This window comes from Scleropages formosus, chromosome 22 (genome assembly GCF_900964775.1).
Source record: "Scleropages formosus chromosome 22, fSclFor1.1, whole genome shotgun sequence".
Taxonomy (NCBI): domain Eukaryota; kingdom Metazoa; phylum Chordata; class Actinopteri; order Osteoglossiformes; family Osteoglossidae; genus Scleropages; species Scleropages formosus.
This window is the reverse complement of record NC_041827.1, coordinates 12,295,833-12,367,921: the sequence shown is the minus strand read 5'-3', so window position 1 is coordinate 12,367,921 and position 72,089 is coordinate 12,295,833. Positions and strand designations below refer to the sequence as shown.

General features: G+C 40.2%; 1 protein-coding gene across 5 annotated transcripts; it reads left to right on the top strand.

Annotated features, from left to right (window-relative positions):
* Nucleotides 1-33,411: 33,411 nt before the first annotated feature.
* On the top strand, nt 33,412-66,478 carry dag1 (dystroglycan 1). Of its 5 annotated transcripts, none has more exons than XM_018747141.2 (3): nt 33,412-33,435; nt 54,248-54,768; nt 63,190-66,478. In XM_018747141.2, the coding sequence occupies exons 2-3, from the start codon at nt 54,451-54,453 to the stop codon at nt 65,488-65,490; spliced, it is 2,619 nt and encodes an 872-aa protein (XP_018602657.1). In that variant the 5' UTR covers nt 33,412-33,435; nt 54,248-54,450; the 3' UTR covers nt 65,491-66,478. The 5 variants fall into 5 exon arrangements, with proteins under 5 accessions (XP_018602657.1, XP_018602634.1, XP_018602643.1 ...); XM_018747118.2 differs by lacking the exon at nt 33,412-33,435 and adding an exon at nt 33,754-34,282; XM_018747127.2 differs by lacking the exon at nt 33,412-33,435 and adding an exon at nt 34,434-34,576.
* The last annotated feature ends 5,611 nt before the right edge of the window (nt 66,479-72,089 follow it).

Here is a 72,089-nt window from a genome sequence, read left to right as displayed (position 1 = left end):
GCAGTGCAGCTGGTACCAGAATCAGGGATTGTTTGAAGATTGTTTTCATGGTGAGGGATGGTAGACCAGAACCATCTGAAAATGAGTAGCCTGGTTAAAAAACAAATCCTGATACGTGAAACAATATCGCGTAAGCACGAATTTCAACGGTGCTGTCCACGGAAATGGCCATGAAATGAAGTGTTTAAGAGAGACCTGACCAGTTCAAGAAGTTCTTGATTAAAAATGCATTATGTTCCGTAGAAGTGCTGCATTTTAATGCATGGCTCTGTTTTGGCAGCATTTTTAATTAGTTAAGGAGTACATGGGGACCTGTTCTCCTGCCTTGCTCCATTTAATTTTGCAAATAGTTTTTCAGTGGTAAAAAGGTTTTCATTCAACTGAATCCAGCTAGTTACCCACATTTTTTTCTTTGTAGTACATTATATTAAGCCTTTAAATATAATCTGGATTTTTTTTTTCCTAAACTATTATTTTCAATATATTATTCTACTTAGAGAAACAACAGCCGAAAATTAAAAAATTTTAAAAAAAGATGAAGAGCCTATTTAAGTATTTATATGAGATATTCTTGTTCAGCAATCCTGCGCTTTGCTGTGCCACTGAAGCATTTTTCTGAACTGAGAGCTGACCTCAAAAGTGTTCCTGTCCCTGGTACCAGCAGTATCAGAGCGGATGTCTGGACAGAGACAGCCTGAGTAGCTTTCGACAAGCACGCACATTACATATACACAAAAACAGTCATATGTTTCATTTCACCCTCTGCAGTAAGAAGGAGACTGCGGGTGGGAAATTATTTGCTTGTAAAAGCAGATTACGTTGCTGCCCAACTACAAAGTATCCGCTCTTCTGAACATGAACTGATAGTGTAAAACTAGGAAATGTAAAGTAGTGAAATAACCAAACAGGAATTCTCAATAATTTATGCAATGGGACAGAAGTCTGAGAGCAAATTTTTTCTTTTTAACTCTGACCGCTACTTACATGTTTGATTATTTTCAACAGAAATTATAATCAGTGAAGAGTTTAAAGTTCACTTCTTATTTTCTTTTGAATCATTTCTTACTTTTCTGGTCTTATCTCCTTTGTTATTCATATAAATGAGCATAAGCTAATCTTAATGTCGACTTAACTATTAAATGGCCAGTTAACTACACTACATGAAAAAACATCGTAAAAATGTCAATCGACGTGGTATTATCATATACTCCCTTTCATTTAGCTGATGCTTTTTCTCTAAAGAAGGTGTAGCACGCCAAGGCTGCCTGGGGAGGGGGTGGAGACGGGATTAAAGCAGCCACAGCTGGGGTTAATTTCATCCCCGATTTCATCCCCTATTTCTTCCCCGGTGCCTGGCAGTAGGGAGAAGAGACCAAGGAGGAGAACCACACCGAGACGACCGCCGACCCGTTCCCTGACACGAAGCCCTCTCCCCGCTCGACCCTACTCTCCCAGCCTGCACGAAACCCTTCCCTACCTGTTCCCTGCTCCCCCTTTCCCATCTCTGTCCTTCTCCGCTGTCTAGCAAATAAAAGCCCACAGCTACAGGCGACTGTATCTCCTGTCTCCTCTCATACAGAAACACACACGCACACACACATTTTCGGAACCTCTTGTCCCATACGGTGTCGCGGGGAGCCGGAGCCTACCCGGCAACACAGGGCGTAAGGCCAGAGGGGGAGGGGACGCACCCAGGACGGGACGCCAGTCCATCGCAAGGCACCCCAAGCGGGACTCGAACCCCAGACCCACTGGAGAGCAGGACCTGGTCCAACCCACTGCGCCACTGCACCCCCCGTTCATACAGAAACATATAGTATTATTTCTAGCTATTTAAGCATTTAAACAACTTCTTCCTGAAGAATCTTTGATCGGTGTGTGAGATTCAAACTGGCAACCTTTGGATCTAAAGGCAGCAGCTCGATTCCCTGTGCTATCATTTGCTGTCCTTACAATTTTGATACTTGCAGATTGTAAATATGTACTAAATTCTGTATTACTACCTCAGGCTTCTCACTTTTTACAGTAGTGAACAAAATGCAAATGGTGAAGAGGTAAGCTTGAATGCCAGGAGAAAATACATTCATGTCAGTTGCTGTAGCTATTTGAAAATATATATGACTGATAAAACAGGTTTATGCAGCCGTACAATGCTGAACCCTGAAAAGCACAGCTTGCTGGTTCTAAATGTGTAGAATCCAAGAAATGCTAATTTCTGTGTGTGGAGCTTGTCTTGTGCATATAGGGAACTATAACTGTTCGCAGAAAAAGGGGACAAAAACAAGGGAACCTAAAAGGGAACAACATCGCTTTAGATATGTGGATTTTTTTGTACACGGCATGGCCCTGATCCATAAGGAATCATCTCAGAAATCTAAAAAGCAAGCATATCAAATAAAAGTAATTTTAAACACCTTTTTCAAATCTTTGAAAATATGATCAGCATATTGCATTAGCAGTAAGTTTATGAACTTATTAAATTTCAAACTTACCTGATAACATTAAATGTACATTTTGTTCAAAATGGTGGGGAAGGTAAGTGTAACAATATCAGTATTGAGACTGAGTGTTTGAATGTATCAAAATGATAAGGCATACAAAATTGTAATGCAGAGGAATATAAAATTTCAGATGCTATAATAATCTACATAATGATCTGTCCCTCATTATTATGGTTTCATGTAAACAATGATGTCATCCTCTCTTTCTAAAAAGGCCACAGTGGTGGAGTATGGGGCGGGATGAATGCAGCGCAGAGTGCATCTTGGGGAGGCGCGCACGAGTCAGGAGAGGTGAGGCGGTCAGGTTAGCCAGTGCCGGCAGGGCTGCGTGGGTGTGGAGAGAGCAGTTCAAAGGGCTCTGATGGCTGTCTGCAGCGGCGGGGCAAAACCGCAGATTTACGTGACGGACAGTCCCATGTGCTGCTATTAATGTGCCCTCTCTCACCGTTTTAATGCCCTTGCTGCTAGTCAGGAGCTTTATAAAATCTGTGCCCTGTCACTTTCAGGCAATTAACCCCCTCCTGAGCCCTGCCCACAGCTTTCGGCCCACATCCTTGTTTCAGCGTAATTCCACTTGGCATTTCATAGTAAAGTTCTACCTGGACACTGCGCTATATCACCGACCTGATGATGAGCGTCAGGGAACTGTGGTCGGTGTACTTGAACTACTGTAATGTTCAAGAGGAAAACTGAACTTTTCAGAGGCTTTTTTTTTGCAGCTAAGAATACTGGCAGAATAAACCAAAGCATACTTGCGATTCATGTGAATTTGTAATTACTGCAATTAGCTTTGTGAATCTGTAAAATGGGCACGTTTGCGTTCTTTTAGTGTTTTTACAAGACTTCAAATCCATCACTTCCAAGTTTCCATATGCAATAGAGTAAAATACAGTACAATATGTCTATTTATCTATGATGTCTATATGTGAGTGCTCTAAATAGGTTTTAACTTACGTTATAAATGATAGGACACTGGACCTGTTCAAACCGAGGACAATGAAAGGAAAAGAGCTGTTTTTCATACACAACTTTTGATCATCATAAACTGAATGTGGAGGCCTAACCAGAGAAATGGGATCTGAAGTCTAAAAAAAACAGAACACAACAGTGGAAAATTGTGATTTAGGAAGTAATGAACAAAGAAAAAACACAACAGTTAGTGTGTTCAGTTGTTACATATGGACGGTTCTTCGTGGCTCTAGGGCTCTGTTTCTTTCTCCGTCTTTGAATTCAAGTTCTCCAGCTTTAACAAAAGAACATGACGCCTTTTGTGTGGTCATTAAATTTGGATGCAGGACCTGAATGTGCTCTTGCCGGAAAATAATGGTTTATCTTACATAATACTATGGAACAACATAATTAACACCAAGTGATATCTGTGGGAGTCCTTCGAAGCCATGGACAAAGGGTGTCTGCCGACACCCTAACAGATGGTGGACTGCAAATTTGCATGAATTGTTATAGTTTGCAGGCAGTTTGTGAAGAATCACTGTTTGGTCTTGCTGTCTTAGTACAGAAAGCCACGGCCAGGAGTGGGTATAGTAGTTAAAAACAGTACTTTTTTGTGAGTACACCCTTTCAAGTTGAAACAGACATGAAACCAATATAGACTTCAGAATTAGGGAAATGTGGAACCAACAGACCTTTCAGAATGGGTAATTCAACAATATATGCCTATAATACAGACACAGTCGTATAGCTGCGCCATAAGAGAAAAAAAATTGTCAGTGCATAATCTTGAGTTTACGTAGAACTACGTGTGGGTGGTGCGAGGCTGTGCGTGCAATCATCGTTTATTGGGCAACAAATCACGGCACTCTACAGCTTCAATGGAATCGGACACGGCAAGAATAGGGCGATGATGTGAGAAGTATGATATCGGATATCCCCACAGAATGACGTTCATGCCGCCGAAAGAGTCGTCGAAGTTGATGTCGCTCATGCCTGAGTGGATCATGCTGACTTCGTCAACGATCACTCGGTCTTGGTGTCTGTCTTCGGCGTCCTGCTGCCTCGACCCGCTCAGCCCAGAGATGTCAGGTCAGTCGCTGCCGCATGCACGTCCATGGGCTCGTGCTGCACGGCAATGTGTGGTGCGCGAGAGAAGTCGACGGTTGCGGCTCCGAGGCTGCCTGAGGCGATTTTGCAGCGTCCCGCGCCGCCTTGTCCCGAGCACGCTGCTCACGTTTTCGCTGAGCCGATGTCTCGGCCGGTGTGTTATCCGCCTTCGGGCCCCCTACCTCGGTCTGAATTAAGGTTTTCCTGCCGGCGCAATGCGTGACCGATAGCGCGGCTCTCTAGGCTACCGACGAACTGAGGCGCTGACGTCAACGTTATGACGTGGTTCGAACGTGATGGCATGTAGTGCAATGCGCGGCAACTCCATAATGAGGCAAATGTGGGACATTTTCGCAACGTTTCCAGCTCGCTCAGGCTGAACCGGCAGCGGCCATTCATATGTCGTTTGGTGCGGTGTTCCTTCCTCTGTCCAACGGTATATGCAGTATCTCTCCGTGTCTTTTCATTTGCGAGCAGTAGCGGCGAGAGGGGTTGCATTTTTTCGTTACTGTCAATTACCCCCCCCCCCCCAGCCCATGTCGTGCGAAGAAAGAGAAAGATGTAGTTCTACGTCAAAAATATAAGCCTTGCTGATATTATTGAAAAGTTACAATGAACATTAAATTACAATTAATGGTAAAGTACACGAAATTATTACTCAAACATTTTTTTACAACATTATTAAGGGGAAAATTTGTCATGATGCTACCATTAACATTTAATTTACTTTATAATTAATGGAAATACACCAAAATTCACCTCAAACACATGCCTTTGGACTGTGCGATGAAAGCAGAGTACACAGAGTAAACGTATGCAGGCACAGGGAGAACACGCAAACTCCACACAGCCTGAGCTGGATTCAAACTCATGTCCGAACAGCTCAGGCGCTGGGAGACAACAGTGCTGCTTGCAGCACCACCATGGTCCATGGTGCCTAAATAATTTAATATATAAATATTTGCTGTGATTTTCAAACATTTAAAGAATTATTTGCATGTCACTTATGCCATTTGTTAGTCCATAACATATGGAAAACTTAGCCCCAATTTACCCTAACCCTAATGAAATTAATAAGTAATAATTAAATGAATGAAACCGAAGCTGTTCACCCAATAAATAAAAATCTATGACACTTTATAGGTAGTCAACAAATTCTGACTTTTTTTGTGGAAATAAGTTCATACTGGTGTCACTGCAGGGTAAATCTGTAACTGAGGCCCAACATGTCTAGTGAAATTAACAAAAGAAGTCATCTTTTGTAGCAGTGAAGAGATGTTGTTACTTAAGTACATTTCTTCTTTAAAATTAAAGTTCTTAAGTTAAAAGTATCAATGCCAGAAACTACTCCGAAAAGTACAATCTGTCCAGAATTTTACGGAAGTAACAGAGCAAATGTAGCTAGTTACCACCCACCTCTGGGTACAGCTCACAATATGGTATTTTGGCATTCAAAAGAAGCTGGGCAATTGTTCCTTATTCTTTTGTTTGTGGCCAGATCAGTTTTGCAGTATCATGAGCCCAGACCTCTATTTGCTGAAGGGAATTTGATCTATGTGTGTGTGTGTCTGTGTGTTCACGGTTGTCTTCTTTGAACTGGAGGGGGTTTGTAGTCACAGTAAATTATTAAGCGTATGAAAAGACAGGGAACTGTCGAACACCCTGTTGTCTGTAAAGTGGATCAATATTACATTACATTAGCAAGAATGAGCTGCAGCCCAGGTGGAATCGCATACCTGAACAAAAGCTGTGTGCAGGAGCTGCGATAATAAGGGATCAGACCTAAAAATAAATCCAGCTCACTACTGATGTTGACCTGTCAGGGAAACATCTCTGTGGCTTTAGCTAGCATGCATTTGCTTCACTGCTGGATTTAAAATGAAAAAAAAAAAAAAATAAACCTACCTGTATTTATACATTACATAATTTTATGTATTTATTAGTTAATAACAAAATCCCACTTTATTAAGGGTGCTAAAAAGTAGAAAATCATCTAAATTCTGTACAGTCCAAGATTCCCAAATATCCCTTGATGTCAGTGAAATGAAATTAATGAGATTTTACAATGTTTTTATAGAAGTCTCTTCTAGCGTTTCATATGTATGGAGCACCACAAACAAAAAGGCATGCAACCAGATTACACCTTTGCTAGAGAGCACACACCAGAGGCCATCTCAGTCTCCATGTACAGTAATATCTTCAGTCATTGGCAGCAAGAAAGGCATTCATGTCCTTTTTGCCCCACCCACATAACTTTGCAATGAAGACAGTTTTTTTGGCATCCAGAGACTGTCTGTAGCCTTGAAACATTTCTTCTCATTTGCCAGCTGCGAGGCTGGTAACGTTGCATTCAGCAGCAGCATGGATCTGAGCAAAAGAAAAGCAGACACCACTACGTCACCATCCCCAGGCTGTCATGCTCTGTCTTCATTCTGAGTCCATCTCCACTCCCATAAACACTATCAATTACAGAAGAAACGATGGTTCTCCTTATTTACCCACTGCCACTTTATCACCATCTGCAACATTCTCTTGAGCTATCAGCAGCTATCAAGATTCTTAGTTTGAAAGACAACTGCAAATCACTTTTTTTTTTTTATCTTTACCTCATTTGTGTGTGTTTGATGAGTGCAATTTCGTACTGAAATTTGCTAATTTTCTTTGAGAGAACTGTAATCTGTAATTAGATGCAAGTTCCACTGAATCAGCTTTTCAGATCAAGCATTGCGTAATCTTAGTGCTATCAATTTAAACTTTACCCAAGTAATATAAAGATGTAGCCTGACAATAATCATTCTTTCACTTTGATAACTGTCCACTTTAACTGCACTGCTGTGAATGCGTATCACCAAAAGGTGGAAAAAAAAAAGAAAAAAACTTTTTTTTTTTCCTGGTTTTTAGCATTCTTCTAGGAAAATGTTCAGTTTTGCCTTGATTTTCTCCAATGAATCATTGAACAGCTTTAGAGAGAGCATTTTAAACAATTTGTTGGAGTCTCCTGTACAGTAATAAATGAACAGTATCTTCCACTCTGTAAGGAATTTTGCTCTATTTGCTTCTGCAATCTGTAGGCAGAAAAGTTTTAATATGCTTTTTTTTTATTATTTAACATCTGAAGCAAGCAAAGACATATTATATCGTTTTTGTCTTTTTCATAGTTGAGTTTATTCAGCTGACTTGAAAACTGCAGATTCTATGACTCATTTGGGTTTAGCTGGCCATTATATTTTTGAAGATGTTGTCCTAGACGTGTTGCCCAGCCAGACCTAAGCTGTAGCATGAACAACTCCCCAGCTACCTGTTCACACCTCTGTCCTACACTTTCTCGGGGTCTTCAGTCCTTGTACAAAAAAGGATGATGGGGTTATTATTTAACAGAAGAAAACAATTTAAGTGTATTGTGAAGACCAGGAGGGAGGAAAACAATTGAACTGATGGCTGTACAAATGAAAGGTCGTGAAGTAAACATTCAGGAAAAAATATAAGAACCTCAGTTCCTTGACATGGGGGGCGTGGTGGCGCAGTGGGTTGGACCGGGTCTTGCTCTCCGGTGGGTCTCGGGTTCGAGTCTCGCTTGGGGTGCCTCCTGGGTGTGTCCCCTCCCCCTCCAGCCTTACTCCCTGTGTTGCCGGGTTAGGCTCCGGTTCCCCGCGACCCCATATGGGACAAGCAGTTCAGACAATGTGTGAGTCCCTTAACTGTGTACGCTTCAGAATATGGTTTGAGTAAAATAATCCACACCTAATGGATTAATTAAAACAAGATAAATCAGAAAAAAGAAATTATGTATTTGTACAGTACATGTGTATACATTAAATACAATTATACATGTATAATATGCAATGCGCGTATGTGTTGAATTAGCAAAAGTTCAAGGCACCCAGAGAGAGAGGCGGTAATGTAACCCCAAAGCATCACTGAATCTCCTCCGTGGTTCACTGTAGAAAAGGTGTTCTTTTCTTTGAAGGCTTTGTTTTGTTTTCTGGTGTGCGTTACCAAAATGCTCTGATTCAGCCTCATCTATTACGGGACATTCTCCCAGAAGGATTTTGACATGTTCCGATGTATTATAACAAATTGCAACTTACCTTTTTAAATTTTGTATACATATACTGTATATTTGTAGATGATATTTTGATTCACCCATTTTCATTATATTTTTGTTGCAATTTAAGAACCAGTTTTAATGAACACCCATCCAGGGTGTGCTCCCCCCATCCCTTCAGCCTTGAGCCCAATGTCTCCGGGATAGGCTCCGGCTCACCGCGACCCCGCTCGGGACAAGCTGTTCTTGAAATTGGTTGGTCAGTTGCTTGGTTGGCGGTTTTAATGAACAACTTACACTTTCTTCCACATTCTTTATGAAATTCCAGCTTGCAGCCCTCCACTCTTTGTCCATCACTAGCTAACAAAGCCGAACAGTGATAATGGGTTAGGAGAGTGTGAGAGAACGATCTTATCCTACCACTCAACAACTTGACAGCTGTTGAACTCCAGTGGGAGAGGTGAGAAAGAAGCTCTCTGTCTAAACAAACGTGCTGTAAAATAAAGAAGAGTCTGTGGTTGCACTGCTATGGGCCATTACATATTGACCATGATTTGTATCTCTTCTGCAATTAATGACAAGCACAAGCCTGTTTTTACTTAAAACTAGTGTTTGTGGCCATCAGTGATACTTTATACCCTTCATTGTTATGAAAATGGTCCTGTCTAACAGAGAATGAACCTTTTTAAAAGCTCTCTTTTATAAAATGTGCATAAGGAGGACTGAGATGATGCCTTTAAGTGTGGTTAAGGTATTTTATTCCCTGGAGTGCTGTAGTTGTTGCTGTGATGAGACCAGTGAAAAGGATGCACTTTAAATATTCCATAACCCCGACTCAAATCTGTGGAACACAAGGCCGAAGATGATGCAGAAGATGTAAGAAGTGAGCAGTTGCAAGAATGAACCATTGTGTTTTCCTCAAGGATCCAAGAGGTGAAGGTTATTCTCAGAGCTGCTGAAGCACGTGTGCTAGCCTGTCTCTGAGATGTCACTTGAAGAGATTATGTTCGCACCTCAAATTAACAGCAGTGAGGAGCTTGAACCATATGGAGGGGTGTAAACGCTGAATATTTTTTTTTTTTTTTGTTATTCCTAGCACTACTGTGAACAGTGTATTTTACTTCCTTCCTGCCTTAAGTGCCTGTGGGGTGTGACATTTGATCAAAGTTTACTGAAGGATAGCAGTGTTCGCTATGCCTTTCTTCTGCATTAAGTTCCTCTGTTCTTTATTCACCTTCTTTCAGAGAGTAAAACAAGAGGAAAAAAAAATCTTTGTCACCGTATAGAGAGATATTCATATGATTCATTTTTCTCTATTAGATCATTCACTCGTCTAGAAACGTAGTTATTTTTATGTGATGAGACTCAGCTGTCCTTTGCACATAAAGCTTTAGTGCTCAGGGTTTAATATCGGCAGGCCTCAACAATATCTGCTCTAAATGTCAAGGGTTTACAGTACTGTACAGTACAAGAGTGTCCTCAGTAAAGTCAGCCAGGGAATCATTTAATGTATCTGGTCATTAATAAGTGAACATAAAATGTATTTCAAATTAATGTTATGCATTTTTAATGCTGACAATCGGGAAATATAGCCAGTGGTGCAGAGCCTTTTCTGGGCACAGAAATATTCTGCGCTCACTCTTCCCTGAGCCAGGGACAGCTGGGAGAATTGTGCACGCTGTCCCCCAGGCTGTCTTGTGTTTGTCCTCACCCACACAGCTGCACCGAAAGGGAAGCTTTCTCGCTTTCTCGCATGAACTCTGTTTCTCGCAGTAGCACGGTAAGGGTGTGCGTATTGTGCGCAGGATGCAAAAAGATCGCCCTTCGCTGTGTACAACAGCAAGTGTCAAAAGCAGAAATCTGATGTTAGAATGCCACTAAAAAGTGTGTAATGCCATTTCTACTGGCCGGGCAGACAGGCAACAAATAATTAAGAATGTCTGTTAGACCTCCATTACAAGTCATTCAGAATCACAGCGGCTGCGTGGCTTACGCTCGCTGTATCTGTTTAAGCTGTAAAGAGGATTACACACCGAAATCCAAACAAAGCACCTGCTGTACGAGGAACTGCTCTGTCATACGCCGCAGCACATCAGTGCAGCACAGAGCTCCCAGAGCCAAAACCATAATAGAGGAAATAAAAACTCGAAATGTAATTTTTGTTTATTTATTTATTTTTATTTATTTATTTATTTTTTAAAGAAAACTGCTTCACTGAGATAAAGTGACATTATAAACTGAATTATAACAAGCATAAGTTGCCCTCTCATTAACTTGTCTGTATGTGCTCACTGCAAAGTGATACATTGCTGGTTCTGCTTGCAATAGAAACAGATACTAAACAAAACAAAAAAGTAGCCATACAAATGTGAACAGTTTGCGGTCGCGGGGAGCCGGAGCCTAACCCGGCAACACAGGGCGCAAGGCTGGGGGTGGGGACACACCCAGGACGGGACGTCAGTTTGTCACAAGGGACCCCAAGCGGGACTTGAACCCAAGACCCGCCAGAGAGCAGGACCCTGTCCAACCCACTGCGCCCCCCAGCAGTTTGCATGTTATCTAATTTGCTCATGTTTAGGCGTAAAAATTGTCATACAATGACATTTCATCACTGTTGAGACTTTGAATTAATTTTTTCTTTACCACATATACAATACATTTTCTACTTCACTGTAATTGTGTGTAGTTTTTTTAAAAAAAAAAAAAAAACTGATGACATCTTATTAAAAAGGCTTCATGTCAAATGTTTTTCTTATAACATGTCTTTGAACTGTGGAAGAAACCCACACAAATACAGAGAGAACATGCAAACTCAGACTGAGCCAAATTTGAACCCACATACAAATTAGCCCAGGAAATGGAAACCAAGAGTGCTATCAGTCCTGCCACCATGTAACCTCTAAACATGTAACAATAATTTATTTATTGCTCTTTTCAAAATAAAGAGTTAATTTCACATACCAACGGACTTTTGAAATTTAAAAAAATTAAATAAAAATGATCATTTACAGCCATTACAGTAATTATGAAAATGTTTGGTTCTAAAGATTTGCATTCACATCTAAAAACTGTGACTCTCAAGATTTTTTATGTTGAGACAGTAAAACAATGCAAACTTATAACCACAAAAGACAACCCTTTCTAATGTACTTCAAATTCAAAGGGTTTCAGAACACTTACCTTGAATAAAAACCCTTCAAAAGGCTTACAAAGGAAACAAGGGGGAAATAAGATGGAGTTATTATTCATGACTTTATTGCCTATAACTGCTTGTTTAGTGTTGGGTCATACAGGAGCCTATCCCAGAAGCATCAGGTAAAAGGCTATGCAGGGTAAAACCTCAGTGGGATGTCATTCCGTCACTGAGTAATACGGGACTGTATGTATGTGTATGTGCGTGTGTGTGTGTATATAAAAATACTATGTTTTTAGGAATTATGTGGTTGCCCATTACTTTTGCTCAAAGTGAACATTGTTGATATATTTTATCAATATTTTTCCGCAAAAGGAACAAAAGCACATCATAATAATTTAGTTTCACTTGAAACAGTGCCTAGGTGGCTTAAATGGAACTGCACACACGCACAGTTAACACACTCACTTTGGCTTTCCTGTCCAGTCTGCTCGCAGATACAGTAGGTCTTGGTTACAGTTACAGTGCAGTAATACTGTAATCATGTTAATTATTCCAGAGCCAGTGAGTCACAAGAATGGAAAAGTAAAACTGTGACACAAAACGAATTGAAAAGCCCCCTAATTGTCCAACCCTGGGCTAGGCCATTATCCTGCCATGGCTGTATTGTTTTCCCTATCTTTCAATCGAACACTCCGTCCAAAATTCCTCCTACAGCCACTGCAATGGCAACTATCCAGAGGACGAGAATAATAAGGACTATAAAACTTCAAAGCCTTTGAGTTAATAAGTTGTAAAATTGAGAAGAGGGTCTTGCACCGTGTTTCATTAGCATTAAAATCCCAGTAAGATATACATATACCCCACTGCCCTTCTGAAAACAAAACGCAATGTAAATTGTTCACAGCGAGCTGCCGTTCGTAGTTGCAATTTGCCATGCATCAAAGACTCAATCTGGTTCTACGACTGGATTTTTCAAAAAAAAAAAAAAAAAAAAAAAAGAATTTGATCAAAATGAGATCAAGACCATTTGGATCTTAAATCCAAAGAAATTGAAGTTAATAGCATTGTTCTTTACTTTGCAGTAACTCTGAATATGAGAGGTTCGTTGTTTGAGTGTGCAGATATGATAACTGTATTTTGCAAATGTCCTATAAAATGCCTCTTCAACTCATTCAGCTGCTCATATGACCACTGGCCAGACAGTTGAAAATATGGAATTATATAATATACAGTACACGTCCATAAGACCAAGGAACACGTTTTCATGTCATCTGGCAGCTACAGTAACAGACCAGTTGGACTGTGTCACACATTTCTGTCTGCTCTAAAACAGCCCACCTTCTTTTTTCTGGCTTGCATTTAATTTTCAGTCTTTAACTCAAAAGATTAATACTGTACTATAAAGATGTGAAACCCTCCCCAAAGAAGATGAGATGTTATAAAACTCAAAAGATGGTAGTATAACTGACTCCTCGCTGCAAATAACATATATGTCTGCCACTGTCTACTCCTTTATGTCAGTCATCACCCTAAACTATGTCCTCTACTATGTGACAATGTTTCCCTTGAATTCCTTCATCTAATATGACTTGGACAAAAGGTAGTGTAGTGTCTGAAGACAATGTTACCAACGTGAAGGTTATTGTTTCAACTCTCACCTGAGGTTAAGCTATAGCACTTTTAAGAAAGGTGCTTAAATTTAAAATTGCTGTACAGCTGTATAAAAAGTGAAAAAATATGAGTGGCTTTTGAAAAAAGGAGGTAAACAAACCATGATCAAACAAGAAGAGCTGATTATAAATCTGTTCATTGAAACTACCATATTATTTAGGTTGACATTGGTTAATGAATTATACCAGTAAAACGTGACATTTCAGTGTCACGTAACCCTACCAACTACCGCTTGAGGTGATATTAAATAAGAAAATAAATTTTCACCTATATTACAGACTACTGCCCCAGCCATTCAGGGAGCTCTGTTTCTGTTAAAGTCCATTCACACACAACTGAGAGGTTACCTAGGTACACATTATACCTATGACATTTTCTTTTTTCTTTTTTTTTAACATGTTAACATTGGCCAACTCGTTAAATGTTCTGCTATGTGCAGAGTTATCATTTTATAGTTTTGTTTTATTAATTTAATTTTTTGTAATATTGGTTGTGCCTGAGTGTGGGCCCAGCAGACTCCTTTGAAGAGCTGAAACTTGGCACTGGAAAGTGTCGCCTGAAGACACTGCATGAGACGAGCCAACGGCGCACTGATTCTCTGCTATCAGCCCATCTGCTCTGCGTCATCAGATACCGCGCTATAAACCACACCTGCGCAGGGGGTGCACCATGCAAGCCTACAGCTCTATTGTTCAAGTTCAGCACTGAAAGTGACTTTCACACTAGTATCCTTACAGGAATGCCTAAATTGTTTTAAAATAAAGAACATATGCAATTGAAAAAGCATTTCCTTGCATATAAATAGTAAAATATTGCTTAGTTTGTCTTAATAAATCTTTTCAGGCCATGGGTTTTTTCATGTGTTTATGCCCTCTCCTCCCCTTTTTAATAGAAATCTTGGCAGTGTTTGGACACTAGGCTGTTTCTTGATTCCAATCGATAGGGCAGAATCACTGGCAGGAGTCCGAGCAGCATTCGCCTGTGAAAACTCAAGTCAAAATATTTTTAGCAGTACTAAGTCACATCAGCGAGGAAACAATGAGTACTCTCAAGTGAGGCAACAGCATATAAATTTAAAATTAAATAAATGTATAATTAAGGAGAACCACTGTAGCAAGCAGGCAATGTGCCGGTACAGACCAGAGAGCCGGTGGAAAAAAAATCAGCACCAAATCTGAAGTGGCATCAAGGTGAAGAAGAGGAGAATTGGTGGAAGAGATAAGTGCAGCAAAGGCATTAAAACCTTTGTCACCCACTCGGCATACAGATCAGAAATTTGTCAACATTAGCCTGTTACAGGTCAGTCCATTCACCTTTAAAAAGGCTAACACAGATTTATTAAAAATAAAAAAAAACAAAAAAAAAACTTAACATTCCATGTTTTTCCCCTCTCTCGTGTAAACAGCTGTGCTGAACAATCAGCTACAATCAGTTAGTGGGTTATCCAATTATCTTTTGCAGGGGGTTCCCTTTAGAGAAATCAATTAGCCACTTTATTTGTTGCTAATTTGGAGCAGCTGGTTTAATGTCTCTGGGCGACAGATATTCCCATATTGGACTGTTTAGATGGTTTCCCTTTGTAGGGTAGCCTAACGGTTTGTGTGGTTATTGGCCTGAAACCGCTCTGCTTATCTTCCCATAGAGCACAGAGTTGTGTGGTATATTACCACTCGGTTCATGTTTAGTACACTGCCCTATAGGTGAAGGTCAAGGTAAAACCAAAATAATTTTTTCCAAATTGAATGTGTAAAAGAAATCTCTACCTGTGATATTTTATTCTAAAGGAATCGATGGAAGAAGGTATTCTCTCTCTGAATTTTCAGGCCTGTTACCTTGAAACCAGCAGTAAGAGACACCCAGAAGTAATTAATTTGCAATTTGGTGCACTGCAAAATTAATAGTTTTTGCTGTCATGCAAGTGTGCGCATGTTAAATCTCTCCAGCAGGGATGGTTGTGATTTTCATTTTAAAGTTCACAGTCATGGTTGTGGCAGCAGTTTGGCAAAATCGAGGTTACCATATAGATTGAATGTTTATGTCGAGAGCTTCACCAAGAACACTTAAAATTTCAAAGGAGGCTGCAGTAATCCAGCATGTATAGTATGTATGTCTGTTTGATGAGACCCCCATAGCCTCGTGCTTGTTTGCGCTTGGTGAACATTATTATTTGTACATGTTTATCTTAATATGAATAAGGCTGCAGTACTACAGTATAAGCCAAGCACACATGCAAAACCAAAGTACTTGTTCTGTTATAAAGAAAATAAAGTTGCATTTCATTTGTTGATGCTCTGCTGTTGTTTTTATCTACTGGGGTATGATTTATTTGGTTGGGTATTTCCCAGGGTATTTTTTCTGAAGTGTTCTACAGCATTAGTCAGAACTTAAGTTGCCAAGCTGTTTTAAAGGTCAGGATCACAGTTAAATGTCCAAGTTAAAGATAAAATAAGCTCCTCTTTATTTCTCATCTTGCTGCTGCTCAGCTTAAGTTGGTGATTTGAAGATTTGCTCCTGCTTCCCATTCTCACTTTTTCGCTTAATGAACTCTAATGTTCCTCACTATTTTCGCTTTCACAATCATTTGCACAGAATGAAACTGAACTGGTGCTGCCCAGCAGGAAACTGGTACTACTCACTGGACCCACATGACATCAGCACATTAACCATTTATGAACCCTTTTTCATTGTGAATCCAACAGCCACAGTGTCCGAAATACAGATTACGCTCTCGTAGTATTGTAAACAATCAGTACCGTCTAAAATTTTACATTTTTATTCATACAGCCCTTATTGAACCACAGAGTTCAGAGTTTCTGAGAGCCACAACAGTGCATACATCTTTATATAACATTTTCCTTCATGCACTAGTTTCTTAGAAACCATTATGTCTTAGTAATACTACTCCATCCAACCATCCAGTTCCAATAACCACTTGTCCTGAGCAGGGTTGCGGTGAACCGGAGCCCATCCTGGAAGCATTGGGTGCAAGGCTCAGGGGCTACACCCTGGATGGGCTGCCAGTCCATTGCAGGATAGAATTCCGTGTATTTAGGAGCTGACAAAGTTTGCAGTACTTCAGCAAAAAGTTGTTTTGTTGAAATAAAGAACGGAGTTAAATTACAGTTATTTGGGGTCTAGGGTGGAAAATAATCTTGTTCCTTCCACGAACCTGGGAGCACAATGTGTGTGTCCTTCTGAACTATAATCTTAGTACCTAATCTTTCTGAAACATATCAAGTCAGCAAACATTAGGACAATATACATATTACTCAAGGCTAAATTGCACAGAAAAGCTGACCGTTGCTTTGTGTTCTTTGACTTCTGTTTTTTGAATTTGTGATGAGGAGTAGGACTGGGTAAAAAATAGCATTTGTTTCACACCAGCTGCAAGTGATTCCTCAGCACAGGCATTCAGCGCATTTTTAGCTTCAGAAATCAATTGTACTGTAAGGTCATTTTCAGTATGGAGAAAAATATGTGCAGTGCCTCAAGGGGTACTAATCCAGAACACTATAAATAGAGTGGCCTCTGTGGTTGAATAATAGAAAGCTAAACAATCACCTATATTGTCAGAATTGGTTAGTGGACAGGAACGGCACATTCTTTGTTTATGATGATGAAAGCTTAAATGGAATCCATTTAAATGTTGCCGCCTTGTTCTCCCCCTCAATATTTTGACCAAACCGTACACTCTTACAGACTAAGTGAATTACCTGCTGTAGCTCACAGGAGAGATAACTCAGATGATTGAGTAACTTCATTTTCAAGACCTTGTTTGTTTTTAAATGGAAAGATTGATTCGAGGGAACAAGTTTCTGTTCCCTAAATATGGATAAAATTGAAAGTGAGAAGTCAAAGGCAGTGCTGTGTGGTGATAAGATGTTCTCCTTTATGAAATTGTTCCATTAGTCCCTGCATTCTTTGTCGTGCTTTAAAGCTGAAAGAAGCAGCTGTTTTTAATGACACCCCTATAGGACAGTAATAAAGCTTTAGGCATTTGAAAACAGAGGCCCAGTGCTGTGTGGGTAGTCTGCTGTTCTTCTGGTCTCCATTGTTCAGGAAGTATGGTTCAAGAAAATGAAACACAAGTGTCCCCTTGGAGTTTGTTTATTCTATTCTGTCCAAGCTTCTCAGTGGAGATGGATAGTTTCCCATTATTTTAAGATGACATTAGCATGAATGGGAACTGTAGAGTAGACTTGCTAAATCTCGTGGCCCAGAATTACATTGACAGCTATCTCCAAGCGTCGTGGACCTCTCTTGGAAGGGATAGTTCTCATTTAGGGCATGAGGGGAGGAAATGAGGGTCAGATCACAGCTAAAAGCCAGGCTATGAGGATAAGAATGATCCAATTAGTCTGACAATATAACATAGGTAACAAAGAAATATTTTGACACATGCAGCAAATGATAGAGGTAAAAAATAGAAGTAAACAAAGCACGGGATGCTATTTTCATTTGTATGTTTTTTGGCAAGCACCTGCAGAGCTGTGCAAAAAATCATTTAAACTTCTGCTAAGAATGTTGATGTAGGCAGCAATGAGTGAAGGGGATCAGAAGGACACAGAAGGAGCCACATTAGCACAGTAAAGTTGTCACCTAGAGCCAGATAATTGCTGTCATAACAGGAGCTACAGTTTGGTTTAATTGCAGGTTCAAGGGTAGCTTTTACATTTTGTAGGGTGTCCCGAAGGTTATGATTTCACCTTATGGCCCAAGTAATTAGGGATGTGAATGCCTTAAGGTATTTTCAGGTGTTGGTAAAAAACAAAATGAATAATCAATCTGAAAGTATGGATTAAGTAAAGAACTGTCTTCCTTGCACACTAGTGATGATGCTTAGACATTTACGGATGTTCCAATGTGATTCAGTCAATGGGTAGTCCCCTTTTTGGTGTGTAAGAATATTAACTTACCATCAATAGAGTTGTAAATGCAGTGTCGCACAATTGATTTGTCATTAGCGTCCATCTCCCACAGAGGACGGCACACAGTCATTTGGATTTCAAATGGGACACTTCTGGCTTCACCTCTCAGAAACCTCATTAGACTGAACATAAAAACGTTGTAGGAAACATACATAGTCGAATCAAAATGATCCACCCCATTTACGCTCTTATTGCCACTACTGAGGACCATATCTCTGAATCTGGAAGATATTCTGGGTCTAGAATCAAAGTTTGTTTCAGAGAATAGGTGTAGTTAAAAGTCAAGTGTTACATACTTCTGTAAAGCAGCAGTAGATATATGTTTATCATAAACCCATCTACTGCAAAAACTGTAACATCAACTGCTGCCAAAATTACTGACCATAAACTGTCAGAAGAAAAACCGTTCAAATGGAATTTACATATAAACCACAGCATGGAAAAGTTCAGCATATTTTGTGGGTGTGTCAGCACGATATGCAAGAAGTACACAATGCACTGCATGAGTCAGATAGGACCAGTGATGTAAAAGATGTTTATTAATAAATTTCATTTTGGGAAAATTTAATTTATAAGAATGTGAAAAGTGTAAAAAGTTGCAGAATGTCACATTTTTAAGCAGACGGTGACAATATGTACAAATTCTAAAATTTCCTCCCAAACAGTTATTTGTTTGTGTCAACACATAGGAATTAATAAATAATGTATATATTTGAATTTTCCAAATCAAGCACAGAATAAGACCATTGTCTATATGTATGAAGTGCCATGGTATTTGCAATTCACACCAGCCTTTTTTGTGTGCATGCATCTATAGAAAAATCTTCCTTTCTCGGAGCAGTCCTTTCTTTTTGCTTAAAATTTTGGATTTGCTCATATATACATATGTGTCTGTATATGTGAGTGCATAACATGAAGAAATAATTCACACCTCGCTTTGCGTCTTTGCATTATATTCCAGAGCTGATACAAAAGGAAAACCAATTTGAGTTTAGAAATAAAAAGACATATTTTATATGTTCTTCACTGCTGAATATTGTGTGACAGCTTCTTCCCCAAGGAGCAAGTTAAAAATAAGGCAATCATTATTGTATATTTATTTACCAATACTACCCTTTAGATGGGTGGTAATTGGTCATTTTGCATAAGATCAGGATGGTTTCACAGCACAGCAGTTCTGTGCACTGCTACATTTCCAAATAACATGTGACACATGTAAAATGCAATGCAAACCAGCTGAGCGCCGAAATGCTCAAACCGAGAAGCCTGTTGGCTTATGTAAACCTTATAAACAAGTGTAATAACATAGAAATAAAAAGGGAATGGCTACAGCTGTACATGAATGTTGTATATTTTTCCAAGTACCCAGTAAGACCTTATATATCCTCTGAGCACCGTGCTTATTGAACAAGGATTCCTCATGGGTAATGGCTTGTCACCTTGATCCTGAATATTAGCCTTTTATTAAATGAACTGAAAATCAATGGCAACCTTGAAGTTCTAGCGGGAACCATGTCCAGTACTGTTAAATTTAACAGCAGAGATTTGCTATGACCATTTCTGAACTCCCCTCATTACTGTATTTTTGGTTAACTAACTATATTCACCATCAGTATAACCATCAACAATTCAATACTCTGTGAGGATAAACATTTTACATTTTGTATGCTTAAAATAGAATCCAGTCTCTCTTTGCCTAGAAAACAAGCAGCAACAATTTGTACTTTTTGAAGGGGCATCTTCGGATAGTATTATATAACATGTTTAAGGCACAAGCAATTACTTTTTGTTTTCCTCCGCCAATATGTGTTGTTGTTAAGTATTTCTGTTGAGTCTGGGGTAATGATCGCAGGTATTCACTAGGACAATTTAACATTTCAATAGTCTTTACTGTTTTCATGTAGAACTTACTTTCACTCAGCCTGCGGTAAAAGTTTGCGAATGGAAAGTTGAAAGAGTGAGATTATCCTGAAAAAATAAAAGTAGCACAGAGGGGTGTCAGAGACAAGGGGCAAGGCAGGCATAAATTCATACCGGTACAAAAAAAAAAAAAAAAAGGGGAGGGGGGGACAAAGGATTGTAATAACGATAGCCGAAAAGCTGTCTTGATAGTGGCTGGCAGTGGCACCCAGCCAATCCCTCCTCACTTTGTAATTACACAGAGCAGAGGGCTTTGGGTAATTACCATTGATCCACTCACCCAGCCACTGCTATTGATCCAGTTGAGTGAAGAGTGAGGAAGAGGAGAAAGAGTACAAGGTTGGGCATCTGTCCCTTGTATTTGATACTGTATTGACTGCCACAGTACTGTGTTCAAGGTGTCCCTTCCATAGAAAGTCATACATTCTCCCTAGATTCACCCTGGAGAGATAATATAGAGGTGGACATTCCATAAAGGGAACTTAGCTAATGTCTGGCTTGTGAAATGCAGCAGGACTTGTGTGAGTTGAGTCCAACCTCAAGCACCTGAGGCTGAACTACTTCAATTCCAGAAGCCAAAGTGTACAAAACACCTATATACTGTATGTTTTCATACAAATTTAGAGATTATTACTCATACTGTATCCCATGGTGCATCGAGTTGGCTTTGTCAAGCTCTTAAATTGGATTTTGAATCAAAGGCTGTAGTAAAAAGGTCTCTTCCACTCTATGTCTCTATAACTGGCTCCAGAAAAATACTTGGTTGTGCATACTTCTCATGTCAAGGCTCCAGGGAACTACAGGTCAGAACCTGTCCAAACACCAGGTACTCGCTATAATGAGAAAGGGCTGGATGGAAGGTCCCTGAAGGTAGGAACTTTAAGTTCCAATGGATTCATAAATATTTGCTTACCTGCTGTGAGGGTAGATGAAGTAATAATGGATAGCTCTCTTTCAATATAATTGTTCCTTATCAAAGGATATGTGCACATATAATTACTATTAAACCAAATTACAGTAATGGAGGAATGTTTGCATACTTCTCCTTTGTTCATCATTATTATAGATCTATACGAAAATTCCTTATGTTGTTCAAACAAAAGTCTTAACGGTGCGTCAATGAAGACAGCTGTTTAAGCTCTATTAATTGCTTCATTGCTTTAACAATGCTCAGTGTTATTTGTACTTTACATATTTCACAAAGCCTGGCTAATTGCTCCTACTTATAAAATCACAAAACAGGTCTTTAGTTCTATTTTAATTCCATACCTCTGAAATTATGCATACTGTTCCTGGAACCACAATCTGAAAAAAATAATAACTGATAAAGAACACACAGTACAATACAACTTTCGTAATAGCATTACTGTGACCCAATTAAACCACACCTCAGTTTATTTATTTGTGTAAATTTACCAGGTTGTATCTAATCTCATTTCTTCATGTATTAATGAATACCATATTTTGAACCTTTGTGGCAAGTATGTGCCCTTGAGTTTGTAGGTTGCAATAAATGAATTACAATATATAGAAAACTTAGAATATCAAACCGTCACATCAGATGTTTTCATATGTGCTAAATTATAAATAGCAAATTGTTGCTAAGCAAAATTTCAACTGCCTTTCCCTTGGTCTTAAATGACACCCAATTTTTGTTATTTGTCTGTTAGGTTAAGGTATAACTGTAATGATCATTGTCATATTTAAAGCCATTCATTACTTTGTTAGGTTGGCAACTGCATGTTTGTGGAAGAGATTTTTAAAGGGAGCACGAAGCACCCTTAAAAATTTTGGACATTTTTTTTAAGGTAAATGAGCCGGAAATTTTATAGCACTCACGAATCTGAAACTGAAGCCAACCCGAACAATTATGCCTGGGAAAAAAATGAATGGCGAGTAAAAGAAAGGTGACTCGGTGCAATAAAACCAACACGGTTGCCCCCTTCTCCCCCACCTGGCAGTGTCAATCATGCTGATTACAGTTTCAACTCCAGCTGGGTATTACACTGTTGCCAGGAGCCAATCACTTGGAATTACTTTTTTGATTTTTTTATGGCTACACTGGAAAATGGCAGGAAACATCGAATAAATGTGCCAGTCATAAATAAAATCAATGAGCAACTCCACCAAAATGCTAAATGCAAAGACAGGCCTCCAGTTTCAAGGTGCCACTTTTGTAAAATAAAATTGCAAAAGAGTTTTTTTTTTTTTTTTCTGAAGCAAAGCAGGCATCTCATATGTATGCTCACTGTAAAGAAATCCATTCTCAAATCCATTTCTATGATGTGCATATGGCAGCCAGAGAGATACAGTTTTGGAGACCCATGGTTGTTTTTCTGTTATTATTATTCTGGCTTAAAAGCAGAAGTAATCATATTTTAACTTCATTGCATTTAATTAATAAGTGTATTTAATGCAAAGCACATAATGTCAGTGTAAACTGTTGAAACTGTACTGCTGCTGGCAGGTTTATTCAGTGCCCCTGAACCTTATTTGGTCATTGTAAGCTCAGGGTGAAGTGCTTTCATTGTGATCTTGGGATCCTGGGTTAATTAAACAAACACAAACAGCTCACAGTTTGTTTAAAATGTCAGATGAAATATCAACCAGCGTGTGGATGATTGTATACAGAATTTACCCAAAAACCGTAAGTCAGAAATCAATATTAACATTGCATTTTATTTGGAATTACAAAGAATTGTCATAGTAGTTCTGTCACGCCCGCAGCCGTTCGACCCACCTCCACACCTGCAGGGGATTAGGGCATGCGAGTATAAAGGAGGCAACTCGACCAGAGGCGAACATAGAACCTCACTTTGAGCAAACGCAACGAGAGCCTTGCACCCTGTGCTACTTTGCTCGTGTTCCTCTTCGTAATCCGTACGCTTATTCCTCCAGTAACGACTCCCTCGGCTCCCTGACCTTCGCACTGTCCCCGGCTTTGATCTTTGGTTAGTTCATTCTTTTGTCTCTTGGTTAGTTGTTTAGTTTGTTTTTCTAAAATGCAGTTAATTGTAACTTGATACTGTAGAAATATCACACACACGTATGTATTGCACTGTTGTAGCTAAACGTACCAACAGTCCTTGAAGTTATTAAGCTTCCTCAGCAGCTGGTAGAGGGCCATGATTTTTTTTTTTTTTTCCCCAAGACAGAATATTATTCATCGTCCAGCAATGGATTTGGTGGTAATAAAAATGATATAAAGGATTAACTAGTGGCAATATTCCCTCAGTTTACCGCATGGCTCATTTGACCCATGGCAAAATACCCTGGACATTTTTTTATTAAGATTGTGATGACATAAGGAAAAGGTGAGAAGGAGAGAGGTATATTTCTCGAATGAATACTGACAGTAATTTGGTACATGAGTGATGAATATTATCACAAAATAACCGCGGTCTGCTTTCTCCCAATTAGATGAGAGAGGGACAACAATTTTTCGCTTCCATTCTCCACCTGCAATTACCTAGAATGCCACTTTAACAATAGGCCTTGGGCTGTGTCACCAAGAGCTGTTTCTGTTCAGAAGGTTTTTTTTTTTTTCTTGTTTTTTTACTATAGGGTCGTCTGGGTGACTGGGAGTGAAACAAAAGCATTCCCCGTATCTTTACTGGGTCCTCCCACCCCATCTGTCTAACCCAAACACCAAAAAGGGTCTTTTTGTGTTTAGGGGTAAACAAGTCACTTAATGAAAGAATGTTAGATCAGTAAGGTGAGGTGTTCCACTCTGTCTCGCCATGCTATGGAATCGTGGTGGTCTCTAGATAGCAGAGCAGGTGGTTATGGTTCTGCAATTCCTTTGTTACGCCTTCCAGACAGTGATGGAGAGCAGGGAACTTTAGTAAATTTACAAGACAAAAGATCAATGGCGTGACTCTCTGTGTTTTCCGATTCAGAGACATCAGCGACCTGTCTGAGTGCCCATGGGGATGACATCACAGGAGATAAATTAGTCAGTTTAATGTCTTAAGGCAAGAAAAAATAAAGAATTACTACATAAGGAAAAGCTATGCGTTGCTTTAAGCGATAAGACATTGAAGAGGGAGATCTTTGTATCCGTGCTCTGGGTGGCAGGAGGTGTTTTAAATATTTATATTTAACAGAGGACATGCCATAGGCAGGGTAACTCATTGCTGCAATTCTGAGCTTTGTTCATATGATCCCACTTCTTATGTCTTTCATTTGCCAATGGAACAGATGCTTGCTTCGTAGCAACTTGTCATCCAGATTCTTATCTGTTTCGGTGGCTAATCCAACCCTTTGTCTTCGTGAATGGTTGAAGGGGGCAGACAATTACTCGCAGACACTTTGTCAAAATACATCTTACATGCCGCGACTCTCCACCACCTTCACTACAGAGACCCCCCCTCGATCTCTATTGTAATTTTTTTTGCCGTCTCTACTGCAGGGAATGACAGTGGGGACAAGTGACGAAAGGACTGTGGACAGATAGGTAAGCACATTCAATTGAGGTAATCACACTGCTTCTTCTATTGTCTTTCCCACTGTTTGTTCAGCTGCTTCTTGTCTGGCTGGGGACTCACCACTCTGTTCTCTTGCAAAGTCTCACGTCTCCTGTATAAAACAAAGCTGTCCAAATACATTCAAATCCTTTATATATATAGGATTTGAATGCATACACACACACATATATACACACATACATATATATATGCGCAGAAAAATGTGACACAGGAGGTCACGTGCAGAAAGGTGGAAGAAACAGGACTGCCCAAACATACCAGTAAAGTATTAAAAACTCCGCACACTGGCAATGAATATACAACTGGCTGAATATTTAACCCTCTCAATTAGTAGGTGGAGCGCAAGATGCACGAAACCATCAACCTGCAGCCCCGTGTCCCAAGGCCTGATCTGACCTGATCCGACTCTGAACCGTACTTTGTTTGTAACAGCCAAGAGCAATAAAATCCTGTTCTCACAAAATATTGGAATCCGCCTCATGTGCAACAATAGTATATATACATGCAATATGCAGCCACTTGTGATGTATAATGGTTTATATACTGCTAGGAAACTATGCTCAAGAATCATGTGTTTGCATATAGATCTCTCTGTTGGAGTAATGCACTTAAATATTGTTTTTGTGATACAGGTTGCTTTGGAGAACAGTGGTGGCACAACAATTGAAGTGGGTGCCTTACAGATCCTGAGCTGCTTGGTGGGTATGAGTGTTTGCATATTTCTTTCTGTGTTTTCCTGTTTTGCTACTTAGCATGAGGGGAGTGCATGGTGAGACATAAAATATGATCATTTTTATGCATTTTAAACTAAGAAAGTGCAAAGGATATATATATATATATATATATATGTGTGTGTGTATACATATGTATACACGCACAGATATAACTATTGAAATTTTCAAATTGTACTTGTCGCTGTGCACTCCCTCATGCTAACAAAGGAGTCTACTGCATCTCAGCCCTTACATTCTGATTAGCTACTGTTGGCCATCTGTCTATTCCTTCCATAATCCAAGGCAAACGCCCACCAGTTTTGAATGCAGTCTCCTCGATGGTAGAATAAGCTTCCCACTGCATTCATAAATGCAAGGTCATCGTCATTCTTCCACCTTCCTGCATCTTACACCTACAAACTTTGTATGGGTTCAAAACTGTTATTTATCACAAGCTTTCAGATTCGCCGCAAAACTGCAAATTGATCTATACATAATTTGGAATGTGTTGGCAATGCACAATTTTCCATTGGTTTTAAATTGTGTCAGTAATCGTGATTATGCCACAGCTCTTTGGACCAGACAATTTATCTTGTCTTCTCAACCACTTCAAGTCACCCAGAATGAAGGCCTCTGTCATGCAATAATTTATGGTGATCATAATGATCCATAAAAGCCCCTAGCTAACTCCAACCTACTGCAAAGCTTTAATAAGCTTTTCTATAGCCTTGTACATTTTACTGCTAGTGTGTCTGCATTGCCAGCCAAATACTTGACCTTAGACCTTAAGATTTTTTTAATCCTAGTGGTTTGCTACTGTTGTACAGAGTTGATGAATAAGTGGCCATCTGAAGTTTGTTAACAAATGCGCAACAAAACACGACACATCTTTGTGTGGAAATGACTCTGAGAATGTAACTTTGACAACAATTTTGCACTGTGATAAGTGTGATAATTGCTTACAGACAACAAAAACACTACAGTATTTTTTTAAGTCATGTAGTCCAATTTTTCAAGATACTTTAACTTTCCACAATAACTTTCACAAAGCAGAGGAATTAAGTTCTATTATAAATCTAGCATGTAGAGTCATGTGCTTTTGATAGAATCTCTTTTTGGAAGCGCATTATGAGTAGCATGGTTGTTGAGATGTTGACTGAGTTTTACTTTCCCACAAGACTATTTCTTTTGTTTTTATCATTCCTCCATTCTCAATTATAGGGATGGATACCTCAAGGTTATCTTGAGGGCCCTTATCTTGTTGGTAGTTTTATTCAGTGTAAGAACACAATTTTTATTCTTAAGCCTCTAAATTAACCTCTTATTTCCCTGCATTCCTACCGCTATTTAGAATTTCGAGAAATGAACCTTGTGACTCTCAAATAATAAGGGAAACTGTTGTTATCTTAGTGTTTCTTTCTTACTACTGTTGTAGTCTAAAAAGATATGCACTGAAAGTTACAGGTATAATGCTGAATTACACTGGATATGCGAAATGAATGTCAAACAATTGCATATGGCTAGATTACTGTAGCTAGCTGCAAAACCTCTATTTCTGAAGAAATTATTTGGACTTCTAAGAGCATGAACTAGTGGAAAGTAGATTTATTAAACTGTGTTGGTTTCATAATTTCCATATTTACAATGTGGTACAGAGATTTGGCTGTATTCATATTCTCAGATGTATTACAACTGTAATGCAAGGTGCAATTTGAAAAGTATTCTGTTTTAAGTCTTTGAAAAACTTAAATATTTAACTTGTAGTCCAGCACTGATGAAGCTTGATGGAGGATATGTTTTATTTTTTATTATTGTTTTTTTGTTTTTCTTCAGTCTTTAACTCAAATACCTGTACCGTACAATAGCATTTTCTTATTTTAACAGAATTAATGTTGAATGCCAAAATACAAAACCCAAAGGGGAAATGAAGCAGAAAGTCAGAAAATAAGAATTTACGTTTTTCACAGTAGGGGCGGCTGGTGGTGTTGTGGTTGCAGCGGCTGCTTTTGGGAGTGGAGGTTACCGGTTTGATCCCTGCCCCTGGCTGTGATGCCCTTGAGCAAGATGCTTTCCCTGCATTTGCTCCAGTACCTTCGCCTGAGTGTGTGCCTGGGTAACTAGTTGTGGCCCTGCAACAGACTGGCGTCCCATCCAGGGTGTGCCCCCCACCCCTTTGGCTTTGTGCCGATAGGCTCCGGCTCACTGCGACCCCACTCGGGACAAGCAGTTCTTGAAACTGGTTGTTTGGTTTTTTGCATTTTATTTCCCAGGCCATGTTCATGCCATTCCAAGTTCAGGATCCACAAATCATGTTTCAAGGAGCCATATTAAAGCAAATTTAAATATAATTTTTGGGGAAAATATTTAAATTGTTATAAGCCTCCATCACTTAGGATGATCTATAAAATGATATTGGTAGTCAACAAATAATTTTGCATTGACAAATCATAACATGTGAGTAAATGTTTCAACTCTAAATAACATTTTCTTTTTCTTTTACGACAAAAGCCACGAGTGGTAAATGACTCCCTGAAAAAGGTAACCTTGGAGGAACAATAACCCTTTCTGGTTTTTTTTTTTTTTTTTGCTGGCATTGGTTATAAAAATACATGGATAAATGTATATTTTTCAAAAGAATTCAGAAATCCATCAAGAGTGTGACACAGTTCTCTTTGATAGGAAGCTGCCTAGACTTGTATATATTATGCTGCTATGGAGGTCTTTCCCCCAAACCAAAATACATGCTGTGATTGAGCACCCAGGCTCCCTTTTATGTGTTATAATCACTTCATGAGTTTGACTTTGATTGTTGACGTGATTGTCAAGAAAGCCACCTTGCAAAGTCAATTTCAATCACACTATTCAAATACATCCTATCGTGGCCTTAGAGAGAGAAAAAAGGATGGAATCTGGCAGAATTGAAATATAATGAAAGGCAAAAGATAATACAGATTGCAAATACATGCAGTCATCCCACAATAGACATATTTACCCAAATCAATGCGTGGATAGTCCTAAAACTACAAGATATAGCTGATTATATCAAACTTGCCAAAAAAAGTGTGATAAAACTAACAAAATAAAAACATTCTTCTTATTTTTTTCCTTTAAAAAACTAATGAAAAGAGACATTTTTAAATACACATATTTTGGCCAGCTAGAAATATAGGGGTAAACAGATAGAACACTGCTGACTTAGATACAGCAGCTGTTTATCATTATTTTGTAGAAATGTATATATTTTTATTTACTAAGTTTGTTACATTGTGAAAAAAAAATCTATAAATACCAATTATATATGCTAAGGCTGGGAAATTAGTTGCAGTCACTGACAACTAACTTTAAGTAACTACTGCTTTAACTGATGACTTGAGGCAAAATATACATTTTCAATTTATTAAGAATAACCAGGGGTGCGGTGGCACAGTGGGTTGGACTGGGTCCTCCTCTCTGGTGGGTCTGGGGTTTGAGTCCCGCTTGGGGTGCCTTGCGGCGGACTGGCATCCTGTCCTGGGTGTGTCCCCTCCCCCTCTGGCCCTACGCCCTGAGTTGCCGGGTAGGCTCTGGTTCCCCGCGACCCCGTATGGGACAAGCGGTTCAGAAAAAATTAAGAATAACTACATATAATTGTGTTTCTAAAATTTTTATGGAAATCGAGGACTTGTGTGAACATCAAACTGACTTTCTGTGACAGAAATTGGCTGTCAACTGTGCAAAGCTGACCAAAAATAAAATCAATGTAGGTTATTTAAACAAGCAACACATAACAATGTTACTAATTGCAGACATATATGACTATAAAGTGTAATTTATGGGAGAATATGCAGAGTGACTTGATCAACTTATGCCCATGAATAAAGGCACTGTTCACATAACTTTATAGGATCGTTTGTTAGATATACACACACACATTTTCAGAACCGCTTGTCCCTCACAGGGTCACGGGAAACCGGAGCCTACCCGGCAACACAGGGCGTAAGGCCGGAGGGGGAAGGGGACACACCCAGGACGGGACGCCAGTCTGTCACAAGGCACCCCAAGCAGGACTCGAACCCCAGACCCACCAAAGAGCAGGACTGCGGTCCAACCCACTGCGCCACCGCATCCCCTTGTTAGATATAACATACAAAATTTTTCACAAAGAATTAATCAACTTTTATTGAGTTTTCATGCATTGCAAAGCAAAGTTGAAGTGACATTATACCATGAAATTTATTTATAAATGGCATCTCTTTTTCTTGATAGCTCATAATCTTGTCTGAGAGATCAAAATTTTTCTATTACCAATGACTCCTTGAGTGTCTTGTGGCTTATTCAGCCTAAGGGAAATATGAAACATTAATCATATGGCTTTGCAATCCAAATATTTACCTTCTGTTTGTTTAATTAAAATTAATTTATTTATTTCTTATCCAGAACTAGGACACTGCTACAACATAAAATGTTCTATTATATGGCAAATCCCATGCAATTCCTTCTGTTCTAACAAACCAGTGTGGGTTAAAAGCCAAATTTTGTCTCTTGAAATGTTCTTCTGGGTAATTGTGTATGCAAAACCAATTAACAGTAGATTCCTTTGAATATTGTCTTCTACAACACTATTTTAAACCAATTTTTGTATCTCTAGCCTGCACACGTTGTTTTGCATCTATTGCTTTTATATAACAATTACACTAGTGTTTATAGTTAATAATTGCGGTTTCTTGATTTCCAAGAAGTCAAATCTTCCTGCTCAGAATAAATTCACCGACCCATTTATGTTATGTTTTACTAACATGAAAAAGTCTTTGAAAAAACCCAGCCCTTGCATATTTGAAAACTGTATTACTCTGGCTTTACAATTCCTTCACCTAAGCAGTCAATAATACTTTCTCAAAGTGTGGATTATGCACATCGGGGACATTAATGTGTGGACATTACTTAAATGGTTTTATGTTATTGCCCAGTGAGGGGGAGAACTACATACTTATCATAGAAGGTATGGATTTCGATTTTGCCTTCAGTTTTGATGTATGCTGCTTCCTGATCAGTGCCATCTGGTCTCAAGCTTAGAGATCTCCCCTGGAACTCAGATGATAGGCTTCAGGCAGTATCGAGAGAGGAACCAAGTCCAGACTTATGCATTCTGATCCAGTGTTCCACAGTCAGGCTACCTACTCCAGCGGTTCTTCAGCATCCAGCAACTGGACAAGTGAGAATAACAGCCAATGTCCAATTAGGACTGTCTAGGACCAAGAGACACATGATGATTCTCTGTATCTAATATCACTATTAGCCAGTATTTTCCAGCAGTACTCACTGATGCCGACCTCCTTCTCAAAGCAGGCTGGGAAGAATCTTCATTATTCTTCAAACTGGCAATATTACTTTTTTCTGTTATTTAATTTCATCTGGGAAATGTGCACTACAGCTTTTTGGGATAATTTGCCAGTAAAATGTGCTCTAAAAGATAAAATTTGACTGCAATGTCACTGCATAATGCTAATGCATGTTAATTTAACAGTTATTGGTACCAGTATTGGTGTACCATTTTATGAGTGAATCCTAACAACAGTTATAAATGGATTGAATAATGGATTCCAGGTAAAAGCCATAAAATATGTATTGTTTCCCTTTTTGTATTCACTGTAACAGATGCAGGAATGTAGGTACAAAGACCCTTGAAAAGCCTACCTGTATTACATGAATATCTTTAGTGAGCTTCTCAGAACTGGCTCGAGCGCATCATGACCCTACTTGGGCAAATCACACCTGATCCATTCAAAGTAACTGTGATTTTTTTTTTTTTTTTTTTTAATGGCATAATCTATCTAAGGGGAGAGCGGTGGTGCAGTGGGTTGGACCGGGTCCTGCTCTCCGGTGGGTCTGGGGTTCGAATCCTGCTTGGAGTGCCTTGCAACGGACTGACGTCCCGTCCTGGGTGTGTCCCCTCCCCCTCCAGCCTTACACCCTGACTTGCCGTGTTAGGCTCTGGCTCCCCGTGACCCCGTATGGGACAAGCGGTTCAGACAATGTGTGTGTGTGTGTGTGTGTGTGTGTGTGTATATAATCTATCTATCCCATCCTGGGTGTGTCCCCTCCCTCTCCAGCCTTGCACCCTGTGTTGCTGGCTTAGGCTCCGGTTCCCTGCGACCCTACTCGGGACAAGCAGTTTCAGATTGTGTGTGTGTGTGTGTGTGTGTGTGTGTGTGTGTGTGTGTGTGTGTGTGTGTGTGTGTGTGTGTATCTGTCTATCTATGGTCACCATTTTACAGTTCACACTTTTATTTATTTTCAACGAAGGCACTACTGCAGACCCTGACCTAATTACTGTAAGCCCTTATTGATCTGTATGGTCACCCCATCTTATCCCTCTGAGAGTCCAGTTCATGTCCAGAAATTATTGATTTTTTGAGTACAGACTACAGTAGAGGCCCTCTTTAATATCATCAGGACCCTGGACAGACTGACTTGTAAAAAACAAGGCATTGTTTCAGGTAATTCTGAATAGTCTTTAAGAAGATAAAGCATATGATTTTTGTTGATCCCTGTGGCAGTTATAGTCCTTTAAAGCATAACAACTGTTGCATTTAAACACTAGTTGTAATAATGGGGTGTAAATATGTGTTCTATGCACGCAGAGCTACAGTGGCACCGCAGACAGCATTAGTGCCTTATAGCTTCTCCAGTGTAAGACTGGATGTGGGTTCAGACCCAGATCATTGTTTCGGTAGTTTGTACGTTATCCCTACTGTGCCTCATACTCTATGCTTGTAGGATAGGCTCCGCACCACCACGACCCTTAATTGGACAAGCAGTTGATCATAATGGTTGGACAGATGATTAGCATAGTATTCAGGCATAGCCATGGAACATACAATGCAGTAAGAAAGACAACAGTCTCAGATACTTTATGAAAACAATAAATTCAACCACTTGTAAATACATTGAAGTAGCTCAGCTGAAGAGTTTCTTCTTGTCACGTTGAATTGTCTTTTTGGACAAAGCATTCAAAGATGGAAGAAATTCCATGCCAGCACACCAAAGAAAAAAACAGTTAAAAGAGAAATCTCTGACTTGAGAGACCAGTAAAAATGTAACGTTTTGTCTTTTTACTTGGATCCTGTTAACCAGTCCTCTTAAACTGAAAAATGGAGCACTTTTTACAGTTCATTAAATATTATACAGTGATGGCAAGTGCTAAATGGTAGTAGTAGTAGTGGCACAGCGAGTAGCGCTGCTGTCGCACAACATCTGGGTGGTGCAAGAGAACGTGGGTTCGATCCCTGCTCAGTCTGTGTGGAGTCTGTACGTTCTTCCCATGTCTGCGTGGGTTTCCTCCGGGTGCTCTGGTTTCCTCCCACAGTCCAAAAACATGCTGTTCAGGTTCCCCATAGTGTGTGAGTGACAGAGAGAGTGTGTTCCAGTGATGTATGGATGACTTACCCATTGTAAGTAGTGTACAGTATCTAGCACTGTAAGTCACCTTGGTGAATAAGGTGTGTGGGCTGGTAACACTACATAGAGTTCGTTGGAAGTCACTTGGAGAAGACGAGCGTCCGCTGAAATAAATATGAGTGGTGATAGGGTTAGTACAGTTGTGTTTCAACACATGAAACCTCAGCAAGGGGCACTTTCTTAGAGTTCATTATGAAGCAAAGACCTCTAAAGCAAAACTGCCTGCACATTTTTCCTACATCTTCGTATTCCATGATCCCCCCAACGACTCCCGCCCGGTGGGTCAGTCGAGCTCTTCGCGCAGGGAACAGCCTCCACAGCACGGCGTTCCTAGAAATTTCACCGTGATGGAAGGAAAAAATAAAAATAATGAAATAATAAAAACAAGCCTTTTTTGTTAGATTGTCATGGCAACACGGTCTGGTTAGGGAATCCATTCGGAGGGGCGTAGGATGGGAGGAGGGCAGCGCTGTTAGAAACCCTGCCGAAGAAGGAAGACCATGGCATGGAAATAAAGGAGGAATTTTGGAAAGGACAGGGTAAGTATTTAAAAGGATATCCAATAATAATAATACTAATAATTATAGAATAAGAAAGAGTCGGCTGTCACTGAGTTGGCTCACTACTGGAGCAATTGAATTGCCGAAGGCTGATTAATCTTTTATTTTTACACCCACATCGTCTAGAATGCAAATAAGGCGTCCCCCTGCTTTCTCATGGGTACCTTCGGTGTCAGATACCCTGGTAAAAAAAAAAAAAAAAGAGCAAACTGGCAGGAAGGTGGAGGAAAGTAAAAAAGGGGGAGGAGTGAAGAGACGGGAAAGATAGCCGCCTCTCCTCTCCTTCACTGCAAAATAGGTTATTGGGAAGCGGAGGCACCGAGCTGGCGACACCCGCGCTTGGGAATTATTAAAACACATTCGCGCTGTTATATGTAAAGCTGTTAACTAATCTGGACAACCTTGGCTTTTTAGCAGTTTTTAATGCCGTCATGTGAGTGCCCTTGGTTTTTCGCTTGTTTAGTTTTCTTTTTTTCGCCCCTCGGTCTTTTTCTTTAATTTCCCCCTTCATCACACAGGCTAAGTAGGACTAGTAATCAACCACCGCTGTTCTTCTGACTCCGGCGTTCCTTTGGCGGATCTGTCTGTCGGGGAGCACACTTTAGCTGTGATGTCCCCCGCGGAGAGCGGCTAGTTTTGGCCAAAGCAAGCGCCCCAAATCCAAGCGCTGCTAAGTGTCGGGCCGGCGGCGCTCAGGGTTAGCAGCGTTGCTAACAAGAGGAGAAAACCCAACGGAGGCTCTTTTTGTGATTTTCTTTTTTTTTTTTTCCTCTCGCGTCATTAAATCTGGTGGCGAAAAAGGGAATAAAATCGACAAATACAAACGGTCAGTACTTTTTCATTTGTAATTAACGAGTTGCTCCTGTGTGTCTCCTTGTCTATGTGGCAAGCCAAGGGGCTGTTTCTGCGATCGACTGGTCGAGCCTGTCTCCGCTCTAATCTCTGCCAGTGAAAGTGTTCTATTTGTGGACGGGGTAGAGAAGGGGAGAGAGAGAGAGAGGGAGAGAAGGGGGTCTGCGCCGTGTCGGTGGACCCGAAAGGGGACGAAAAAAAAGCCGAAGGCGAAGCGGGAATGAAGCAGCGTGTGTGGACGCTGAGTGCGGGCATGCCTGGGGTTAGGGTAAGGTTTCATGTCGTGTGTCAGTCAGTGTGCGGTTGATCATTCGATTCGGGCAGAGATTGAGAGAAGGGAAAAAGGGGATGTGTGTGTGTGTGTGTGTGTGTGTGTGTGTCTCTCTCTCTCTCTGCCTCTCTCTCTCTCTCTGCCTGCCTGCGTGTGGGGAGGGGGTCCTTCGCTCTTGGAACAGGTGCATGAGATTTGAGAAGAAACCGTCGCTCTGCGCAGAACTTGCTGTGAGACCGACCGACGAGTTATCGATTGAGGTTCCCTCTGAAAAGCAGCTCGCTGGGATATTAAAACGCGTGTATTCGTTGCGTTTGAGTGCGGTGTAGGGTTTCTGTAGCGTTTCATATTCCGCACAGCCCACCCCCACACCCCCACACCCCCAGCAGTCTCCGGACCGCGCGCATGATGAGAAGCGGCCTTTGTGGAGCCCCGGGCGCGCGGAGCTCCTCAGCTCGCGACTCCCAGTCCAACTCCGCGCCGACTGCTCGCATAGTTTTTCCTTTTCGGTCGATAATATCTGTTATTGTGACTTGGTCTTTCTTAACTCCACGTTTGAAATGTTAGACTTTTTTCTTTTCTTTTTTTTTTTCTTTTTGGTTCTGACTAGGCTTTAGGCTAAGGTACCGGTCGACCCTCAGCACCTTGTGTCTCACAACTTGCACAAGTTAATTTTTAATTTTTTTTTTTTCTGTTAACCTGTGAGGTCACGGGTTTCTCTAGAGTGGCATAACAGCCCTTAAGTTTTTTTTTTTTTGTGTGTGTGTGCATATAAACCGTCCATAGTCCTCGTCGTAGCAAATGAACAACTTCACTGTGTGACTCACTCCTTGTTGGCACATAGCCGCTATGCTACTTCACGTATTTGTATTTAACTAAAGCGAACACACGCACACAGTATCAGTGTTTCATACACACGTATCACGCAGCACACGAGTGGGTGCTTAAGAAAGTGTTATTTTATATTGTTTGCGTCTCATTCGCCATGCATGGAAACGTTAGAGCTGATCTAAAGTCCGAATGTAGTAATATTCCCAGAAATAAATACGGGCTCCAGCGGGACCTTTACGGCTCCGAGTCTGCATTCCTCAGCTTTAGTTATTCCAGATTTTTATGGATAAAATCGCAGAATGTGCGATTGTTGTCGGTGGCGCCTTCTTGCCGAGACTGGTCAGGTTCGTGTTGAAGGTTTTCATCGCCCCGCAACAAGACGAGATTCACACGTTCGTAACGAGGACTAAGTTTCTTTGAGGGGGGTCCGAACAAATCTAAGGGACATTCGTGAGGAGGAGTTGCAAATAAAGTTTTTCCCGGGGATACATACGCTATACACCTTCGAAAAGCTACTGGTTTTTCTTCCATGTGCAGATCTGCGCATACTAGTCGACTAGTTTTGCACATTGGACCCTATGGCAAGTGTGTGTCCCCCCCCCCCCCCCCCCCGACTTGAATTAATTTGCATCTAAACTGCGCGTGCGCTTTTCCACTTTCCTGAGCAGGATTTCTCTGACAAATTATTTTATATATACCTGTGCGTGTGTACTATGTGTGTGTTGTTATATATTCCATCGTGTCACATTTGTTCATTCAAGTAAGTATCAGTAGGGCAGTGGAGTTCTTATCCTGCACATTTTTCTGTATTTTATCAATGGCAATGTCCAGAAGCTGATGGAACAAATCTAATCTTAACACAGCCTAAATATTTATAAACTTTTGTTTTTCTTATTAATGTCTTGTGGAAATACTTTGATATTGTGCAGGAATTACATGGGAGGGCCTGGAGCTCTAAGTTGTATTTCAGTGAGAATTATTGGTTGAAACACATCTGCAGGTGTTCATTTAGCAGACGCCGTTCTCCAGAAGGATGGAAAACTCGGAGTAAACGAAAGTGTTTCACAACAGGCAAAAACTTGATGCAGATGCGCTAAGTGCGTCCGGGTTGTTTAAAACCACTCTTTGCCTTGCCACATATTACACGACTATCTGCGTATAGAATTGAGTCCGATAAGAAATACATAAGCAGTTATAACAGATGCTGTTAGGTCAGGAGAGAAGTGGGTCTGAAAGAAATGTATTTTGAGACCCCTCTTGAAGAAAGGGGTGCAGTAGTTCTGAGGGAGAGAGGCAGCTCATCCTGCCACATGGGAGCCAAAACCAAGAACCTGTGGACTTTTGATTTTGGACCGTCTGTGAGTGGGCCAAATAAGGGCCAGAGCTGGCCGGAGTCGTACAGGGAGCGGTCAGCTGCTGTAGGTATTGGGGTGTAGACCTTTCACAGTCTTGTAGATTGTAACCAGTTTAAACCAGGTTAAAAAAAAAATACTGGAGTGAGACAAGGAGGGGAAATGCATAGGAACACTTTGAAGGTTAAACACAACTTGCCAGTGCATTCCTGATCAACTGGATAGGCCAGAAGACCATACAGGAGGAAGTTGCTGTACTCAAAATAGGATTTCACCATGCCCTGGACTAGGAGCTGTCTGCAGTGTGTTGGAAGATGTCTTTCCAGTTGGAGTGCAGATGACAACAGAATTAGAAAAGCTTAAAAACATTTGTTATAATAAAATGCAAACAACCTACGATCTATAGTTCTTTCAGATGTTTGACCTTTAGCTGCTAGCATCACTCTTATGCTTGTAGTGGTGTTGTGGTCCATGGTGACAATTTTGTGCTGTGAAAATGAAGAAAGTCTTAATGCTTGAAGAGATTAGTTGACTTGGACATTGTATTTTTATTTGTGTAACGTACAATGTGGGTTGGCAGAGGGCAGGCAGCCTTGGCGCCTCTCCTTTGATAGAAAAGTTTAGTGGATGCGCCTTGAGTTGTGTGCAATATTTGGTGGGGCTGGAATGTGGTTCAAAGACCTGTTTCACCATGCTTTCTCCTAGGGAACAAGGGCTACGCTTTGCTTTGATCTCTCATTCAGACAAATCACATTTGCTCGGCTTGGTCTAAGGCCGTGGCTCCCACTTCTCACCCCATCCCACTTCTGTTTTGTAGATCTGTGATCTTTCTTCACAGCTCATTTTGTTGTTATCATTATTTATTAATAAGCCACTGGACTGCTTGATATTGGTTGTATATGGCACTGTTCAGGTTACTATGTTAATTTCAGTATGATTTACTTTCGGTGTCCAGTTTGGCATTGCGAGGAGAGAATAATCCGCTTTTGTTAAATGCAAAGCTGGGAAACATTGTTACTGCAAGACCCTTCCCCCTTTGCCAGTTCGCCAGCAGAAAATGCAGAGATTTGGACAATTGTTGCTGCAGTGCTCTCATTCTGACTTATTAATATTCATGTATTTAATGACACTAGCTTCCCATTTTAATTATTTCCAAGATTGACTGATATATGCAGAACACTCTGCTTCTTGACATTCACACCCCTACCTTATTTTGAAGCATTTAGTGGTTTATTTATATTAGCTGATTTTGTATTCAATATTTCAGAATTGATGGTTTTCAGGAAATGTGTCTTTTTCTGCTTTTACCTTTGCCCTGGCACCTTTAATTCATTTGCACTGATTACTTTTGTGACTAATTCCACATTTGCTTCCGGAAATGATTTTGACTAGAAGTTTTTTCTTCAAACCTTTTTTTAAAAAAAAAAAAAAAACTAATGCAGTAGCTGTCCTCTGCATCAATGGGTAATGCCTGTGACCAGTATATGCTTTCTATTATGAAATGCAAAGCTGTTTCGCATGATTAGATGCGAGATTAGAAAGGACTGCAGATATAAATACCGAGGCCTAGTGTTTTCCTGGACGATGCTGTACATATGGCTCAAACAGCACCTTATTCCTTCATGGGAATGTTTATTTTCCACCACAATTAGCTTTTTTAACATCCTCAGTAATAAGGTGCAGCAGTCTTTGGTCCTTCATTTCTGGACCAAACCAATCTGCACTTCTTGTGTGCTTAAACTTGAACAGTTTTTAAAGCATAATGGTCAGAATGCAGCTGTCTTTCTATAAACCCTACTGATACCAGCTACACTGCATTGTATAACATCATTAACATTCAAAGAGTCCCGGTGCTATTCTTTTATTTTATGTAGCTTTTTTTGTTTTTTTCTTTTTTTTGGCACTTTAAGTTTGAATATTATGATATTCATCTTTACAATGAATACTTTTGGAAAAGTATATTATATGGCTGAAATCGACAGCCGCTTGTACAATTGCCCCTCCTTAAATGGACTGGTCAGCACTCCACTGGACCTAGAATTACCTAGGGGGAGACAGTGACTTTTTTGTTTTAGAAATCATTGCTTCCCTTTTGTTGTTTTTACAAAAAAAAAAAAGAAAAAAACAGTAGTTCTGTAAAACCTTCAGGATCAGTATAGGTTCTGCTACACATTCAAGCAGAAATACAGAAGTGATGCTGGAAGAAAGAGCTAAATCTTTTTTGTAAAGGGCGAGGTGTTGCCCTTCAAAAGCATAAAAATATTATAAAAAACAGACCTTGCTGTGTATGAGTGAAGCACTAAAGCACAACTGTTGAGGCCCAGTGATTTGTCACGGACTGTATAACAACAAATGCCTTGAAAGGCTTACCTACTGTAACATAACATGATCTGAAAGCAAGTGAATACCTTTGTGTTGCCTGCAAATTAATTTTTATACTAATGAACTCATCAAATAAGAGCATGTATGGTGCTTATTTGTGAATTGTAGCAGTTACTCTGAAATACAGCCCTATTAACTGAGTTATGGTGAATTTGTATAGGTGGTAATCCAGAGGTTAAAAAGTATATGGTACTTTCAGATGTTAACATGAATGGTGTGTAACTGTGCTCAACATGTCGTTAACACGTTATTTTTCAGGATGTTAGCAATATAGTCTCATAGCTAATACATTAGGAAAAATGGTATTTCCTCTTGCTTCATTTTCAGTATTTTGGCATATAATGTTTTCCTAAGTTTTATGTTATGGTTCTATATTTGTTCAGTATTTTTGTCCAAATGATCATTAATTCAGTTTTGAAGTTCAATTCTGAAGGCATACAATTTGGGCAAGGATTTCTGCAAATTAGGATAAATCGATTGTATAATTTAAAACTGATTACTGATCAAGACAAATTATTTTTAATTGCTGCCTTGCGGATGGAAAAAAATATATTCTCAGTTGGAAGGGGGTGCAGGGGCTCGTCAAATAATTCTTTGTTGATCATCACCAAGAGTCTCCTCAAAGCACCTCACCGCTGCTGGGAGAAGTTCTTCTGATGGGTGTACAGATTGTGCTTCTATATTTCTGCAGTGGCCAGGAGGCCTTCTTGGACCGTAACTGGGGTCTGACTGCAGGGTGTAATAGCATGGCATTTAGCAAGGGTGTGTTGGCACGGACCAACCTGTCGAGTTATAGATGGCAGCGTGCAGAGTCTGAAAAGGGACCACCTGCAAAAGCTTGTTAATTCATTAGCAAACATTAACGGAGACACAAAAGGTGAATGGCTATGCTGTACAATCCCAGACCAGATACCCTGGTGGCATCTTTTATTTTGCCAGTTGTTGGACTGGTATATTTGCTTGTTCAGAATAAGGTTGTTTAATTTTTTTTAATTGCAAACTTTATTCATGGATGTAGCAGCAGAAGAAAATGGAGCAAACATGTTTCATCTGCACTCATTGGCAAAGCTTGTTAACATAAAGCAAACAGCTTTATTATTCAGAGCTCACGCTTCTCATCGCCAGCTCTTGGTGGATGTTGAGTATCTCAATTAAAATTTCCTGAAATGCCGAGGTGCTTGAGAAGCATTGCTTCAGACGTGGGGGACTGACTGCTTGGCATTAACATAATTATATTTTGTACAAGTTTTCTTCAGACGTGGTATAGATTTCCATTTTAAACTACATGTAGTTAGATGTATAATTCCTTCATCTTTAAATGTTACATGCAGCGGGTGGTGTGAAATATGATATTTCTCACCTGGCTTGTCAAATACATGTTCCTTTCTTCATATTAGCCTTTAATACTAACGCCATCACCCTCAGGATTCAAAATTCTTTATAGAATGTAATCTGTAGACCACAGAAACGTGCTGGAACTGGCCGATGATTCATGCCTGGAACAAAAAGTCTTGTATTGTACGGTATGAAGTAATGGGCTATAGGAGTGCGTGGTACAATTGGCACCACCCATACAGGTGCAATGGGTAATATCTCTGGACCTGACTTTGATAATGACTCGTGTATCAAAGAACTGATTTTTTTGACAGACCCACATAAGTTAGTGTTTCAGTGTTGTTGAAACAAGTGCTTTTGTGCACTCAAATGTCATAGCCACTTTATTTTGCTAATAGAAGAATGAATAAAATTTTTGATGTGACCAGGAACTTGATTAGAAAATAATTTATCTTCCTTGTAAAATAAGTAACTAGAAATGCCTTTTTGCTTAGATTTGTTTAAAAGTGTGTGAAAATTGTAGTATCCTGGGGCATGTTGGTTAGCTATTGACTTTAAGTTCTATGAACTAAGAGGTTAGAAAGAAATGAAACTGTATATGCATCTGCTATTTTATGTGCTTTTCTCGCTTTGTTCTAAAACAAGAAACTAGTATCTTCTTAGGAAATAGTAAAAGATTTACTTACTGTGCAGTTTTTTTTTTTAAAGTGGAATTTAGGTGACATTGCTTAGAATACTTTAACAATGTCTTCTAATTGTAAGATTATGAAATGTCGTCTTGAGGGAAGCCATAAAATGTTCTGTTAACTCTGTGCACCTTGTATTTGGCAAAAATTCTGCGTAATTTCAAGACCATCTCATGTTTACTGCTCTACTACCTGAGAAAAGAGGAAGTCAAGGAGCCTGTGCCACCTGGCTCCAGGTTATGAGAACAAACAGTGAAATTTTTCATTTGGCCACTTACTTCTGAGAGTGTCGAACATGGTAAACAGAAGGCGTCGACATGGGGAGAGGAAGAGCCAGAGACACAGATTGTGGGATTTTCCTTAATACACCAGTGCTACTTCTAACATGTACACGCAGTACTCTGTACAAAGATGCATGATAACTTTCCTTTTGGGATGGAGCGATTGAGTGGGTAAAGCAGGTCCTGGTACATGACATCATCTCTGCAGTGGTGTTGGTATTGACCTGGTGTGCTTGTAAATTCAATACAAAGTATCGTTTCAGGCTTGTTTGTTTACATTACTTTTTAGGAGACACTTTTTTCCAAAGCACTTTCTAGTGAACACTAGATAGTGTTATCAGCCCACACCTTATTCACCCAAGGTGACGTGCACTGCTATACATATACACTACTTACAGTGAGTCATTTGCACACTATGGGTGACTTAGTCACAAGTCCATCTGAACAGCGTGTCTTTGGACTGTGGGAGGAAACCAGAGCACCTGCAATAAACCCACACAGACATGGGCAGAACATGCAAACTCCACACAGACTGAGCAGGGATCAAACTCACATCCTCTCGCACCACCCAGGCACTGTAAGACAGCAGCACGACTTGCTATACCACCGTGGTGCCCCATTTCTTCATTTAGCAGGCACTTTTCTTAAAAAGGACTTACACACACGCACATTTTCGGAACCGCTTGTCCCATACGGGGTCGTGGGGAACCGGAGCCTACCCGGTAACACAGGGCGTAAGGCCGGAGGGGGAGGGGACACGCCCAGGACGGGACGCCAGTCCGCCGCAAGGCACACCAAGCGGGACTCGAACCCCAGACTTACAACTCAGCAAAAAGAAAAGGGCATTGAGATTAAGTTTAATCAGTGGTTCATTTTTGAAGTTGTTAGTGGTTCAAGATTAACAGGTATCGGCACGGTGGCACAGCGAGTAGCGCTGCTGTCTCCCAGCGCCTGAGTGGTGTGAGAGCACGTGGGTTTGATCTCCTTTCAGTCTGTATGGAGTTTGCATATTCTCCCCGTGTCTGTGTGGGTTCTCTCCCACAGTCCAACGACATGCTGTTCAAGTCCACCCGTTGTGTGTGTGTGTGTGTGTGTGTGTGTGTGTGTGTGTGTGTGTGTGTGTGTTTTCCGCTGATGTATGGATGACTTACCCATTGTAAGTAGTGTACAGTATCTAGCAGTGTAAGTCACCTTGGTGAATAAGGTGTGTGAGCTGATAACACTACATAGAGTTCATTGGAACGTGCTTTGGAGAAAAGCATCTGCTAAATAAATGTAAATATATCAACCAACCTTACTGTTTCTTTGTATTATTGTTCCTACAGCAATGAGTAGTGGTTTGAGCTGTGATTTTTACAATCTAAAGACCCAGGTTCAAATTTCTTCTTTTGCCATAGTACCCTTGATCAATGTCCTTACCCTGAAGTGATACAGTAAAAATTATCCAGCTGCGTAGATGGGTGAATCATTGTTTGTAGCTTAGTACGCAAACCTTTGCAATTTGCAGAAAACGGAGCTAAAAGAATAAATAAACACGAAATGGTAAATGTTTTTAATATAGCAGTCGTATATGTATCAGGTACTTTAATATAAAAGTGGATTTTTGGTTCTGTGTTCAATTACAGTACTTGGTTTTTTTTTTTTGTAATATCTGCTTCTCATGCTTTCTCTCAAGCGGGGATTTTGGCCTGTTGAAGCTTGTCTTCTGCTCTTCTGCAGCCCACTCAGTCTCCGGGGGAATTTTAAGCATGAGGGAGGGTTTTCAGTGGCAGCGGCGCTACTCTGCAGTCCCTGAGTTTTTTGTTTTGGTTCGGTTCAGTTGAAGCCAAAGTCTGACAGATGTGTTAATTTGGTATTTTGTTGCGGCATCCTCTGTGAAGCCATCTGGTGTTCACAGAAATCGGTGTTGTTTAGTGGGGTCTGGGTCATGTCCATGGCAAGTCCTCCCCTTTCTTAATTTTGGGCTAAATGGTGCAGCATTTCAAAGGTTATTTCCATCCAATGTATGTAAGAGAAACGAAACAAGGAGGCCAGTTAGCTATTTGCAATTAACTTTTCTTTTAAGGGCAATGACAGTTGCTTGCTTAACGCCTTTTTGCCACGTACGGTCCCTCCTCCTTTACGGTTTCTCACGCACACCCTCTCAGCCCCCATCCTAACTCATCTCAACTTTGGACTTGCTCCTAGACAGCAGAGAAGAGACCAGTGTTCCATTGAGTCAGTTGCCCAGCAGGCTCCGGAGAGGGAAAAGAAAGTAATCTCTCCTCTCTTGTTGTACACGGTGCGCGGTGCCGCTATCCTTCTCCGAGTCGAAGGAGACGTAGTGGGCCGTTGGCTCTCCTCCTTGCCGATTACCGCTCCCTTTTAACAAATTTCTGTGTAACGCTCTTCCTCAGCACTTGCTGCTCACTCCGCTTAGTTGCGTTCATCAGTATGTCGAACATAAGAAAGCCAGGCAGAGCATTTGCACTGCTGCAGATTTAGGCTGTCCCCCAAATCCGCCACCCAGATGCTGTCCCGAAAAAAAAACTTACCCCTTACGCAGCACAAAACTGGCAAAGACGGAACAAAAATACTCCGTGCCTGCGGTTCATTTTTATATATATATTTTTTTTATATATCTTAATAACTGGTGCAGTCTTCCATTCGAGCAGCCTGCTGAAGCGCCTTGGAAGAAAAGGTGCAGGTTTGGCCTACTTAAAAATCCCGTATCGGTGCAATTTATAGAAACGGGGAAAGTAAATACTATGTAAACAAGTTTCTTTCTTACATTGTGATACCCCCAAGGACTAAGATTGTTCTGTCGCGCGAAGAAATATCGTGCGTCTCGTTTGCGTCTTCGGTCATTCTTCATTTTAATGTTATCGTGGAAACAATACGTAACCAAAGCGTTGTCAGGGGGAGTTTGTGCTTGTCGTTTGACCTTGCCAGGACTATTTCTGTCCGGATATGTGGAAGAGAAGGAGGGCCAGGGACTGGGAGGGAAGAGAACAGGCCATGTATTTATAGACCAACTCCCGATAAGAAAGTGAGAGGAGGATTTGCGGTGGTGCCAGGAGACATGGAAATATATCACTTTGTTCATCTGTCTTCTCTCACTGTATGGGCAGGGTATACTTACATTGGCAAAGGGAGGGGGGATAAAAATCCCAAAGGAAATCCTGAAATAATGGGCTCAAGATTGCAGCAGTAGCAGAACAGCAGTAGTTTTGGTGGTGGGAGAGGGGTAGCAGCTGGGTTGAAAAAAAATGCATTAGCCATAAGGGTTGGGTTAGCGGACACTTGTCGGATGGCTCCTGCATGCTGCGGCACATGAGAGGTCCTAGTCTTCCAGCTGTCACTGTCACCCCCCCCCCCGGCTGTCTGTCTGTCTGTCTCCTCCTCTCCAGACACCAGACAGTGTTGGGGCTCGGGCTCGGCATCCGCGACCGCCTTCAGCCAGCGGCGGTTCTGTCTGTCACCTTTTAGTGTCACTGATTATTAAAGTGTGCATTCCATTTATACTTCTTTCGATAAATACTTTAGTCAGTGTGCAAGGAAGTAATAAATTGAAGCAGGGCTATGGGTTCACAGCAGTTTTGACCCATATGGTGTTAAAAGCCATTTGTTTTCCTTCAAACCTTTATTTTCTCTATATTTGCACATGATTAAAAGCAACAGGTCATTTTACACCAAATGTTTCGGGCTATTTGACATTTTTTTTTTTTTTGTAGCCAGATTTGCTGAACTAAAAAAACAAAACATTGTGTTTTCATAAAAGCTTCATGTAGACATTTGTCTGGGGGTAAAATTACCCCGTCATCACAACCAGTTTTTTTTTTTTTTTTTTTTGTACTTTTGTCAAACAAATGTGAAGAGGATGAAATCTGAGCTATACATAACTTGGTTGTGTGATTACTTGTATGACAGCAGACAAAATACCAACGTGAAATACTGATATTTTCTGTCTAAATGCAAATTCTTCTTCACGCTGAATTCTTAGTCCGGAATCGGAAGACCCATGTCAGTCCCGGAAACAATACCCCTGCAAATAAGTGCATTGCAGAGACAAGCAGAGAAGAAATGTACAGATAATTACATTTTACTAAAATTAGATATTGTGCCTACCCACATATTCTAAGGGACTGAAAAATAATTAAACCCCTTTTGTGCCTTATTTTCCTGCCTACCATGTTGCTGTTATATAATTAGAGACTTGAAGAACTGCTGCACGAGAAAATAAAATGGGGCCCAGAAGAGTCTTAACTTGTGGAGAGAAGGAGCTGACGGTGCTCAAGTTACGGGAGTGTCGATCAAAGGGGGTTCGTCTTTAGACCTGCTTGCGTTATTCCACTGGAGGGTCTCCTTCAGTGAGAACTAGGCAGCACAATAACGTGGAGTATAACTGTTCCAAGTCATTGTAGTGTCCTATTGTTGTTGTTCAGAATTTAAATGTGGCATGATTTAACTTTCATGCCTTATCTGTCACAAATTTTCAGATTTTGAAATGTGGCTGCATGTCACTGCTCTCTGGATTTCTCTAGGCTTCCCAGTGGTAAGACGACATTCGCCGTTCTGCAGCACGCAAGACCGTCGGCGAGCTGCAACGGCACAGCGGTTGTAGCTCAGCGGTGCATGTTTTGTGAAGGTCACAGCTTTATGGATATGAAAATGTCAAACAACATCACGATGGTGGAACAAATGGATATATTGAAGATAAATGAGAGCTTATCAAATGATTAATACACTAATGATTTCTAGCGACCAGGAAAGCACTTGTAAGAAGTCATTACACCCTGATTGTTTTGTCTGCTGTGTGGCACAAGCAAAGTGATGAACAACTGACCTTTAACCATTTCTAAATCAGCCCTCACTTATGTCATAGCATCTACTCAATGATTAATATTATTTCCTCTTCCCTTTTTGGCTTTGCATGTGAACTGGTTTTGTGAGGTAATTGGACCCGTGTCTTGGATCTTAGTCCCCCCATTCATCCGGAGGAAGAGTACATTTATTCACTTAGCAGATGCTTTTATCCAAAGTAACGTACAACTTAGTGAAAACAAAAGTTAATTTCTCGGACAGATGTGGATACAGACATGCTTATATGTCCATATCTCCATCTAGATACAGTGACTGGAGCTACTCATTATGCTCAAAGGACCTAGGTTTGAATCCTGCTCCTGCTGTAGTACCCTTGATTAAGGTACTTACTCTTAACTGACACAGTTATTTACCTAGATGTTTATATGGTTAAATCATTGTAAATAGCTTAGTATTCAAACCTAACATCTTAAACCTAATGTCGCTTTGGGACAAAGAAAAAGCATCAGTTAAATGAATGAACCATATGCAACTGTGAATAGATATAAATATATACACACACTTTGTTAGAATAGTTAGCGCAGGATTTGGCAACAATGAAACGGGTCGGACGTTTGTACAAGACGTGGATCGATAGTAAACATATTATAGCACAGCTGCCCCCTCATAGCAACCTGGTGTGAGCACCGTTTTACAACCGTCAGTGCCTTGCTTATATAGCAGGCCACTGGTGATTGAGTTCTCTTTTTCCTCTATTCACCTTCTACTTGAGATGGCTGGTTCTATGCTGCTGGAATTTTTGGTACAAACTTCTCTCTGGCTGATCCAATATTTCCATTCAAATGCTGAGACTCTAATGAAGCCAAATTGATTGTACTTTGGGGGAGGGGGGAAGATGAATTGATAGAGTAGCATGAAGTACAGCGCAGTACTCACTGTCATGGTTTTAGTGGATTTTTTTTTTTTTTGGTGGTTAAAAAGCAAGGTGCAGTATATTAATACTGGAACGGGGGTGGAGGCAAGGTGCAATTGAATTTATTGGTGTGAAGAAAAAAAAAGATTTGAAGTGTTCACTAACACATTGTAATGGAGATTTCAGCAAGTTAACTAGGTGTGAAAGCCACTTTAGTATGTCATTCTTTTCTGGTGTATCTTAAATGGCAGACCCATATTGTAGGCTATTATAGCGTGTAGACTTTTTTTTGAGTAGGAAAAGAAATCTTATCTGTCATTCTCCATACATGAAGGAGAATCTGCACATGGGTTCCTGTGTTACCCTTTAAAAAGAGCAGGAATCATTAATTTTCACATCTCTATTGTTCTCAAAATGAGGTCGTTTAAACATCCGTTGTTACGTGGAGGCTTGAAATCCTTGATGGGTTCTAGGAACCAGGGCCGAAGCCCTGTTATCTGGCTGAGCTTCGAGTAAACCCAGGGCCTTATGTGGAATAACAGGTTTTAGCCCTTATTTAATGCGTTGCACTATGAACGGCTAGTCTTTTTAAGACTGGTAACAAACAAAGCCTGGCTTGGAAGATGAGACGAAACAGATAACTGTTGAAAAATCTGGGGTGCCTTCTCAAAATGCAATTTAAAGAAGCGACTGTACTAAAATGCTGTGCTCAAAGAACTCCAGAAGCAATGGCAGCAATCAAATAAACTGTTGTGATTTCAAATGCTTCAAAAATAATAAACAAGCTACAGATGTAATCTTGTTTTTGAGTGTTAAAGTCAGTGTTAAAGTTGGAAAGCCTTTGTTAGAAAGCTGACCAGCATTTTTCACTGGCCACTTTATTCATAGTCTCCTGACAGAGCAAAAACTAGCACTTAATTCACAATAGTGTTGTTCTAAATCCTCCCCTTCTCCTCCCATAGAATTGACCCTGTCGCTCCCAGTTATTCAAAGTTGCTTTGACATGCAACATTTCCTAGTGTTTGAAGGTGAATAACGATGGCAATTTTGCATAAGCTGCATGCTGTGCTTGGAAATACATGGATTTCTTTGTAAGCAAAGAAATTTTGCAATAAGACACTATGGGCATATTACTGAAGACCTAAGGATTTCAAGCACTTGTTGCTATGAAACAAAAAAAAAAAAAAAAAAGGCAGGCATTCATCTGATGCTTTGGAACTTGGAGCCCTGTGGAATAACTCCTGTGAGTTTTAAGTTGTACTCAAATTTGTCTACGTTTGAAATCTGCAGTACAAACTCATCAGTAGAACTAAAGAAGGGCATTTGGCAGGATTTTTTAAAATAAATATTAAACGAACACTTTACAGCATTTAAAACACAACATGTAGACCTTGTAACATCATTTCATGTAGATTTAGCTTGTGTGAGAGTATTTCAGTTGTAATTTTTATTCTTTCTGACTTCATTTATCCATTCTCTTTTTTAGTTACTGACATTACAGATGTCACGGCAAGTCTTTTTTTGGGTGGTGATCTGTCATGTGCTCTCCTGTCCTGCCAGCCTTCTCTAAATAAGAATGGGACTGTTTTAGTACATGTCAATCCTCTTGTGCGAGTCCTCTGCAGTTTCCATTTTTAGCCATATCAGTCATGTCGACGGGAGCTAAAACGGGCAGCCCGTCATTGACCGGGGCGTAGAAGGTAGGTTGCCGCTCATAGGCCGGCCGGAGAGTTACCCTGGACCGGATGTCCGGCAGGCTGCTCACGGGTTAATGTGCTCTCGGCTTCAGAGCGCATTGGAGCGAAGCTGTGAATCTCCCAGGCCGTTGCACCAGGTCCATTCCACTTGCCAAAATAAGAGCACAACAACAACCCCAGACTAATGTCCGTGTCAGAAGCCATCTGCTGGCTCACTTTGTGGGTAAGTTAATGTTGACAAAAGAAGTATCCCATAAACTTTACTACTAACAGTAAATAGCTGATATGGCAGTGACTGGATCACTGCAGTGTATATCCCCATGTTGCAACAAAATGACCTTAGTCGTTTTCTGTTAGGGGGAAAAACAAGCCACTCTGGTGCTGTTGGCATTAGTAAATAGCAGTGGAAAAACTGGGCAGGTTTTCAAGCAGTTAGTTTGTGGTGAGGTACCATGTCTTCAGTGGGGGTGCGGTGGCGCAGTGGGTTGGTCCAGGCCCTGCTCTTCGGTGGGTCGGGGTTCGAGTCCCTCTTGGGGTGCCTTGCGGCGAACTGGCGTCCCGTCCGGGGTGCGTTCCCTCCCCCTCCGGCCTTACGCCCTGTGTGCCGGGTTAGGCTCTGGTGCCCCGTGTGGGGCGAGTGGTTCGGACGGACGGACCGACCATGTCCTTGTCACTGGTTAGGAACCATTAAACCACTGTGTGTGTGTTTGTGTGTTTGGGCTGCAGTCTGGTAGTATTTCAACTACCTGATGACTTTGACTCACCACCACTCCCCCAGCTTTAGTAATATTTTTAAAGTGCACTTTTAAGTGTTTTATGTGTCACGGTGTCATATTAAGCCAAGAATTGTTGTAAAGCACTTATTAGAAATAATTTTAAAAGGACTATGTCTGACAGTATTTTATGTAATGAATATGGGATAGTTTCAGTGGAATATCTCTATTTATATTTGAATATTTTTTTTTTTTTTTTTTTTTTTTTTTTTTTTTTTTCATTTAATGTGAATTCAATGAGGATAGATCGCATACCACTAGATCTGCTCTGCGTCCAAAAACCCAAGTTACACGTTGAATTTAGCCATGGCTCTCACTGGTAGAGAGTAAGTATGTAAAATAAACAGCTTAGAGTGTAGGTGAGACGTACTCTTTGTTCTTTTTGTGTTTGGCAACGGTCGAGGTGCAGCATTCCAGGCGAGCTTCGCCTGCGCTGCTGTTAAGCTTGGGAAGCCAGGCAATGAATGGCAGGCAGCAGTTTACTCTGGAGGAGACGGAGATGAGCTCTCTTAGTGAAAGTAGCCGTATCAACATGTATTTGTCCTGTGAAAGCTTTGTTTAAATTCATTTTTAAAACCCGCTTACTTAAGTGGTAGGCTGCGTCTGCCCGAATGGCAGCGTGCTCGTTTCCTAAAGCCCGGTACACACCAGGCTGTCTTTGTCTCAGTCTCGGTGTGCATTTAACTTTGAAAATCGTGTTGGTTTACATGCCAGTGCCCTTTCAGTCTACCCTTTGTGGGAGACCTGATGCAAACTGCGATAGGGCCACTGCTGGCATGCTTTGCTTTTAGGATGAATTATTCAGGTTGAAAGCTTGCTGTTGGTTTGCATATAGGCCTCCTACCCATTTATCTAGTATGTGCAAGGTGCACGCTTTGCTGTGATTATTTGACTGTCGTCGTCAGAGCGTGTTAATATTAGTAATACAAAGTATACTGGCTCCCTACGTTTTGAACATCTGGGTTACCATTGCTCGAATATAGATACTTTTGTAGTTTGTTTGGATTTAATTTTTTTTCCCCCCTTCTGAAAATTTCAGTCTGTGGGGCAGCAAATGCAACCTGTGTTTATCAGCCAAGCCTATAGATGGCAATGAAATGCACCCGGATCGCGAGTTTTTGAGTCCCTTCATTGAACTCACTCCCACAATATGTACATTTCTAGTGTTCTGTAGTGTTGTTGATGTCAACGTGACCAGTTATGCTCGTGTTTAAGGGGTGAGTTTCTTGACCATGCGTCGAATAGGAGTTAGTGGAGATAACACATCTTTGATTTAAGGAGTAAATGTAAAATATTAAAATAGTCTTTTTTTTTTTCTTTTAATTGTAGCTACACTGAATGGTTTTAGTGAACACAACCTGTAAATAAATAGATGTACATCTGTTACTAAATTATTATTCGTTATGACTTTGTGGGAAAAATCAGCTTTGGATTTACAAGCAAAGTAAGCTAGACTTCTAGTCCCACCTGAAGTTGAACAACCAGTATAGTGGTAAGTAGCAATTAAAAAAAAAAAAAAAAATATTACAATATAGCTTATAAATAGAATTTTTATTCTGTCATTTTATGCAAGCTTTTCTTTCATAACCTTATCCAAATCTTTGAAATCCATTAATAATCAACAGGTCAGTGTAAATAGAGCCACTTTACAGCATGGGACACCATTAGTATTTTACTGTAGACTTTATATTACATACAAAAAAATTCTGAAGCAAGTGTAACCTAAGTTTTTCTTGTGTGTGGTTATGTTATGTTTTATGTGTTTATGAAGCAGGTGATAACACTTGGATTTGGTTTCTGAGGAGAACTATTGATTTATAAAGAGGGATTTTGAACTTTGTTTCTCAGCAGATTGTGTTACATCCATACTTTAACTCCAAAAAATTGAAATGCCAGTAGGGTAAAGCAGCACAGTGTTCTGGCAAAAAGAAATAGTGGCCCATTAGACTACAAGACAGATGAATATTCTTACTTTAATCACAGCGAGCTGTACCCACTTAAAATTAACTTTGAGTGTACCAACTCGGTATGTATTCTGCTTGCTGAGATTGCGTCGCTATAAAAGTGAATTATCAAAGTAAACTGAGTAATATGGTTGTAAAAAAAAAAAAAAAAACTCTTACAGAGGACCCTTTGCCTTGAGCTGGGCTTTTTTTTTTTTTTTTTTTTTTTTTTTTTTTTAAAATCAAAAGATGGATGTTAAGGAAATCTTAAAGCAGCTCCTTCAAAATATAACAAGATAATCTTGCTGCACATTTCGGTGCAGAAGAACTTGGTCCAAAGCAAGATGAGCGCCTTCTGAATACTAGGCAGCTTGAGTTCTTTATTCTGTCCATTTCCCTTTGCTGCAAAGTGTACATATCTGAACTTCATACACAGCAAATTATTTTCTCCTCCATAAAAGCAAAGGATTTAAGGCTGCGGTAATTGTCCATCTGAGTGAAAATACCGAGCCATCTCCTCACGCGTTCAACGAGTGAAAAATTACAAAGCTGCAAGCCGCTTATCCTCCTCTGATTGCGGCGATGTAGACCGCAGCCCATCCAATTAACGTTAAGCTCAGCACATCTTGTTGTGCGGAAATTTACCCCCCTCCCCACGTGAAAACAAGTAACAAGTGTGAAATCTTCGGCACCTGGTGTTTACCCTTCACCAGCTGGTGTGAGGAGTGCCGCGGGAGCGCCGTACTAAGAGCGGGATGGCTTCTGCGGGATCGGGCCGAACTGTTCCCACGACCCGGCCGAGACCTCCGACGCATAGAGGCCCCGACCCTCGCTTCTGTCGGTTAACCTTCATTTAGCAGCTTACGCTTTGTGAGTTGGCACGGTTGTTAGGCCTTAGCACGACTGAAAGGTGATGTCCGTGCAGGGTTTTGGCCCACCACGTGAAGCTCTCCCCAGGCAGCCTCTGCTCACCGTGGCAACATTTGGCTGCTTGGTGCTGCACAGCTTTCCTGTTACCTTTCCGCTTCGCTAAAATGGTACCGCTTATTGATTATTATTAAAACACCTGTGGCAGATGGAGCTTACTAGGCTTGTCTTACGAAGGTGATCAGCAGGGATTGGCAACTTTATATATTATTTTTTGCTTGTGTGAATGTGAATGGCCCTCAGTTTATTTTATTTAATTTTTTGGGAGCCGTGGAAGGAATTCTTTATCTCTTGCCAGAGATGGGTTTTTGAAGTCTTTTCATACTGGCACTCCCAACTCCATCAGGCTCATTGTTTAACCTCGGTAGCGTATCTTTTTATAGAAGACGGGAATCCCTCACGATTGCTCTTCCCCCAACAATTCCGGTGAGTTTTACTGAGAAGCTGACCAAAGAGTCTCCCAAAGGATGTGGCAGAATACGGGGCCTGAACCACTTTAGCAGGAGGAGTGTTAAGAGCTGGCAGACCAAGCCAAGCCAGTGGACACCTTGCCATTTAATTAATTTTTTTTTTTTTTTTTTTTTTTTTGTTGCCAGAAGTTGATTTATGAAAACCACTGTGTTGGTATTCTATACACAGTGGTCTTGCTTAACGTGCTTGTTGGTTTCCTTTTACATATAACAAAAATGCTTGCTGCCCCCTCCCCTCTTTTTTCAACATGTGTTAGTAACTAAGCTTGTTTCAAGCAGCTGAGCTGGTCTCAGCACTTTTTTTGGGATCGTTTTCAGAGCTGTATTTCCTGAAGATTTGCTTTACGCGTGTTGGTTTGTGTTTTCCCATCTATCCGTTGGACTTTGGACATTTTTGAAACGGGTTTCTTTATAAGTGCCTCCCCAGGCTGCCCGTAGCTCAGCTATGGGAGCCCCGGACTGTGCTACGTCAGGATTGCGGGCCTTTCGCTATGGCCCCGTGGCACCTCGTTGAAATTGCCCACAACCATTGTGGTCTGAAGTCATCTTTCTTCTCTCCATGTCTCCTACAGTTTCTCACGTATGTGAAGAATCCGGGAATTCACACATACATTTTCACGTGAATCCTGCTTAGTAGTTCTGCTGTTTGTCGCAAAGTTCTTGTTCCTCTTCAACCTTACATGAAGGAAACTTTTTTGGGGGGGGGGTAATAAATTAAAAAAAAAAAAAAAAACTACAGGTGGAATTACAAAGACTGTAGACTGAGGGTTTTGTAGCGACAGTTTTGTATTGGACAATGGTTGTTGCATGAACATCCCAGAGATGTTTTCCCATCCGACACCGCTCTAAACTGAGGTGGTGGTTGACCCTAGGGAACCAAGCTGTTTTGTTCAGGTTGAAGTAGCTCTTCTTCCTGCTCTCTTCATTGCAAGCCTGTGTGAGGAACTACCCAGGGGTCTCCCTACCTGGTCCCCATGTAAAAATTAGGTGCGCACTCTGCTCAGAAGTGCGGTGTGGTCTTAGTGTGCTGACATGTCAATTACTTCATTCATCTGTGTGAGATCTTTGAGTCAGTTGCACTGCACATTGTGGGAACACTTTTTTTTTTTTTTAAGCGTTCTTGTGTGAATACTAAATGGATTGCACTTGCGGCCTTTCTTTGTAAGTGCCGTAGGATATTGACAAAATAACATCAACACAGCCTGAGGGTTTTTTTTTTCTCCACTTTATAGTGATTATTCTAACCTATTCTTTTTTTTTTCCCTTTTTTGACAGGGCTACAATTGACGTAGTCTAACAATGGGATTTCAACAGTACTGAAGCGCACTAAAAACTTACAGGGAGGGAAGAGGCAAAGGGAAAACAACTTTGTGTGGACTAGTGCTGAAAGGGGAATCTGTTCTGCAGTCAGCCCTGGTGCATGCTGCTCCTCAACAGCCATTCTTGAAACTGTGTGCCGAGGACTGCCGAACGCCAGCATGTGCAACAAAAGGAAGGAGTGCAAGGACTCGGGGCCCTGCAGGCTGTGGACTGGCTGGACTGTCTTCCTGGTGCTGAGCCTGATGATGGCCAGGGTGCGAGGAGCATGGCCTGCAGGGCAAATAGAGATCCTAGGGGATCTGTCTGGGCAGCTGGAGGCCTCCATGCACTCATCTGTCCTGGCAGACCTGCAGGAGGCTCCTATTGCGAGCGACGCTGCAATACCCGCCGGATTCCCAGACTCGTCGGCAATCGTGGGCCGGCTGTTCCAGATGAGACTTCCCACGAAGATGGCAGATGCCAGCAGCACACTGAAGGTGAGGTTTTGAAACCCAGCGAGGTTCCTAAACGACAACTTTGTTTTTGCTGACAATTCAAGAAAGGGAACCAGCTAACTCCTCCAACAAAAAAAAACGAACATCCATCCCTAACCTTCGACATTTCAGTGGTAACAAAAGTATGGTGAAATTATTAAACAGAACGCGGTCAGAGGGATCTAGACCTGCCCCAAGGTCACCCGCATAAAATTCAAATTTATTTGCTTCTTGACCTCATGTTGAATGAAACACATTTTTATTGTTAATGATTTATGTAATTTGAAATCTCTCCTGTCATTTATCGATGGTTTAAAGACGCAAAGATGTCAATGATGTATCCTCATACTGTGCTTGTAGGAATGGAATGCCTAGTGAAATTTTGTAAGATGAGCTCAGCGCGTTGACACTGGGTACAGTTTGTTCAATACCACCCAATGATTGTCATCTTTCGCTGTGTGCCTGCTTTCCCCTCAAATGGCTCCGAGTGGTCCGCATGCCCAGAATGTCTTTACGTGTGGGCAGCACAAATGAGATGTTTCAGAGGATCCAAGCTCCGAACGACTGACCCCGGCGCATATCCTGCTATTGTCTGCCACTGCCCCCAATCAGTTTGGGCATCTCCCCGACTGCCTCTGTAATCCTACATTCAGAGGATCATTTCTGCCCTGTCAAATACATTTTTAAGTTGCCACCAAGCGCCCTTTGTGCACATTTGTTAAATCTCCCCTGACAGCTGTGGCCAAAGAATGCAAAGCAGTTTCCCCCACTATGTGTGTGTGTGTTTTTTTTTTTTTTTTTTCTTCACAAGGGTACAGCTGTTCCTCCAAAATATTTTCCCCAAACTAAACTAATTACCATTTCCACACTCTGATCTCCAACAGGAATGTGTTTGGACAGGCTTTTCAAAAGAAGACACAACACATGTAAAGTTTTTACTTCACTTGGTCCCTTTTGCTGTTCATGAGCTGCGGCTTCCCTCATTTGCGGTGACAGTGTTCGTCAGCTCCTATAAGTGTTCTCCAAAGAAGAGATGAAGCGTGGCTCGGCGTCCAATTTCGATAGAAACATAGTTTTAACGCACAAGGAAAGATTTACACACAATGACTTTGCGGAGGAGTATTATTTTAAAGCAGTTTCATAGCCCTGCAGTGTTTCCTACACTATGAATTGAGCTTTCATACCAAACTCTGTGCAGGCTCTCCTTGAAGAGTGATTAAGCAGGTGGTTACACATGTCTTTCTCTTTTTTTGCCCTAAGTGCACCGTCTTTTCACGCTTTATCTTATAAGTATGCAAATCCTGAACAAACACTCTAAAGTGTGGCTTTAAAGATGGATTTTGGTTATAAATATGCATCTAAAATTGAGATATTATGCTGTCCTCCTGAAATATTTATGAATGGTTCTGGAAGATTGAGTAAAGTTATGACAGATTATTGAAGTAAAATAACGAGTAATATTAAAATATCTGTCGACTAGAAACAAGTTACTGAAGTATTGTCCGAAGTTCATACCTTTTGACAGTGACATATTTCTGACTAGTTGTGTGCTCTTGCAGTTTGTAACACATTTGTACTTGGGAGGGTGCTGTGACTTATAAGGACAAAGCAAAGGTGTTTAGACATTTTTGACATCGTGGTGCTTTCTTTTTCTACAACTCTGGTTCTTGAGTATTAGAAGAAAAGTAACACTCAATGAAACCTCTGTAGCCTGTCATCATTTACGCCTTTTCTTGCTGATACACCTTATAATAGAGGGAAAGGCTTTCAACACAAGGATTGTTGCCCATCTTCATCTCCCTACATTCCACCTCCCGGCCTCTGTTTTGTTGTCTGCGCATCCTGTCACGGAAGGAGAAATCAATCTTAGCCTTGGGTTGGATGGCAATGGAACACTCTTTGGCCCAGATAAAAATGGCAGTAACCAAGAGTCTTTTTGTTACTGCTCAAAGGTAAATTATTTAGGATTATCAAGCAGCCACTCGCACAATCCTTTTTTCATTATTTTCAATCTCTCAGCATAGAAACTAGGTTGTAACAAGATTCTCCTCTTCTCTGTTTGGCAGAAATATAAGACATTTTGGGAAATGTTTGAGTTCTTCTGAAAAATCTGTTTTGAGAATGAGCCAATTTTAAAATGCGGATGGAGGGCGGCAGGATACCATGGTGGAGGAGACCATAAGTAAAGGCAGACCGTTTTGCTGAAAAATTATCTCCTTTTTAAAACCACAAGGGAGCACGAGCAGTGTCAGGCATTGTTTTACAAGTCTGTGGTTACCATGATTACCATTCTGATTTGTTGTGGGCTGTCTTGGAAAATGTACAGATAAAATGCAAAAAGAAATACATAATTATGCAGTTTGGTGTCCTGTCCGTGGTACTTTTTTTTTTTTTTTGGTTCAGTAGCACCACTGACTGGTGGGAATGTTATATTCAGTTAGGATTGCCAACCCCTGCAGAAGAAAATAAGGGACACTTTTGGGTTCTTGATAGGAAAATAAGGGGGACACAGAATTTCTTCGTAGCTAATGTGTAAAACAAACAAAAAAAAAAAAAAAAAAAGTCTCTGCTTGACTGAATTAAATGCTAAAATGAATGAGACACATTTAATTTGCTTTTAGCTCACTGACATGTCAGTTGTAAAAAATAAATTAATTTTAATGTCATGCTAAAGTCTCACACACCATTACATACATATCGCTATAGAGTCTGCCTAGGTTATTTATAACACTTGAAATTGCACCTTGGGTCTTGGGCATTCGGTCGTTCCATCAATGATTTTCCGTGGGCGCATGTTTTACGTCGCATATTCCACTGTGGCTGAGAGAAAAATCTGTCTTGCGAAGTTTACAGTTTGCCATAAACTCATTATTCCTGACTTTGCTAAGCCATTCGTTTGCCATCTCCCATTCTTTTTCATACTTCTGTAATCATTTCTGTTTACGAGGTGGACTATTAGTAGCCGTGATGACATGATCTAGTCATCTAGTTAGTAGCTACCTGCCTTGACCCTCTCACAGTGGGGGATGGCTTCCTCTCAACCCTCCTCCCACTGTCAAATGCATCATCCAGGTAAGGTAGCAACGCCCAATGACAGTCGGACTCACGCGACACAGCTCTGTTTCACATCCATTTTTGTGATTTGTTTTCCTAATCTTAACATTTTTATGCAATGTATGCAAAATTTATGTATGCAATAAATATATGTAATAAATACTTTTAAATGTCTCTGTGTGAAAGGTTAAAATGTGGGACAAACTGTTCCGTTTGGTTTTAATACGGAACGCAACTCTTATCCGTTAAATATGGAACGATTCCGTATTATGCGGGGTGGTTGGCAACCCTATATTCAGTACTTCATTAATCTGTGGAATAAATCAAATGTATCCTAGAACAGTTTATTGAACATGTCAGGTTACTAAGGTAGTCAAGCATAAATATGCGTGAGTAATGGGGAGACATTACATTTTAAGTATTTACACTATGTAAATGCCTTTCCCCTTATATTTCCCTAGTGATTCATATGTTTTATTTAGGAAGGTGTGTTGAACTCCTCCAGGACCAGAACTGCTCAGCATCATGAGTCTCATACTAAGATCGGTGTCTTTGAAAATAGGACTATTAGCGTTGAGGTACACTTGCAACTGAGTGGAGGCAGACTTGAGGTGGTTTATCTTGTTGGTGAGATGAGGGAGCTAGAGCTTTACCCAACAGCTCAGTTTTAGCAGCATACCTGCCAGAATGTGGGCTCTGTATTCATACTTCCTTCTTTCAAGGGCTCCTTTATTGTAGCGCCTTTCCCACAGCAGGAGGAAAAGATTTGCTTCCTCTTACGTCTGAATGCCTAATTAAAGGTTTTACTGCAACGTACCATTCTTTGGGGAAAGGGCACAGAGCTCTTGAGTTTTAACAATATGGTTCTATAAAACAGGGACCGGTTCTCCTGAACAAATAAGATTGGAATCAATGGAATTCCTAGCAAATAAGTATTTATTAAGGATTTTGTCTCCTTGCTCTTATTTTTTTTTTGTTCCTCCAACTGCAATTTCACGTTTGTAGTCAGAGGAAGTCACATTCCTCATAGATATTCTTAAAAACCTGCCGAGTTGTGCATTTTTAAGCACTTCATTTTGTAAACAGTTCCATTAAAATATGATTAAAAGGTGAAGACTTCAAATATTCCCGTATGATGATCTACAATGTGTTGTTGGGGGTGTTCTTAAAATGTGCCCCCCCCCAAGTTTGTTTTATTTCTGTTTAATTGGTTAGTTTATTTTATAGGCTTCATTTCTGATTTAAAGAAAACAGTTGAGTGCATTGCAGCTCCCCCCCCCCCCCGACCTCCTGGTAGACAGTGAATGGTACATTATGAATTTTTAACAGCATAAAATGGGCTTTAACACCAGACCTCAGTGAGCATCTGTTTGGCCATCTTGCAGCTCCCCTCCCAACTCCCCATTTTTCCAGTGGAAAAACCAGCAGGGCCCATTTCCCTCGCCTACTCAGCCCCCATTTTCACCCTCATCATATCACAAATGCCTCGTCCTACTCCTTAAATATGAATGTTATCTTTTCAGCTGTCGACAATGCCTGTCTCTTCTTTCATTGCCTCTACAATCCGCTTTAACAATAGCTTTTTCTTCCACACACAATTTTTTTCAATATAGCTTTTTTTTTTATTTTTAAAACAAATTTGTGGTCATATTTTGTCACTGTTCCTTTTATTCAGCCCCCTTAAGCCCTGCTTTTCAGGCAGCTGTAATTATTGATAAAATAATGAATTGGTGTATTTATTTTTAACAGTCTAAAGTTCATGTTGCCCATTAACTTCATAATGATGTACTGCAGACCTACTTTCCCCTACCACAAATAATCTGTGAGAATTCCTTCTTTGCTGCTTATGCAAACAGTGCTTATCTTGCAGACAAGAAGGCTTTTCAGAGTACTGGGAAAGATGGGGTAAAAATGTATTGGATAAATGTTCCTGAGTGTTGTCAAAATGGCAGATTTATTCACACTTTTTTGTAAAAGTAATTTTCTGCTTTACCAAAAAGTAGTGGAAGGTCGTTTTCAAACTTAAGGTCAAGCCTATGTTACATATATAGTGCAAAGTTTGAGTATCCCTGGGGAACATTGGCAGCACTTGTATGTGAAGAACCGAGCACATAAGGTTCCTACACTTGAGAATTGCAGCAGAAGACCTTGGAAAGAAATTTCTTATGGGGAAGGGTGGTCTTTTAAAAATTGTACTCAAACATTTTCTCCAATGCAACTTCCAATGAACTCTATGTAGTGTTATGAGCCCACACACCTTATTCGCTGTGGTGACTTACACTGCTAGATACAGTACTTACAATGGGTCACTTATCCATACATCAGTGGAACACACACTCTCTATCACTCTCACCCTATGGGGGAACCTGAACAGCATGTCTTTGGACTGTGGGAGGAAACCCACACAGACATGGGGAGAATGTGCAAACTCCACAGAGGCTGAGCAGGGATTGAACACACGTCCTCTCGCACCACCCAGTGCTGCTCGCTGTGCCACCGTTTCGCTCCGTGCTTGCGTGTCCTAATGAACCTCAGCTCTACATCATCTGGGGCCTGATATCCTTCATAGGATTTCACTTCACAAACACTTCTGGGTGGGGGTCTAGACAAAGAATGTTTGACTAAAACCCCCATGAGGCACATAAAACAAACTGTACCCTGCCCAGATTATGGTTACCAGGATCCATCCCTGGAGCCAGGTCTTGGGTTGGTGTTTGCCAGTGAGTACCTGGTGGCCAGCGCAACCTATATAACTCTGTTGGGTCCAGTCCAAAATGGTGATGTGGAGCCGTTTTGTAAATCCACCACCTGCAAGGTAAAGGTCAGGTGCAATGCCAGGCAACTGGCATGGACTTAGATGGTCTAGACCCTGGTAATCGAAACTTTTCACACTTCTATAAAGGAACACTCTAGTTGTATGGTTAAGGGTATGGCTTCAAATGTTTGTTGTTCATAACTAATGAATATTTTGTACGTTACATCTCAGTCTGTCAAGGAAGGCTTTTCTCAGATAATACCCTTGAAGAAATCAAGAGGTTTACAGTAGTCATATCTATAAGGGACAGCATGCCTGTAGCTTTGATGCGGATTCTCATGATTTTTCTGCTGGCTCCAGAACCCCGTCTCCCCCTTCCATCTGCTAATAGATGCTAATACTGTCTGCTACGAGTTAATGGGAGATACTTACCAATTCCCAGAATGTATAGATGGATAATGCTTAGTGAATGTGGGGATATGTGTATATCCTGGTTGTTTACTCAAATGGGGGTTGGTGTAGTGGTATATTTTGCACAAACTTATTTTATGAAATTCTTGTTTTATAAGCCATCCGGGGTCTTCGTGGTTGGTGACTGTCAAGTACTGTAAATACAGCAGTAAGGTTTTTTTTTTTATTTAATGGGGGGAATACAATTAAAGTGAAAAAGTGAGTCGCATTCTCTGGCAACTCTGACTGCTTATAGAAGCTGAAGATATTACTGGTATTTAAGGTTAGTGTTTTCAGTCAGTCTGGATTTAGTGTGTTATAGACAGTTTATCCTTTGTCTTTTTGAAAATAGACAAGAGAAATATACGGCACTGTGTTCTTGTGGGTTAATCGCATCCGTTAAAACATTATTTAAAATTAATTATGAAATAGCTGTTCTGACAAAAAAAAGGTGGACAGTGAATGCTTTTTATTTAAAGAAATTAGAGTGGAATAAAATGTGCAGCTGCTGCTGCTTGTGTTCCCCATGTGACAGCTGTGGACTGGTTTGTGCATTAATGGTGTATCACACGGGAGCATTGGCTTTACATAATTAATCAAACAGGATTTATAAACGGCAGGATGAGGCGGCACAGAATAGAAATAAAGGATGCATTTATATTGCATTCATTGTGTTCATTTGAATCTATTGTCATTTTCCATCTACGTATCATTTCACTAAACTATGCAGTCTCATTTAAGCAGTCTCCATCTGTTTCAACTGGCTATTAAGCTCCGCTGCCTGTAATGAGCAAGTGTTCTGCACCCCCTTAAGTACTGCAGTGTCTCCCCGTATGTCATGTATAATATTTTAATCAGCCTCCCACCCACCATTGCTCTAATTTTTCTCATTTTGCATACAGATATTGTGCTGCACTGTTAGTGTGCTAATTTGACTTGGTCTTTTTGTGAGATGAAAAATTGTCAGTAACTCATGTTGCACTTTAGTGTTATACTTTTTCATCCTGAATGACACACATTTTGTTAAAAAAAATTTCTACACACTTTTTTTTTTTTTGCTAAGCATTGAACGTTTACTCATTTCGATGATTTTTTTTCCTCCTAAGCAACTTACAATGTTAAGGTTACAATTATTTACTCATTTATACAGCTGTGTAGTTTTACTGGAACAATTTAGAGTAAGTACTTTGCTCAAGGGTACTACAGCCAGAGATGGGGATCAAACCTGCAACCTTCAAAACCAAAGGCAGTAATTCTAACCACTATGCTACCAGCTGTCCCACCAGCTAACCAGCAAGATTCTTGTAATTTCAAACAAAAATTTTTTCAGAAGAGGAGGGAAAAATTAAAATGTACACTGAAAACATGTACCATTGGCTGAAGTGACTCATTCTGGTATGGAATTTGTTTAGCTTATCTTTGCTTAAGCTTGGTTGCATTTGCTTTAAAGGTTAATTACTTACTACCGCTGTTGTAGGTAATGGAAATCCACAAAAAAAGTTGAAACACTGACTTTTCATCTGCGCAGTGTCTGAATTTTTTTTGTTTTTAAATGTAAAAATGATACGGAACATTTCATTTTTCAATGAAATTTGCACCCCCTCTCCCCACCCTGCACATGCACGCACACCACAATAATACTTAACGACCCCAGCTAAATAAGTAAGTAAAATTTCTATATTAATTTAGTTGACACTTTTTTCCAAGGTGTCTTACAACGTTAGTTTTGTATACCGAAGTACTTTACTCCATTTTATATAACAGGGAATTCTTACTGCATTTATTCAGTGTAAGTACTTTGGTCAAGGCTGCTACAGTAGGCCAGGAACTCCAGTTTTGGTCCTTTGATTACAAGGTGTTGATTCTCACCACTGTGCTACCCACTGCACCTTTTTAGGGGTAAACATGGGAATGTTGTTTTAGACAGCTATATAGCAGCTTGAACAGGCTGACCCACTAAGTTAATAACATAATGGTATAACATTGTTTATTCAGCATAAGCCTGGTTAAATAGGTCAGTAAAGATTGATTTGTGATGTGCAAAACCTGATGTTAACTGTTGTTTGTAGCTATTGTCTAAAGTGTTAGAAATTGTTTTTCCCACCCCATAACTTATACCTGGAAAGATTAAATTCCTGTTTTTTCTTTTCTTTAATTTTTTCCAGGTAACTGAGGCTGGTAAAGAAACTTTACCTTCCTGGTTACACTGGGACATGGAAAGCCACACTCTACAGGGCCTTCCAGTAGAGGCTGACAAAGGTGTTCACTACATCTCAGTCTCTGTGACTGAGTCTGACACTAATGGGAGCCACTCCCCTCAAGTTTTCTCCATTGAAGTGCACCCAGATGACCATACTGAAACTGACTCCATTCAACTCCAGTCAACTACCAATGAAGCTCAGCCATTTGTCTGTGGCAATGAGGTACCAGTCACAGTGCTCACTGTCATATTGGATGCTGATCTCACAAAGATGAACTCTGAACAGCGAGTGGAATTGCTTAAAAAAATGAAGAAGTTTTCTGGGGTAGGGCTGCAGCACATGAAGGTCCTGCCTGTTGTCAATAATCGCCTCTTTGACATGTCTGCTTTCATGGCTGGACCAGGAAATGCCAAAAAAGTAGTGGAAAATGGGGCCCTCATGTCCTGGAAACTGGGTTGTGCATTGGACCAAAGCAATGTTCCTGATATCAGCAGTGTCCAGGTACCTGCCAAAGAGGGAACAATGTCAGCACAATTGGGCTATCCCGTTGTTGGATGGCATATTGCTAATAAGAAGCCACATATACCCAAGAGAGTCCGACGACAGCTCAACATTACTCCTACTCCTGTTCCTTCAATTCTGCCCCCTACAACTTTTTCTGAACCTCTTCCCCGACTTGTACCCACACCTATGTCTCCTTCCATTGCGTCAACTACTGAAAGCTCTGCTCCTCCAGTAAGAGGTCCTGTGCCTCTGCCTGTGAAGCCCACCATAAAGATGAAAGATCTGACTGCCCACACTCCTACATTGGAGCCTCCTCAGCCAACAAGAGTAATGGATACTACTAGCACCATTTCCATCATGCCCACCATGACCAGGCCAGTGTTTGTTGAGGCCACGGCATCACCTACCCCAACAACATCCACCACCCGAAAACCGAAGACCCCTACATCAACAAAGAAACCCAGGAAGCCGAAGACTACCCCTGTTCCCAGGGATACTAGGACTACCACAGCCAAACCGCCAAGACGCACAACCCCTCCGCCTGTTGTGCCTGACTCTAGCAATAAGAAACCAGAGCTACGCAACCCAATTGATCAAGTGAATGCATGGGTTGGTACCTATTTTGAGGTAAAAATTCCCTCTGACACATTCTTTGATAAAGAGGATGGAACCACAGACAAACTGAGGTTGACCTTGCGGATGAATCACAATGAAGTTGTGGGTGATGGTTCTTGGATTCAGTTCAATAGTACCAGTCAATTATTGTATGGCCTTCCAGACTCCCAGCACGTAGGCAAGCATGAGTACTTTATGCAGGCAACTGACAAAGGTGGATTGAGCTCCATAGATGCATTTGAGGTACGTGTTAATCGTTGGCCGTCCAGTGACAAGCCCCCCGTTCTATTTGTTGCCCGTTTCCAAGGGGAGCCTCGTATGGTTACCAATGACATTCACAAGAAGATATTGCTAATAAAGAAGCTAGCCTATTCATTTGGGGACCGTAATAGCAGCACAGTCACCTTGAGAAACATCACTAAGGGCTCCATGGTGGTGGAGTGGACAAATAACAGCCTCCAGCAGAACCCTTGTCCTAAAGAACAAATCCAAGTAATGAGTCGTAAGATCTCTGATCCCACAGGCAGGCCCTCCTCCGCTTTCAATAATGCTCTGGAACCAGATTTCAAACCCATTAATATCACAGTTAAAGGCAGAGGAAGCTGTCGCAACTACATGTTTGTGCCACCAGGAGAGATTGTTATTCCTCCCCCTCCAACTGACGCACCTTCTCTAGGTACAGGACGCCAGAGCACAGATGATGTGTACCTACACACTGTAATTCCAGCAGTGGTTGTTGCTGCAATCTTGCTGGTAGCAGGCATCATTGCCATGATCTGTTACCGCAAGAAGCGCAAGGGAAAGCTCACCATTGAAGACCAGGCCACCTTTATCAAGAAAGGGGTTCCCATCATATTTGCTGATGAGATGGATGACTCAAAACCCCCACCATCTTCTAGCATGCCCTTAATCCTACAGGAAGAGAAACCCCCTCTACCTCCACCAGAGTATCCCAACATGGCTAGCCAAGAGACCACTCCCCTCAACCAGGACCTTTTAGGGGAGTATACAGCCCTGCGGGACGAGGATCCTAATGCGCCTCCCTACCAGCCTCCACCACCTTTCACCGCCCCTATGGAAGGAAAAGGTTCTCGTCCAAAGAACATGACACCCTACAGATCCCCGCCACCTTACGTGCCACCATAATGTTTGCAGGAGCCTCCAGTAGAGGAGGAAACGGGACTTCTGCAGTTCCATACCAGTGTCTGTTTTGGGGTGAAAAGAGGGGTTCTAATGATTGTACAGTATGGAACTGGTTGGGGTTGGGTGTTGGAAAGGAGGAATTAAGTGGTGGTTTTCAAGAACAGCCATCGCCAAGAGTTTACTTGACTTGGCTACAACTGCTTGGGAGATGCACCCTCCTACCCGAGCATTCTTTCATTATGGGCTTTTTTTTCTTTTATTTTTTTTTGAATGACTTCAAATCGAATCTACTCTCCTAACAGCATTCTTTTTAACTTCTGAACTGTTACTTTCAAATGATACAAGAAGACAATGCGAAAAGACTGCTGGTTCAAAGTTTTGCTAGGGAAATCATACACATCAAGAAGAAAAGAACCATCTTAGACAGTCATGCAGACAGCACTGAGGTTAGTGTTCTGATTCAGTAAGGTTTGCCTTTTAACACTAATTGTACCATTTTTATCTGTATTCATATGTCTAGCAAAATGAGCATAACATCAACAAGAGGTAGACTAAAAAAAATATTTTTTTTCATTTAATCCACTGTATATTTGAACAGTGTTCTGGTAGATTGTATTTTTTGGGGTTGGCGAGGCAGGGGTGAGTTACCAGATAGAAATAATCTGCAGGAAGCCTTTTTCTCCCCAGCAATCTTTAAATGACCAGGCAGTGAGTACCCAAGCCTGGTTTTCATATTACTTTGAAAAGTACGAACAGAAATGTTTTTCAGTGAAGGAGTGGTGGATTACCCCAGTTTCTACCCCTACTAATCAAAAGGGTCAGTTTCACAGCAGTGCCAACAGGTCTTATTTTTTCTCTAATGTAGACTTTCCATTACATCCAAATGACCCAATATTGTACAAAACATACAATGTCTAGTTTCTTAATATTAGTTGCAAAATTTCATGATTGTAAGAGAATGTCTTGATGGCATTGTAAAGATGTTTTTTTTTTGTTTTTCTTTTTTTTTTTTTTTTACAAAATGTGCCTGTGAAAGTACTTCTGAATATTTTTCATAATGAAATGGGCACAAGGATTTTGTGAAATAGCAAAAAAAAAAAAAAAAAAAGCCTCCTGCAGTTTATTTTTAAGTGGTAAATATTTTTTTTATGTTTTGATGCTCTTATTCTCACATTTTCTTAAAGGCTCTGTACTATTGAAATAATGCCAACAAGTATATATGATTTATTGATCACATGGAATTTGTAAAAGAGTAGATGTGGCAGAATAGAAGAAATTAAGGAGAAAGAGTTTCCAGAATAGAACCAACTGAAAATGAGGAGAATCGATTGAGGACAGCTCAATCAAATTTTTTTATAAAATGTTTTGATACAGCCTCTAATTGTTTTATTAAGAACAATGAATGAATAGTGTATCACAGTTTGTGAAGTCCTAACTTAGTAAATTGATTCATTATATTTTCTTATGGGTCACTTATTAGTGTTTAGTTTTTCCTCTAAATGACAAGTTGATGCATCTTACTGTCATGCTGTTTGGATGTCCTGTGTTTGAATGTGATGATTTTTTTTTTTTTTTCCTCCCCCCTCCCCTCCCTTCAATGTTTTCTTGGAAAGTGATGATGGCTCACTGGATCCAAGATGAGTTTGGTTTGTTTCCTCTTTGAAAGTGACCCTTTGCAATAATGTTAGGTTCAGTGCAGTCATGTGTGGGCAATGGAGGTCAGGGGCAGCACCCTGTAACAGTGGGTAGTGCAGAATGAAAATTGTGCTGCAGGGGGATGTACATTTTCATGTGAACTGGCTGTCTCGGAATGGTAAACCCCTGAGTGCATTTTGCTGAACGATCCATCAGCTACCATACTGAAGTGGCTGTTCACATAATGGAGAGATGTATTATGTTATGAAAATATATTTCGTTCTATTGATAAGGTCTGGCGATAATGTATTTTTTAAATGCTTCCATTTAATGTGTATTGATTTATCAATGTCAGGTTCCACTGAAGATTCATTAGACTGGATTTGTCTACTGTTTATGAAGTTCCAACTCAAATCACAATACGTAGGCTATTCTGTTATTTGTACTAAGTTGTACTGGAATACAGGAAGACTTAAATACAACTTTAAAACCTCTACAATAAAAATCGTAAAGGGTTAGATTGGAATTCAATGTATTCAATCTTGTCTCACTGTATGTCCATGAAAATATTGATTCAATGTACTTTGAAGATGTCATTTTTTAACAAAGATCAACTTTTCAGAAGTTGCTTTTCCAGTGTAGGAAGAAATGGTTGTGGAGGAGAGGCTTTAGAGTGAACAAGAAAATAATGGTTAGGTACTGCATTCATTCTGAAGTAGTCTGCCTTTGGGAGTATGATAATTCAGGCAAATTCATAACAAGTAACTTTTTTCATCTTTTTATAAGTGGCCTTTTTGTTCTTGTACAACATCAATTGTTTTACCATTAAATGTGAGTTATCTGTGAATCAGCCCAAGCAGTCTGTCTGACAACTCCAATAAGGCTAAACAATTGTGTGAAGCTTTGAGGTGAAGAAACCAAAGATGATAATCGTAATGATCAGCCATTTTTAATTTCTCAGAAACATACTTCAAGAACTTCCACACATGTAGTTATCTCAAACCTTCAAACTGCATACTGCAACAAAAATGTTGAGAATGGAACACATTATTTAATATTTCAGCTGTTTACTCCCAAAATATGTGCCACTGAAAAATATAGCCGAAAGCAGGTAGTACACATTTATGGGGTGCATTTTATGTTTCCATGTAGCGTTGTTCCTGGATCTAATGAACTTGCTTATGCCTAATTTGTTTTTCATCTCATTTTTGTTTTTTGGGTTTGTTTTGTTTTAATAAATGTAGAGATTGATGTGTCATCAGCCTTATCGGGTTCATGCAGTGCTCTATAATTTCTGTAGGGGCAGCTTTCTCAGTATGAACAACTCAATTCTTACAACTGGAACACTGAGGATTTCATTGAATAATAATACCACGTATTTGTAAGTGTTCTGTATGGAATTGAGAATTCTTCTTGTACCCCTGCCACTCCTTTTCCTATTTTTGGGTTAGATTTCTCCTCTGCCGTCATATTAAGTGAGCTGGTATGGCTCTGCTCTCTTGCGTAAGTAACAAGGCAGACTTTGGGGTTTGCACAGCATGCAGAGACCTTGTTGGACTCTTTCAGAGAAATTAAAGGGAGCTAGTGTAAAGCAAGGCCAATGAGAGAAAATGTGGTTACGCTGAAATGGTTTACACCTTGGAAAAACCTGACAATTGTCCATTACCATGACAACCTAAACCTAAAAAAGGGGTCTTATATATGCTTCAGTAAACAATAATGCAAAAAAATGCATAGAAATGCATTTTTTCTTTTTACTGTTTTTAATAGCGTTTTATTTATGCCACTAGACACTGTATGTTGAAATCTTGTATTAAAAAAAGTGTTTTCACCAAATATCATAATTCTGCCTTATTTCCTTTGTTTGCCTTTAAAGTTACAAAATTGGTTTATTAAACCAAGTTCTTAGCACATTATGCACTTCAGTTGAGTAAACGTTTCCTGTGTAAATAGTTTACCAACATTTTCTGTGTAATGACTGTCCAGTGGTTAGGTACATGAAATGTATAGCTTTTACTGCCAAATTACTTGTAGAAAAAGTACGAGCTAAACCAAATAGGCTATGCAATAATTTCATATTTTAATCAGTGTTTTACATTGAGGTTATAACAGTTACCATTCAGATTGATATAAGTCTATATAATATGCAAAAACTAAATTTGCATAAATTTGTGTTGTGAAATTATTTTGCTTTTTTTAATATGCTTTGAGATTTTTTTTTTTTTTTTTTTTTTTTTTAGTACAACATGAAATTACCACCCGGTGACCTGTGAAACTAATTTCTGTTCCATGCACATCCATTTATTTCCCTTTACAGAAAAAAAAAAACACATTTTAGAAATCACATATTTAAAATAATACAAATTCTGAATGTCTGCTTTTATTAATGGGATATTGTTTGGAATTTCTTTTAAAATATATTATGTGCTATATGTATGCTGTGGGTGGTCAGTTTCAAATACTTGTGCATGCAGTATATTAGTTGAATCTATGTATGAATTTATTAGAGACTTTTCATTGAAGAATGCAGGGAGTATATTTTTGATGCACATTTGATTTTAGTTTTATCTGCCATCCATGTATTTTTATTTTTTCTGTATCCAGCTCACTTGCTATCACCACACTGCATCATAATATCGCAATCATTAAATCCCAATATGCTAGTCATTTGTGATTATATGCATTAGTTCATTACTTTAGCTATAAATTAATTTCATAAGGCAATTCCCACAGAAGCAATGTGGACAAAATTAAAAAACAAGAGAAAACTGTTGATGTAATAAATTAGTGATGAGGATCTGTAATGAATAGGTCTAGCATATTTAAAAAAAAAAAAGTTTTTGAAAACACTAAGGATTTGTATATGCATTTTTTTCTTTAAACTCATTTATAGGGAGTTGACTTTATGCTCCAAGTTCTTCAGGCAGTTCAATTACATTTCTGATTTTGTACAGCAGGAGCAAAAGAACATGTCTTTAAGACATACTGAAATTATTCTAATTTCAGGAACAACTACCTATTTAGGAACTAGTATAAATGTCTTGAAAAATTGGTTTTTCAAGGTACACTTCTGCAGAGGATTTGGTGGCTGTAGAATGACTGGCTGAAATAATATACAAAAGTGTATTTATTACAAAGGTCATGCACAATGGTGTATTTTTTATTATTATTTAAAATACATACTACACAGTATGTTTCCACCTTCCCTATTCCTGAGCCTTTATGCATACATAAATGACCATACTGCATATGTGATTGTGGATGTTTTGACAATGAGACTGAAAATAGGGTTTATGCAAATTAAGACATAATGAGCTTTATGAAAGCTCTGGAGAACTGGGGTATGTTTGCGTTATTATTTTAAGACATCTGAAAATCAGGTGGTGACTACAGCCTTCAGCTAAAATTCAACTGGAAAAAAAATGTTGTGACCCACAGAGATTAATTAATGTTCAAATAGGAAAATAACATTTTCTGGTTCTTGATTTCTGCACCGCACCAGAGACTAAAACAAAATCATAGTGGACTTGGGTATTTTTAAAGTGGCAGCAATGGATTCTTTCTAGATTGCACACTTTCACTGGAAAGCTAAAATATTTTTCACTGTAAGGTAGTGATTGTAAAACTAATAACTAATAGTCTGGACTAATAAATATTATGCAATATTGTACTGTGTCAATGAATTCATAAATTAATCTGAACAAATACAAGTGATATTAGTTCAGACAGTGGTTAGTAGAAATGCAGTGGAGCACAGGGGCTCGGGAATCGTAGCTACGTTTAAGTCCTGTATAGATACTGATCAAACCACGTACAAAGAACCTGATGGTGTGACTTGAGTTTCCCATACAGCTGAAAGATTTATTTATTTTCAGAAGGACTGCATGTACAAAACATCACAATGGTTTAATCAGTATCCACCTCCCAGCAGTTGATTTAATTTACTTATGTACAGTATCACTAAGTTTTAATGTTACATACAGTAGCTATGCACTGGTTAAAACTATATATCGGCAAAGTGGCAACATAGCATTTAATGAAATAATGCTCAGAAAATCATACAATAAATGCACAATAAAACCATATTAGAGTGTATTGTCTATTTTTATTTCCTTATTTTTTCAAGGCAGTTTATGGCAATAGGTTAAAACAAGACTAAAAGCACTCGTATAACCATATAGCCATATGGCCATATAACCTTTGGCTTCTAAGTTTCAGATGTGATACTCTTGCAGCAAAAAAAATTGTCCTAGTACTTTACATCTAATTTTCAGTATGCTTCTAAGAACAATTTGTCTTCACGTACATGTATATGGCACACTACCTTTTTTTTTTTTTTTTTTAAAGCTATTTTTTTCCAAGATTGAGATCTCCCATCAGGTCCATCCACCTGTTGAGAACTCTCTATCAAAGTAGATAATGTGCTCATTTCAGCTTTCAGTAAGGGTCTAGTCATATCTCACAACACACTCTATATAGCTTCTGGTCCAGATCATGAAATCCAACATGGGCTACTGCAACTCCCTCCTGTCTGGTCCTCCAGCCTTTGGCATCAGACCTCCCAGAATGATACAGAATGCTGCAGCACAATTCGTATTTGACCTGCCAAACTGTTCCTATTTATTTCCCCTGCTCGCCTCTCTCCACTGGCTTCCTGTAGCTATCCGTGTTAAGTTCAAGACGGTGATTACAGCTTCCATTACAGTCGAATTATCTGCACACGGTACCTAAAAGAGTTAATCACTTCTACACCTCAGCAGGACTGCTATACTCCTTCACCTTTGGCCGCTTGGTAATCCCATGCAAACGAGGTCCAAAATCGAAAATGTGTAGGTTCTTGGTTTGGCTCCAGTGTAGTGGACTTAGCTCCCTCTCTCCCTCAGAACTGCTGAGTCCCTTTCAGCTTTCAGTAAGGGTGTCAACACACTTCACTTTTCGACCCATTTCTCACCTGATTTATCAAACTC

Coding starts and splice junctions, on each gene's coding strand:
- dag1 (XM_018747141.2), top strand. CDS start 54,451: ATGTGCAACAAAAGGAAGGAGTGCAAGGACTCGGGGCCCTGCAGGCTG. Junction 54,769..63,189: donor ATGCCAGCAGCACACTGAAG/GTGAGGTTTTGA, acceptor AATTTTTTCCAG/GTAACTGAGGCTGGTAAAGA.